This window comes from Rhinolophus sinicus, linkage group LG01 (assembly GCF_036562045.2).
Source record: "Rhinolophus sinicus isolate RSC01 linkage group LG01, ASM3656204v1, whole genome shotgun sequence".
NCBI classification, from domain to species: domain Eukaryota; kingdom Metazoa; phylum Chordata; class Mammalia; order Chiroptera; family Rhinolophidae; genus Rhinolophus; species Rhinolophus sinicus.
The window spans coordinates 86,742,680-86,814,768 of NC_133751.1; the positions used below are offsets into that span (position 1 = coordinate 86,742,680).

The window sequence follows — 72,089 nt, forward strand, 5'->3', positions numbered from 1 at the left end:
TGTGCATAATGGACATGACAATGAGTGCACCAGTGGTCAGATTGCATTCTCGGATCTGAGTGACTCACTAGTGTTAAACGCAATTGGCCTACATTCCACGCCACCACACCCACTCCTTTTCCGTAACTCCACATTGGCCAAAGAATGATCTAATCTAAAACCTCTTTTTTTTTTTTTTCAGGTATGTATATATGTATTTGCTTAAATGAATATGTATGAATAGGTACATGCATGCATACATACACACATATAATGTGCTCATATGTGTGCATGTAAATATACATATGTGTTTATTTATATACCCTTATCATGAGAGAAAAAGAACTGAACCAAGAGTCAAGAGACCTGAGGCTATGGTTTTAGTTCTGCCTCTAGGTCCCTAGACTTTAGTCAGAATACACGTTTGCTTATCTTTAAAAGGAGATGTTTTAGACCAGATGATCTTTTTGATTCTTTTCCATTCCAAAACCCTAAACATCTACCTGGAAGAAGTCAGGTACATCTGCTCACCTCCCAGAAGTCCAACTTAGCTATCCGTAGCAGGAATTATCCCATATTTTATTAATAAGCCAACAAAGACTTCAGCCTTTGACAGGTTATTGTCTCCCTCTGCTCTGCCTATCCTTCTTCTAGATTCTAATTCTGGGCAGAATTTATCTTTCTCTCATTTTCTTCCATATGTACAATACAGAAATGAAGGGAGGTATCAAAACAAAGATATTGCATTATAGAAAGATTTTGCCAAACACCTCCAGACTTTTGAGTCCATGACTTATTAGTATCCAAGAACTACATCTTTGTCATGCAATACATATTTGCATCATACTGGAGGCCGTGTGGGGAACAAAGAAGATGCAGAAATTGGGGGGTATGGACACTCTGGATCTAGTTCTGTCTTTATTTTCCAAGTCAACAAATATATACTGAATATCTTCTAAATGTTAGCTACACAAGATATATATGATCTCCACAATAGTCTAGTGGAGGAGAGAGATATTGAACACAAAATTGTACAAAAAAATAATCAACTACCGCCATATTAAGTTCTTTGAAGATAAAATAGAAAGCGTTAAGTACTTAAAATTAGAGGTCTGGTTTTTGAGGAAGGGCTGCCCTCCCAAACTAGCTGTGTGGCCTAATTTTACACTTTAGGTCCTAAAGTTTCTCATAACACAAGGCCCTTTTCATTCTAACAGTCAGTAGAAAGACTAAAATAGAGTTTTCAGTGATTTCATATATGCTTGGATCCTCCATGAGTTTGTAAGCGCCTCTATGAGTTTTTCTCCCCTTTTTATGCTTTATTTATCAATGAATGTTTATTAAGCCAGGTATATGATTGAAATTCAGAGAGAAAAGTCACAATCCCTGCTTTCAAGCAGCCATGGTCATGTTGAAGAAACAAGCAAATAAGCAATATCAAATCATGTAGTTGGTTATTAATATGCATATGGTGAGAGCAATACTCGTGGTGTGCTGGAGTTGCCAAAAGTAGAGGCATCGAAGCTGGTCATCAAAATATTTTAGAAGATGACCTCTGAAGCACAAGGAGTTAGCAAGTTAAAAAGGTGGGGGGTGGGGTATTAGTGCAGATGTTCTGCTCATATGTAAGAAGGCCTGGCAGTAGCAGATACCATGCTCTTCCATAGAAGGGGAGTTCTCAACTCAGATGGCTGAATGAGCAGCTGAAGGAGATGGTGACGTAGGCAGGGGCCAGAATTTGAAGGTTGGGACTACAGACTGTGGGGAACTACTGTGAACATTTTTAGAAGAGTCATGAAACATCATGAGTCTGTTGAATTTGCAGTGTCCAGGACAGAAAAGAGTGGGAAGATAAATTGTCAAGAATGAATCAAAGGAGGGTTTAACTTGGGGCCTGGAAATTGGGTAGCAGCCTCCTGTAAGAGTCTGAGTGAGAGATGCTGAATGAACTAAGGATTTAAGAAGCAGAGATAAAGAGATGAAGGGAGAGGATCAGTAGAAATGTAAAAACTGGACTCTAAGATGTGATGTGGGGACTGTGAGAAGAAGGGAGGGATGTTGGTTAATTCCCAGAATTCTAGCTCCGCAACTGGTGGGTGGGAGTTTCAATACCTGAGACGCAGATTGAAAGAAAAGGATCAGGTTGGGGGTATGGCGGGAAATATTAGTGCCATTAAAACTAAGGTTCTGATGGGACATCTATGTGGAGACATCCAGAGAGAAGCTGAACAGACGAATCTGGAATACCGGAAAGGGGTGTGACCAGGGAATGTCAATTTGGGAAAAGGCAGTAATAGACATTTTAAATAAATTTGTATATATCTTATTGATAGGACTACTGCCCTAATACAGAGAACACATTTAAAGTCCAAACTGTGTATGCCCTTAATAAATATTCTTAATATTTGATGGATGAAAGAATGAATGACTGAATAAGAGCTGTTATGAGTAGCAGAGTTCCTGTCCAATTATTATAGTTGTGTGTTTTAGTGTATGAATGTGTGTATGTATGAGTGTATATGTATTTCTGTATGTGTCTATACATACACACTCATATAAAAATTGATAATATATTAGTACTGTACATCTGCATTAGTCTGATAGGGCTGCCGTAACAAAATATCACAGACTGGGAGACTCAAACAACAGAAATGTATTTTCTCACAGTTTTGGAGACTAAAAGTCCAAGATCAATGTGGCCTCAGGATTACTTCCTGGTGAGACCTCTCCTCCTGGCTTGTAGACTGTGCCTTCTCACTGGTTCCTTGCAAGACTCTCCCTCTGTTCCAACACAGAGAGAGATCACTGCTGTCTTTTTCTTATAAGGACACCAGTCCTAGATTAGGACCCCACCCTATGATCTCATTTAACCTTAATTTTCTCCTTACAGGCCCTGTTTCCAAATAGTCACATGGCGTGGTGTTTAGGGCTTCAACCTACAGATATGGGGGTGGGGTGGGGGATGCTATTCAGTCCACAACAAAATCAGTACACTTGACATCCAGATTGACTTTTCTTCTGACAAAGGGTAGTCTCTGTGAAAATAAAAGAGATTGTTCTGTCATAAAAGAGGATATCTATGTATAAGGGGAGAAATACATCTCTTAAAGGACAGAGCTTAGAGTTTACTTGTTTACAAAATATGTATAATTCTTTTTTGCTTTACCTGATTATACAGCAATTTCTACCACAGATTTTCTCTTTCATTTTGGAGAGGGTTATGTCACTTGCTAATAGATAAACCTTTAAATAATTTCATGAATTGTTAGTGTTTATTGTTCTATGGAAACCAGGCTGGAAAAGCCAGAAAATGTTGACATCCCACAAGAATGTCATACCATGAAGGTGTACACTTAAAGCAGAGACTGCTTGTAGAAAACCGTGCTGCATTCCTGGCATGTGCGCGCTTGCAATCAAGTTAACTTTCACTTATGGTTATAGTTCATGTAGGGAATATTCCAGTTTATTTTTTGCCTGCTCTGTTTTACTTCTTGGTACACTGGGCTTTCCTTTGGCCCTGGCTTCTGCGTTGGTATTCCCTGTGCAAGCTCCTTGGGGTGGGGAAGCCCTCGCCCAGGCGGCCAGGTGACGGAGACTGGGTGGGAACCCGCGGAGTTCCAAGGGCGCGGAGCCTCTCGCATACCATTCCCCTCCCACCACCATCCCAAGGCTGGGAGGCGGAGAGCGCTTCCAACTTCGCTCCAATCCGCAGCCGGCCCTTCCCGGGGTCCCCCTGCTGGGCGACCGGCCCGCTGCGGGCCGAGTTGGAGGAACTTTGCTGCGCTCCGCGTCAAAGCCTGGGGAGGCGAAGCGCTCCCCTCCTCCCCAGTCGACCCCTCCCTCTGCCACTGCCTCCTGATCCTCGCCCAGCCGGGAGCACTGGTGATAGGACGAGGCCCGGGCGTGCATTGTGTGTATGCAAACCAGAGCTCCGCTCCCCAGGGCTGCCCGACCTGGGCCAGGGCTGCAGCTGCAGCTGGCGCTGCCCTCACCGGAGCCGGGCACTGTCATGCCTCCGCCGCGAGGCGGGCCGCCGCGTCCCCAAGCCGCTATATAAGCGCGGGCAAGGGGACACCCGGAAGGGCTGAAGATGAAGGTGCCCGCGCACGGGCCCCCGCTGATTGCCAACCCTTCCCGAGCCCGCGCCGGGAGCGAAGCCCGCGGACGCCGAGGACCCGCCTTCGCCGCAGTAGCAGCTGGAGCAGCGAAAGAGGCGGCAGCTGCGGCGGCCGCTGCGGCGCCCATCGCGCGAGCGCGTAGAGAGGCGGCGGCAGCTCCGGGGCCGCCGCTGCCCCGGCTGCCATGAGTTGTGCGGAGGTGATGTATCACCCCCAGCCGTATGGAGCGCCCCAGTATCTGCCCAACCCTGTGGCAGCTGCAACGTGCCCCACAGCCTACTACCACCCGGCGCCCCAACCTGGCCAGCAGGTGAGTCACCGACCCGGCAGCCTACCGGGGGCGGAGGCGTGGGCGAGGGGTATAGAGAGTATCGGTGTGGGGCTTCGGCGACGTCCCGCCGGGACCTGTGGCACGGAGGATGCTCGGGGACCTGCGGAAGCGCCCTTCAGCAGAAAGCTATCAGAAGAGAGGAGGAGGAGAGGCTTCGGGAAGGGACGAGCCGCCGGGTGGAAGGGTGGGGATTCGAAGTGAGGCACTACCTGGCTGGGGGCTTCACTGAGCTGTTGTCACCGGAGCTCAGAGGCTACCTTCACAGCCACCCTAGCTCTTAGGGCTCAGTTCTCTGAAGCTCACCAAGGGCATCTGTCTTAGGAGTATGTGAGTAAACTTCCTTTAAACCAAATATTTTGTTTCCTTTGGAAAGGTAGAGTGTTTCAGGGTTTTCTTGATTAAGGGAATGAAATGTGTCACTGACATGGGGAGGCTACCTGGGCAGTGATCTCATGGAATGACCTTTCTGGGATTTTTATGGCAGAACTTGGATCTAGTGTACCGACTCTCAAAAATTACTAGAACTTCTGTGCAGAGTGTGTCTTCTTAAGTCTGCCACTTAGAGGACAGGGATTGATCCCCAAGTACCTCACTCCTTTTTTTTTTTTTTTTTTTTTTAATTAAATTTATCGAGGGAGGGGGCATTGGTTAATAACATTATATAAGTTGCAGGTGTAAAATTCTATAATACATCTTCTGCATATTGCATTGTGTGCTCACCACCCAAAGTTTAATCTCCTTTCCTCACCATATATTTGACCCCCTTCTTCATTTTTGCCCCACCCTCATTCACTTTTAATTCTATCAAAGCACATTTCAGTCTGTTGGAAGTGTGGTGTGGTGTGTGTGTGTGTGTGTGTGTGTGTGTGTGTGTGTGTGAGTGATCCTGTCCCTTTCTGGCCAAGAGGTAACCTTGGATCACTGGTACTTGTTCTCCAAGAGCAACTGAGAATGCTATTGATAAAAGGAGTTTGGGAACCAAATAGATGGCACAGTTCCTTTAGAAGGAAGAGTAGGGTTCTGGAGAATTTTGCATTAGGTACTCCTGGGCATTCCTCTCTGGACACCAATAGAGTGTGTGTCAAAGCTTACTTAGCTCTACATAAAACACATATATTAGTATGTGGCACTGGGTTATAACAAAAAAGGGTCCTCAGACTCTGGTAATTAGTGTGGGTTCATTTGATGAGACTAAAAAATATACTTATAGCAAAAATGTACTTATCAGGGAGCTAGATATGATTAGGAAACTACCATCCACAGAATTTATTGATTGACTTTGTTTAGTTTGTTAGGAACCATGTGCTTTATGGTGGTCTTAAGGGTTTGGCTCCTTAATTAATCTGGCCTTTAATTTCTGCATTTTCTTTACCTCTGTCTCTTTGCTAGATGTATAGTGCTGCTCTTTGGAAAGAAATTATAACTTCTGTTTAAAATTTGGGGACTGTGAAATTCATCTGTTTCTGAAAGGGTACCTGCTTCAGGTTTATCTGCCAAACAGTATAAATTACCTAGCACCAACCAGGGCAAAGGGTGAAGGAACCCTACTTTCTTGCTATTATTATTATTATTATTATTATTATTATTATTTAATATTCAGCAGCTTCAGCATTTCAAAGATTACTTTTGGGGTGGAGGATGGGAAAAGTTTTTTGTAGTTTGTGGTCCAGGGTGACAGATTAAAACATTTGGTTATATTGTTTGCTTTTCTTTGGCTTTAAATATAAAATATATACGTAATGGAGAAAACCACATAGGTACAAGTTAGGCAAGTGAGGCGAAGAGACGCTGGAAATCAGTTTATGTGTTTTATAAACACTGTATCCCAGATGAACCACCCTTTCTTCTTTTCCTTTCTTCTATCTCAAAGACTGTAAAGGCCTTCAATTACCAATTGGAATGTGGACAAGCAACAGACTCAAACTTTACTAAACACTCAGAAAGGTATTTTTTCCCCTTAAAAAATAACTTGAACTTGTAGAAGTTGTGGATGAGGTTTTATTTTCTAGAGTTGTGAAAATAATTCCATTAAAATATGAATCTGTGCTGGGGGTTAGAATCTTTGTAATATTTTTCAGCTATAAAATAAAATGCGGTATCAGAAAAATTATAAATCACTAATCATAAAATCTAGATTTTAATAAGAAAGAACTCCAGTCTTTTATTAACATGTGCAGTTGCCCCGAGACTCAGTTCCCAAATTTCATTCTTTCGCTAAGACCATCAACAAACTGAAGGATGAGTGAGCTTTCCCTTTTATCGGATCAGTTCACAGGGATGAGTGGCACCTATTAGTAAATAACGATCAACTCCTATACTTCAGACTTCTGTAGATATTGTTTGAGTAGATATTAGGTTGAGTTGACTTTAATAACTTAGTTGAGAGGCGTGCTTGGAAATTTTCATGCTGCTTTTACCAAAATGGCCTGTTCAAAATTATTTGGTTAAAAAAAAAATAAAAAAGTGTAAAGAAACTATTTGACTCTACCTGACTAGTAAATTATAAAGAGACTTGATAGGGTAACTACTGTTCTGTTACTTTCAGGAGTTTATTTTGATGACCTATATTTTCTATTGGAAAAAAGAGTACATCAGGAAATTCTTATCAGGCTGACAACATTTTTAGACTGTGCGGAGCGTGGGTGAAATGGGACTAATATTGGCTTGGCCCTCATGCAGTCATCTGAGAATACATATTTTGGTTGTTTTTGCATTCCATAAGGTTTTATCATTATTATCCATGAAGATTGTTTTCTCCGTACATGGGAAGTGACCCCTAATAGCATCTTGCCTGGGAGACAAAAATAAGGGCTACAACTTCTACTGCATTTGAAACATTGATTTGTTGAGGAGAAGAAAGGAAAAGAAGCAGGGAAAAAAATGGTAGCATTATAAAGAAAGTTTAATGGTCATTTATAAAATGTTAGAAAAGAGAACATTAAAGTTGTGTATTACTTGTATATTCAACTGTAGTAGTGTATCTTTGAACTGATTTTTTCCCTCAATTCTGTGTAGCTTTGAAGTCTTTGTAAATTAGCATATTAAAATGGTTTATTATGATGGATTTTAACATAGGTATATTTTTTCCTTTTAATGTATGATCATATAGCTGACAGTTCTTTTTGAAATAGAACTTCACACTCCAGGCATGTGTACTCTCAGCCTTTCCTATACAAGCACAAATGTTCACTTGCAATTTTAAGTTTAGTTGTTTTTATTGAACATATGATACATTGCAGGTGGGCAATAGGTTAATGTCTTAAAAACATAGTTAACTGCATATAAATCAGGCTGAACTGTAATGTGTTACTTAGGCATGCAGTAGGCTAAATGAATCAAAGTAAGATGTAAATATGTCTGAAGAATAAATGTTATAGTCCCTGATGTTAATTCCTAGAAATTGTGTAGCTGTGCATAAATCTTACAGTGTGCTCTACAGAGCTAAGCTCCCTCCTCCTCGTGCTCACGATCCCTTCATAGTCTATACGTCAGTCCCCAACCTCTCCTCCAGAGAACTCTTGACTCAGTCTCTCAGCACATGCTCTGAAGGCATGATGACACAGTACAGCGTGTGCAGAAAGACATGCACTTGTATTCTAACAGTGAGCATAGGAACCAAGAAAAAAACTTTCAAAATTTGTGTCAGGAAAAACTGAGGGAAACAATATGAAATCATAGATTTCCTTCATACGCAGTGGATTTCTGAAATGTAGACAGTCTATTGTTGTCTAATCCCCCCCACCTCCATATATTCATAATGTTAACATTAGGAAGATACTTAAAGCAAACCTTTCAGAATTGTGTAGTTTATGGATGAGATAGTAAAAGTAGAAAACAATCACTAGTTTTCTAAGTGTGTGTAGGAGTTTTTAGCAATCACATTGTGGGCTTCGTGTAAGTTAGAGCCTAGTATTTACTCTGTCCTCCTCAAGGGTGACCACTGGGTGAATCTGCATGTGTGCTTTCACTTAAAAGAATGAAATGCCCTTGGGAGGCAGAACTCCAGTTTTAAGTTTGTAGGGAGTTTTTTCAAACTCTGTTTTGGACTCTGCCACCTTGTTTAGGTCATAAAACCTCTCTGAGATTCTGTTTGTCAGGGGCAAAAAAACAAACAAACTGGAAAAACATGCCTCAAGCCCTTCTTTTACAATTGGGAAAATGGATATTCATAGAGCTGAAATGCCTGGCTAAAGATCTCAAAGCTAATTGGTGACAAAATTAGAACCATCAGAATCCCCTACTTCCCAATGTAGCATCTTTCCACAATGTCATGCAGTCTCCTAAGCTTTTTTTTTTTTCACTATTGCACAATAAGCTTATTTTTGTCTTTCGTGCTCCAAATCAACTTTTTTGATAAAGAAGATTAATATGCAGTAGATTCTTTGGCCTTGGAGCTTGAAATTCTTTCCAAGTCCTTGGTAGTGTACATTTTTAGTTTAGGCATTCCAAAGTCCTTTTGCAAGCATTTGTATTATGCTAATGACTTTTGCTATCCATGCTATATCCTTCGTTGATGAGGCAGAATTTCTACTTAGCAAATGAACATTTATTTATTTAAAATAATATGCAGGAAGTGGTATTAATAGTCAGCATTAAGTGCCTCATATATCATTGCTATTCCAACATAAGTTTAGATTCGTTAAGCGCAAAAAATACAATTATGTCTCAGAGAGTTTCAAGACATAGTCAACTTATTTAAGGTAGAGGATCTAATTTTCTTGCAACCGTAAGCAAAGACTTAAGTGGATTTATAAGAGTTCATACAGGACTTCTTTGAGAAAGAACAGCCCCTATAATTCCACACTACACAAATTAACTTGACTACAGAGACTTAGAAGCTTAAAACGCCCCACAGTTTTATGTTCTCAGTAACGTTCCAGCCAGAAGACTCAAAGCTAGAGAAAAAAATTAAACTTTAAAATAACTAAACTGAACTGTTGTCTCTGGCAGTCCACCAGAATGGAGATTACAATAATGATAGTAAGGGCAGGCTTGAAATCTATAAAATCATGCGTAGTGAGGATATGTTCACCAGGAAACCAAATGCTAGGACAAGGTAATACTTGTTGGAAATTTAAGTGTTTCAGATAAATGTAAGGAAGGCTTACTTTACCTAGCACTTATTAAGTCTCACATCTCACGAAGTTGGGATGGCAGGGTTATGGCCCATATAAAGGAAGTGAGGGTGTTCAGAGGGTAGGACCATCCTATGCAGTGACTCTTTGGGCTATTACAGAAGTGATGCTGAGCTGACCTGGTTGAGTAGTGTGTATATATCTGTCTTATATCTTTCTGTGCAAAGGGAATTTTCAGTGAGACTGAAAATATGCTCAGGATGCTTAGGGGCAGATCCTAAAGCAAATTGTGAGTGAGGTGACTGTCATTTTAAAACCTGGGTGCTAAACTTAGATCCAATTCCCATAAGCTCTGTTTCCAGTTAGCTTTTTAAAAAAATCAAAACTAATACATTTGATAATAGATAATAACTTAAGGTATTATTTCCAGAAAAAACATCTTCATTCAAGAATCAGGGGCTCTTTAATACTTGAACACCAATCTCTGGCAGAGACAAGTGAAAGAAATAATTTTGGGCAAAGCCGTGCCCTAAATCATTCAAAAAGCTTATCTTTAAGCAGCTGGATTTCTGCTTTAACTATTCATTTTGGAAGACCTAAGGGTACCTTGTACTATGAGACTCAAACATCGGCTTCTAGAAATAAGTCACAAATGCCGTATTTATAGGTATTTCAGTGGATACCAGATTTATGCCAGTAATTTACAAGTGTGGTCTGAACTGGGGTAACTGAACTATTTTTCATTTATCTCATACTTTAGAAGAGGAAAAGAAAGCATGACCTAAAGTAACAGGTGTCCTTTTCCTCTTCACAAAATATGGTTTTAGTATGCCAAAACACTTGTCCGTGTGGGATTTAGTGGGGGTACCCAAATGATGCATCCTTTCTTGTTATTGTGAACATAAAGGAAGCACCAAAACTAATTCCTAAGATTTGGTCTAGATGACCCATGTCTGGAAATGAATTACTCTTCAATGGTCTGTAGGGTTTTTTTGGCTAGTGTCCTGCAAAATTAGAAGAGGCAGCCAATGGAAGGAAGAAAATTAAGTGTGAATTTTTCTAGAGCTCCAACATGTTGCTTATTAGGATATAGAATTGGACAACACCTTTGAGATAATCAAGTCAAAATTCCTTATTTTCAAAAGAGGAAGCTGAGGGCCAAAGGGTTAGTCAGACTCATGGACTAGCTTTGGTTAAATCCTTTCTCTCATTGCAGTTCCTTCTATTGTGTTCCCTTCCCATCTGGGCTGCCTTAGAAACAAGAAAACAATTAGTAATTTACCAAACGTTACCTTCTTACTTTTCTTATTTAAAAATTTTTGACTATTAGCTACTTAGAGAAATAACACGATTAGCTGTCTGGATAAACCATGAGGTTCTGTTTATTTTCCATGGCCCTTACAATGCTTTCCTGACAAACTATGAGTAGTTTGAGTTTTAGGGACAGGCTATGGCTTTCATCTTTGTGGCTCCAAGTCTTTGCACAATTACTAACACAAAATATGAATTAATTGACAATTCAGTGAATAACAGAGAAATTAAAAAAAAAATGAAATCATACCGTAAGCTAGTAATAGAATTGTACAAACATACCAGACATTTGTACATCAGAAACCGTTGTTCCATTCAAAGTAGTCAGTTGGGAGAGAATATGTACCCTTATTTTGTGATCATTGCTTAAAACATTTTGGGAATGAAAATTTTGAAGTTCTCTCTAAGCCTCTGGCACATTTTTTGGAAAATATTGAAAACTGGAAAAATTTCATTCGTGGAGGGGGATGGGTTTGATTTTTCATAATGACCAGAATTATTGAGAGGCAAGTGTGTCAAAAATAGCTGATCATGTTAAGTAATATTATTTTTAGTTTATTCCTTCCTACTGTAAAGAAAAATAAAAACAAACAAACAGAATCTCAAGGTGTGACTGTATCTCACAAATTGGCTCGGTTCGCATTTCCAAAATAGGATTTTCAGAAAAATGGCAAGTAATTGTATTATGTATCTGAATTGCCAAGGGGACAATACAGTTTCTAAATTTTAATTAATTAATTAATTTTTATTGTTAGTTTCAGCTGTACAAAGCAACGTAGTGATTAGATACTTATACACTTCACAAAGTAATAACCCCAACAAGTCTATTACCCATCTGACGCCATACACAGCTATTACAATACCATTAATTATATTACCTAAGCTGTACTTTATATCCCATGACACTAATTTTTTAAAAATTATAATTGCATTCAATATTATTTTATATTAGTTTCAGTTTCAGGTATATTGCGTAGTGGTTAGACATTTATATAATTTATGAAGTGATCTTCCCAATAAGTCTACTACCCAGCTGACATTATAGTTTTTATAATATTACTGACTATATTTCCCATATTGTATTTTACAACCCTGTGACTAATTTGGGACTAACAATTTGTACTTCCTAATCCCTTCACCTTTCTTACCCATCCTCCCAACCCCCCCTCCCTTCTAGCAACCATCAGTTTGTTCTCTATATCTGTGAATCTATTTCTGTTTTGTTCATTTGTTTATTCTGTTCTCTAGATTCCATATATAAGTGAGATCATATGGTATTTGTCTCTCTCAGTCTGACTTATTTCACTTAGCATAATACCCTGGGACGATACATTTTTAGATAGAAAAGTTCAGTTTCATCTAGATATACATATATTTTGAAGAATATTGCATTACTTGATAGCCATCTTCTGATATGTTTTTTTTAAATTATTTTTTTCAGTTCCAGTTGACATTCAATATTACTTTATATTAGTTTCAGGTGTACAGCATAGTGGTTAGACATTATATAATTTATTCAGTGTTCCCCTCTGATATGTTTACATATCTAATTTTTTAAATGCATTAACTTTAGATTCTCCTTAGTTAGCATGCGATGCCATGCTGACTCTGCACTTCTGTTTATGTGTTCAGTTAAAATAAATATCATATAGAGACTCATTTTTTTCAGTCTGTTTTCTTGGCACATGCTTTGTAGTCAGACAGAAATAGGTTCTAATCCCCTCTCTGCCATTTACTATAGATGGTCCTAGCCAAGTAAGTCAGTACTTACGTATGTAAATTGGGAATAATTACTTAGACAAAAGATTTGTGAGTGTGAAAGAGTTCATTAAATACATACACACACAGACACACACACACACACACACACACACACACACACACACACAGAGGGTGCCAAAAAAATGCATACACATTTTAAGAAAGGAAAACAACTATTAAAATTGTAATACTCAATATATACCTATAACAAAAGATGAATATAAGTCACGTTTGACTTCTGCAATTACAAGAGGTGCTCAAAGGGGTTACTATCAGCGTCCAGACACTTCTGATTAGGTTGAACTACTGCTTGAGCAAGGTTGACCAGTGTCCACTTGTATACATTTGTTTTGGCACCCCCGATATATATACTGGGGGTGCCAAAAAAATGTATACACATTTAAGAGATGTTATCTATGCTCAAGCAGTAGTTTGCTGTAATCAGAAGTGTCTGGACACTGATGGGGACCACTTTGAGCACCTCTTGTAACTGCAGAAGTCAAATGTGACTTGTATTTATCTTTTGTTATCTGTATATTTAATACAGTTTTCTCCTTTCTTAAAATATGTATACATTTTTTGGCTATATATATATATATATATATATATGTGTGTGTGTGTATATATATATATGTGTGGCACATCTTCCTTATCCTGACCCACCCTCCCATAACCTGATTCCTTCTCTTCCAGGTAGGCTAAGGATCAAAATTTCAAGTCTCGCTGAAATTTAAAAAAAAATCTGTTATCCAAATGAATTCAGAAAAATACGATCAAAGAGCAATGCACCACTTTTATGAACTTCACAGTTTTGAAACCATTACTCCTGGTTAGTGGTCCGTCCTTACCGTGTTTCCCCGAAAATAAGACCTAACCAGAAAATAAACCCTAGCATGATTTTTCAGTGTGCTCGTAATATAAAATAAGCCCTAATTTGTCTTTTGGAGCAAAAATTAATAGAAGACCCGGTTTTATTTTTGGGGAAATACGATGAGACCAGGTCTTGTATTAATTTTTGCTCCAAAAGATACATTAGTGCTTATTTTATATTACGAGCATCCTGAAAATTCATGCTAGGGTTTATTTTCGGGGAAACATGTTATAGGCTCTAAGCATGTTTCAAACATTAAAAAAAAAAAAAAAAAGCAAAAAGCTGTTTCCAAATATCCAATGATTCATTAAAATACTTTTGTTTCCTTAGGAAAAAAAGTTTCCACATACGCACAGTAATCATTTGGCATTTGGTAGGCTTAAGCCTGAGGGAGTTAGTGGTATTTGGCTCCTGACATGGAAGTCTTTCTCTTGTCAGACAAACCCTTTCCCCTGCACATTCCTGTGTGAGTTTGTTTCTGTTGAGCCCGATGGCAGGCTGCGAGGTGGCTGGGTATGGTTTGTGCTGCCTGGCCGCCTTCTTCACTGCTCCCTTGACCTCTTCCTGAGTTAGTTCTAACTTTGTGGCTATCAAATCCCTCATTGTTTCATTTAACTTGGGTGTCATTTTACCTGGGCAGCAAGTGTCATTACTCTGAGATGAGAATGAGTAATGTGCATTACATAAACCAACTTGTAGTTTTTCAAGTCCCTTTTGATGGCTTCTTTATGTTTGTTAACAATTCTTCAGGGTCTCCTAAGAAAAGCATAAACATTTCTGAGTGATTTGGATCTGTTTAGAAAGTGATTGCGCATTTTGAGAAAAATATGAACGAGATTGCTTTTTAAACTTGATTCAGGAAATCTAGGTTTTGATGATTTGATATTTAGTCAGTACATTTTGAATTTTCTATGTTATTCTCAACAAAGAAGATAACACTAAGGAAGTTTCTTTCCAAAGAACAAACACCAAGGCAATACAGAAAAGCACACAAGTAACATACTTAGTTTCTTTTATTTTTCAAAAAAGCAAAGAATTGATTTATTGTCACTGGAGCACAGATAACAAAAAGGCTTAAGAGTCTATGGAGATGAGTGTCAGGATGTTGTGACTGTCAACATATGAATCAACTGCTGTCTAAATTCCGTGTTCTGTTTTCTTCATGCTCACACTTAGTGTTAGAAAAATGTATGCAAATTAAGTGTTAGCCTTTTAGGTAGTAGCCAGGCCATTCGGATACTTTAGAATTCTCCCTTTAAAGTTGATTTTGACAGTGAGGATATAAATTGTGTGTGTGTGTGTGTGTGTGTGTGTGTGTGTGATACAAATATTTAAATTGATTCACTATAATTTGTGAAAATTGACCCAACTTTATCTGAAAAAGTACAAGAGGGAATGAATGATAGGTATGTGCTTTGCCAACCCTTCCTATTGGTAGGTATGTCATAGGCTCCTTTCCATTTTGTTTGATAGTCTCCAAGCAAATTTGTATAATTAGTAGAAGACTTGCTTTAAAGAGCTGGGAGAGAGAAAAAGAAAGTATATTTAATCATTCCAAAAATTTTTACTTAAATAGAGGAGTCAATATAGATATTTTATAGAACCACAGGTGTTTGTATAGCAAAATAAATAACGTCAGTATATTTTTATATAAATGCATATGTGTATATACAGACATATTACATATATATGAAATATAAAGAATATGGAGAATCAATGCATCCATTGACAAAAGAATGGTTTTTAGAAAATAGATTATACAAGGTCTTTTGATACAATAGCAAATTTTGCTCATTTTCCCTATTTCATATGGAAAAAGTGTGTAATTTTTAGATTAATTTATTTGTATCCAGCCATTCAACAATGGTTGAAAAAGAATAACATGACATTATTTTGCATTTAGAAAATTATGTAATCTTAAATAGATTGAAAATCTATAGATTAAATTCAATTTCTATCAATTAAAAAATGAAGATATTTTATTATTGCTATTGGTCATGACACTATGCTACATTTATATCCAATTTTGCAGTTTACATATTTTTACATATATGAAACTTTAATTTTATTTCATCCAATAATTAGTTGCTAATTGGGTTAACATAAAACATTGCCTTTCTTTGCATAATTAACATACCCAGGGCTTTTTCATTTAAAGAATAAATGTTAAAATTAAACAAATGAAGCAATAGCTACAAAACTCAGTTCTTACAAACTGATGTTGAGCTGGACGTTAACAGGAAAATGAAGTCAGTTTCATAGAAAATAATGAACTCTTGTGGACAGTGAAGCCACTCTGTAGATCAGTTTTAATTTCCTTCTCATATAAAAACTGCTTCTTTCTAATATGCCAGAGTGTTCGGCAGAGAGTGTGTGTATATTGCTTAAAATGGTATGACTTCAAGTCATATGTGCCCAAATAGTACTGTGATGTGACTAATAAATCATAATATGCATTTAATTTTATATAATGGAATTTAAAGCTAGGAGTAACCTTAGAGGTCATTTAGACCAATCTCCTTATTTTATACATAACCTATGTTATTGTGCTGCTTTTACTGTTAAAGTAAAATATACCCATGTTTAAATCTGTGCAAAACAGATTGTAAGAAATATAACCACTCAGTCATTACAATCACCTATTCATCGGTGAGGCATATTCACTCACAAGGAATGAATTATCTATTTATCAACAAGTGGTAATCATATTGACACAAATTATAAATAAAAAGCAATACATATATTTATAAGTAGCAGCCTTAAATAATAACCAGGAGCTCATAAGCTCATAATATACCTGAACATTTCAGGATCTACCTCACACAAGAACAACATATTCATTGCTAGTGGGAAAGGGTTTAATTTACTGAATGATGCATTTATAATTTGGAGCTGTAGCTTTCCAAGCTAGTAATTACATTAGAAACATAAGAGTCTGGGTTATGTGTTTTGATAACATTTGCAAAACTAGAACAATTTATTTTTTTCAACTCACATTCATTTTCCAGCATGCATTTTTTTCTGGAATTGGAAAAAAAATGGCATGACAAAGAATCAGGTTTTGCAGGTATACAATGACAGAAAGCTCCTTGTGTCATTACAATAATGAGTTTTATAATCTTTAGCATTATCTTCTTATATCTACTTCACATTGAAGTTGCTGATTATAGAAATAATATGTGTGCAATGAAAAATGTTTGGAAATATTGAAAAGTAGGAATAAGAAAATAACAACCAGAAATTTACCACCCAGAAATACAATACAAAACATAACATTTTGGTGATTTTTCTTCCAATAGTAGATACCCGTCCCCTGCCTTCCTCCAACATATATATGTACACGCATGTGTACACCTGCATAGTTTTATTATGCATTCTGGCTCCACCACTTACGTGCTCTGTGAGCTTTGGCAAGTTACTTCACATCTCTGTGCCCCAGTTTCTTCATCTTTAAAATATGGATAGTATCAATAACCATGTTACAGAATTGTAAAGATTAAATGGGATAGCAAATATAAAGTCTCATAAGAGTGACTGGAATAATATACATTAGTTGTTATTATCACTAGGTCATATGTTTAAAAAAGATTTATAAATTATCCAAACTTTCTCATTTTTATTTGAAAGGCACACTAGCCATTGCTAGTATCTTGTATTATTTTCTGTAAGGCATGACGATACCTTTTTTCACTGCTCTATGATAATGGTGGTAAGTGGAACATCTGAAAAATATGTTCCATGCAAAATGGATCTTCACACAGACTTAGTTTGTCATTTTAGTTCGATTTTGGAGAAATGAATTCAGCATATCTGCCAAATCTTTTTATAAGATGCTATATTCTGTTTTTGTTTTAGTTTATCTCATTTATAAAAAGCTTTTTTTCTTCTTCACCCCACCCGTAGACAATTAGGCCTTCTATCCCCTATTTCTCCCTGTCCCAAAGTATAATGTTGCTGCACATTAAATATTTAAAATAAAAAAACAACATGGGATGGAATTTGTCATTGTTTTTTTTTAAGTCACTCTCCTTTTGGTCTATCTAGATTTAAAAATAAAATAAAAAACAAAAACAAAACCTTTTGCATTCTGAAAATATACTATGTAATAACGGACTTTTTTGTTGTTGCTAAATTTGAAATAACAAACGTTTTTCCCCCCAGGGTGGGAAGGAGAAGGCTGGTTTGGGGAGGGGGGAGGGAGATGGAGTAGCGCAGATGAAGGAGACTCAGTCTGCGAACATATGTTACCATGTAGATGTTTTTAAGTGACAAGTGAACTAGTTGATGCGCTTTGACAGACTGTCTTTGATACCGTGTTTTGTTTATTCCATCCCAGAGGAAGTTAGCGGTATACAGCAAGATGCAGGACTCTCTGGAAGTCACCCTTCCCAGCAAACAAGAGGAGGAGGAGGAGGATGAGGAGGAGGAGGAGGAGGAGCAGGAGCAGGAGAAAGACCAGCCTGCCGAGATGGAGTACCTTAACTCTCGCTGTGTCCTTTTCACTTATTTCCAGGGAGACATTGGGTCAGTAGTGGATGAACACTTCTCAAGAGCTTTGGGCCAAGCCAGCACCCTCCATCCAGAATCTGCCATTTCCAAAAGCAAGATGGGGCTATCCCCCCTCTGGCGAGGTAAGAATTCAAAAGCAGAGGCTCTCCAGGGCCCTGTGTCTGTTTCGCAACCGCCTGTACCAGGTTCCAGCTGGAGACTTGCGCCCCGTAGGACGGATATCCACTTGCTTTTTAATTTTTAAGGACAGCAAGGAATTTCTTTCAGACAAACAGCTGGATCGGTTTTGTCACATGTGGAATGCAGGGTTGGAAAGGATGCAGTCACACCCCTTAAATTCCTCATGGAAAGTAGTGATGCAACCAGCCGGCGTTTATAGTGGCAGGATCCAGCTGCGAGGCACCATTCCTTAAGCCCCGATGGCCCAATTTGGATCTCTAAATAATAGGCGTGCCTGGATCAGCTTGTAAAAATTAGCTCTTGCTCATTCCACTAGGTGCTACGTGGTGGCATAGCCGAGATCTGAATCTGACCCAGGAATACAAACTTTGAAAGCCTTCTGTGTTCTCTTGATAGTTCTCTCTGTCCTGCTTTGTTGTGGTTTTAACTCTTTGTAGTGTACAATCCAGACATTATTGGCTGACTATACCTACATGGTTTAGACGATTGTTTTTACCTTGGTAAAGTAAAAACAGTAGATCGGGCATCCTCTTCTTTATTTCTCTCTATAGAGGTCACAGAGGTGTGTTTGAATCTGAGTGCTACCTCACTGAAAATTGTTGGGTGACATCTTAATTGGTGTGATTATAAGGTTAGAGAAAAAAATAGTACTTCATTCCAATGATAGTTTTAAGAAATGTGTTATGAATGTTTTTTTCCTGAACTTGCCAGGTTACAGGCAGTGTCTAGTAAAGTGGTTCTCAAAGTGTGGTTTCCAGGTCTGGGAACATTGACACCACGTAGGAGCTTATTAGAAATACAGATTCTTGGGCCACACCCCAGACCTACTAAATCAGAAACTCAGGGGCAGAGTAATCTGTGTTTTAACTAGTCCTCCCAGTATGATTCAGAGGCAGGCTCAAGTTTGACAATCATCGATCTAGTGCTGTTAAAACTACAGACTGTAGGCCCCTTAACTCACACCTACTGAATCAGAGTCTCTAAAGGAATGCTCTGGCAATCATACTTTAGCAAGTGCCCAGGTGATCCTATGCTGAGGAAAGGCTGCTCACCTGTGGTAGGCTACATGTGGGGGGCAGGTGAGAGGCGATGGGTGGTCGGGCCCCTCTCAGCATCAGAGGAATGGTTCCACTCCATTGTGGGAGAGGTCTTGGCTGTATGAAATTGCTGGGCCTAATTTGTAGATATGATGCTTTTTTCTCCCCTCCCTCCCTCCCTCCCTTCCTTCTTTCCCTCTTTGTAGTAAATATGAAGAACTCTAAGATACGGAGTGACTATAGAGGGGAAGGTGGAGTACAAACTCAAATGACTGAGACCTTGATAGAGGTGGCTTGGGAAGCATCACCACAGATTTGATTAGGACATATTACAGACTTCCCACAAGAACTGAGAACTAAGTCCTTGGAAACCTAAGATATTATGGAATCAACCGATTCCCTATTTGATAGCGATAGTGAATATGTTTAATAACTTGTACAGGGTGAAAATGTGAAAATTTCAGTTAATTACTGGCTTTAATGAATAGTTTGGTCTATCAATAATAAATCCTATCAAGATAATCCGTCCTAGGAGAATAATTAATACAATGCCTATTTCTTTTAGTATACTGGCATTGGCAACCTAGCAATCATTTAACGTGAAATGTAGGAATGTGAGCCCCAAATCATAACTAGAGGTGAGAATGATTTGTCTATGGTATCAAAACCAGCATAGTTTTAAGTGACGTGTTGTATATATGTAAAAACTCTACAATTCAGTGTTTTTCCCATAATCTGCATGACTGAATAGAGAAGACCTTTGGACAGGTGTCAAATTGCAATATAGAAAGGGTGGATAATGGTAATGATTTAGTAACTAGTATTACAATTTTCTTGGCATTATCTTAAATTTGGCCTTTAAATCTATCTCTTGTTTCATTCATTGAATTGTACAGCAAATATTTATTAAAGTCTTACTATAGTCTAGGTGGTGGGGAAATACCAGTGAACAAGAAAGTCTAAGACTCTACACTCATGGAGCTTTCCAGTAAAAGAGACAGATAATAAATATATAATGAAATGCAAGGTACTATTTTACTTAGGGTGATAATAGGTGCGCTCTCTGATGCCATCCCAGTTGAGCACAGACATGAGGGAAAATAAGAAGCACATGAATATCTAGGGGAAATTATTCAAGGCAGAGGCAACAGCCCATAGAAAGGCCCTAAGTAATGGCTGAGCTTATAGTATTTAATGAGAAGCAAAAATGCTGGCCACGAGAATTTTTACAGCTTTCTATGTCTATTTAATTTATCAGAGTAGCCCTTAGTAGTCCTAGTTATTGCACATCATTTTCCCCGAACACTCGGGATAACGCATTTCTATACAGAAGATCTGGAATAAATATGAATTGAACGATGAAGTGACTGAATATTAAATGAACCAAGTACATACCATGTACCCTGGATTAGAAAACAAAACAGTCCTTAATAGAAAATTATTAGTAATAAGTTGTATGAAATCTTTAATTACAGTTTTCTTATTTATAAAACAAGGAGGTTGAATTGAGTGATTGTTGAAATATTTTCTCTGTAAAGTTTTGTGATTTCAAATGTATAATTTACTTTCCATTTGTGCATAGAACTTGACCATAGTTGTTTCTAGTTGTAAATCAGTCAGTTTTAGATAAACATATACAACTTGGATACGATTCATAGATTCACAAAATAAAGATTTCGTTAATAACATCTTAAAGACAGGTATAATAAATTGAGATTCCCATGTGTGAAGAGAGTGAAGAGAGTTATTGGGGATTTTGTATTAATTGCCAAAGCAATACAGGTTTGAATAATGCAGTCTTTGGATTCTTTTCATTTTGGGTTCAGGTTTGGGCCTTATTACTGTCTGGTTGCAATGTGATTTTGCATTAATTACTTAAAATATCTCTGGGCTCAACTTTATATAATATGTGTTTGCCGTTACCCATTTTCTAGGGTTATTGTCAAGACTCTTTAAATAATGTATATAAATAATTTGGCATAGGGCTTGAAGGAAGGTGCTAAATCAAGGTCAGATGCATTTTTTCTCTTACTTGAGTTTCCACTCATTTTGCGCATGTGAGTAAAATACCAACCTTGGGTTTCTATACAGAAACGTTGTTTTGGAAGTTTGTGTTTCTGGCAAAAACACAGTGTCTTGGACATATAGGTCCTCAAAGCTATTGACAATGTTGATGGTCATGACAACAGTACTTTATGCGGTAGCTGCTGGACAGCTGTATTAAATTAAAGGGTCTAATTTACGGCACAAAGATTTTTAAAGTGCTGCACAAGTGCTACAGTGCTACAAAGGAATTTAAAACTGAATCATGATTGATGGCAGAATATATTTACACAGTAAATCTTTAGACAAGAGTAGATGTCAGCTAATAATGGAAAATGGTCATACTTGAAATGTATAACTTGATGACGTGAGGGAAATCCTCTTTAGGTGTTGTGCAACTGTTAGGCAAACAATTGACAAGGAATATTTGTACTTTGGCACAATATAACATCAATTCCTTCTTATTCCACTATATATTCTAGCAGGAATTGAATAGGGCTTCTCAGTTACGAAAACCTAATGAGTTAGATTATCCCACCACCCCTCTAAATAGAAGCGTCAGCTTCAAATATGTCCATGCATGGATCTCAGAGCGCAAGTACTATTACAGAAAGTGTGTGTGTGTGTGTGTGTGTGTGTGTGTGTGTGTGTGTTGGAAAGGGGTGTAGTTAAGTAGAGTCATAGCAAAATATATTGCTGACTTAAAAACCATGCTGAAGAGTAAACTTATTGACATTTTTTCTTATGTAGTAGCAAAGTAATTATTGCTTGATTGATCAACATAATATCTGCTTGGAACAACTCATTCTCATAAGAAAGACCACTCAAAAGGAGCACTAACCTAAAACAACGAAGAGGGGAAAGGAAAGGAAGGAGGGCTGGTCTCCTGAGCTGCTGAGACCAGAAGGAGAGAGTTGAGCTGCATCTCCAGGAGGCACTGTTGGAGTAATTGTTTTTGGGAAGTTTAGAAAAGACACGTGGAAGGGAAGTGAGGGCTGACTGACCTCATGGTCCTGCCTCCAAGGAGTGTGGGCATCTGATACCGCCTTTGAAACTCATTTTAGAGTCACGAGGCCCATTTAAACAACTCTAGAACAAAGTAACTAGCCGGCAATCTTCGGACATAATGGTAATGCTAATTCCTGAGTGACAGAAAATGTTGGAACGCATATCCTTTCACCTCTGACCCAACAATTTCTTTTCATGGGAAGCAAACAAGAGGATGGGAATTAAATTGTAATGTAGATCTTTTAGGTTAAGAATGCAGTAGCATTTTTTTTTTTTTCACTGAGACTAATAAAAAGGTAAATGTTATCTTTTCACATTAGTGTTTTAAATCAATATTTATTCTAAGAATGTTTTCTGGAGATTTTTAAGATAAGATAGAGGTTCTACGACATTTTATTGTCCCATTTTTCTTTTTAATATAATTTCCTTTTTTTTTTTCAAAATCAGGTAGTACAGTGTTTATCTTTTAAAATCACACGTTGAATTTCCTCTTGCTAAACTGTTTGCCCTTAGATTTTTCGGAGACCTTTAGAATTAATATAAAAAGTATCCCAACTACTGTGAATTGAAAGAACCACTTGATGCTCCATGTTAAACTCTTCTATATCTCTAAGGTATATTTCTGGTATAAATCACACAGTGAGAGTATTGGGTATGTTTTGGGTAGATCGTAGTGGATATGTGTGAATTTGTCATTTTTGTTGTTGTTGTTTAGGAATAATATTGTGTGTACAATATGTTTTAATCCCAAATGCAAACTGAATCAAAATATTCAGATTTTTTTGTAGATGTCAGATTGTCAGTGTTAATATCATCCAACTATCAAGTAACGTTGAGCCCAACATCACCATGGAGTGTTAACAGTATACAGTTCTGAGTTTCCCCCACTAGCCTGAAAAGCAATATTTCACGGAAATAGCTGGTGCGCAGTTTTTCATATGCTTTTTCATCCAACAAATGTGGCTGTGATTAAGTACTCGTAAGCAAAGAGTCATGTAATGAAAAAATTTACATACATATGAAATAAGTACACTGATTCCCAGGCATGAAGAAAAAGCATATCATCTGTTTCTTTGTATCAAGATTATTTTTTAACAATCAAGATACCAAATAATGGTTTTGAAGTTTAGATTTGTCCATAAACATATTTTCTATTCGATATCGTTTCATTTACTTGTAAAATGCAACATTGTTTTTGAAATGGCTGCATAGATCGCTGCAAAGTCTGTATTAATCTCAGGAGACATACTAACTGGGAAATAGTAAGTTGCTTTTAATTTTGTTTTTCTCTGGGGCATTTCAAAGCTTTGTTCAGACTTTATGAAGTATATATTTAAAAACAGATTTCCACTTTCAATGGTAATGTCTTCACTAATCACAATACTTCATAAGTGGACAAGATTTTTGGTAATGAATTCATTCATTATTCACATTTGTGTCTGCATATCCAAAATGCTTAAGCATCTATAAAATAAAATTGGGTCTATTTACATATAAATGAAAAAATAAAGGAAAACATGCAAAGAGGTGATGTATACTCTCTGTACTTTTGATATTTAAATGGGAGATTTTAACAAGGCGGAACTCTGTATTTCTGGCATACACCTGAGAGGTGGGGTAGCCATTTTTATAGTGGGATTCTGGCCCCACCAGGAGAGCAAACTTATGAGTAGAATGAAGGGTTTGGTACCAAAGATTGGATCCGTACGAAGTGGCAGGTTGATGGTGGCAAAGCTACACTAGCTGATAATAAGGAGCTTCTATAAACTCCTGGTATGGGTTTTAAACTTTAATCATTGACAACATTCATTTGGGTGTGACAGAAATATTCTATAATGGCCACCACTTAAGGCAAATTGAATTTTCTTGTCACAGCTTACACAATGTTCTTTCTTGTCATTGGCAGCCTTTTCTCATGTCAAAGGAAGACAATTCTTAAATAAAACATACTTGCCTCAATGCCAGTAAGTTTGATTTTAAGTGCTATTTTCTGATGGATTGTGATTGTGACAAAACAAAGTCATTCAATGAAAAGTTTGCCAGGACTGTTTTGAGGACCTGAGGACAATATACACCTCCATCTTTTGCCTCTTGAAGACCATATAATCTCCTCGATTCCCCCAAGGGTTTTGAGATCCACGGAAATTCTGCAGGGGAGAGACTGGAATGTGAAACACTGAATAGCCATCTCTCTATAGAATGAATGAATGGAGTGAATGATGACAGCTCTGGTGTAGGGCTGACAGGGGTGCAATGGTAGAGTTTGCAGTGCTAGCACTACAGCCCTTAAGGAAGCTAGAGAAAGGGAATGTTTGAACATCACAGTGATATCCTAATTATGTTAGTCAAATTACACTTGTGGTGGTTGATTCAAGTTATATAAGCTTCCCTGAGGTTAAAAACACAAACCAACAAACTATGTCCTAGAAATTTATGAAGTGAAAACATGAATATGTCAGACTTCTGAATATATTCATTTCCGAGTACTTCTAGGAGAGCCTTTATTCAATGGAAAAATCTAGCACAGTTCTTTTGTATGGAACCCAGCATAAAAATAGCATCTTACTGTAGATGCGTGACTAATATGCTAAGCAACCTTATCTTTAGCTACAGATAGAAATCATAGGTCAGTTAACAGAATGATAGAACTATGGAGCCAAAAGATATTTGCAATTTAATTCAAATGCCTCATTTTTAATGGAAGAAACTAAGCCCCAGAGAGGTCAACAGATTTATTTGGGGGCCATAAAATAAGGTAGGGTAAGAGCTGTGTGCTGGTTCCTGGCTGGGACCCTAGACTCCCAGTCCAGTGCTCTTTCAGCTACACCACACCATGGCCACAGGCTAGCGCAGGAGGTATCGATCTTTCTAAACAGATATCTGCCTACGTCACCCCCTAGATTAAAATCCTTTAAAGCTCCCTGGGGCCTTCTCAGGACAGTGCCCACATCCAGTATGGCCTTAGCAAGGCCTTACCCATCTGGGTCCTTCTTGGACCTTAGTTTACATTTTTGCCACCTTTTGCACTCTGAACTTTTTTCAATCTCTCAAATGCTACTTTGTGTGTGTGTGTGTGTGTGTGTGTGTGTGTGTGAGAGAGAGAGAGAGAGAGAGAGAGAGAGAGAGATATTTGGGGCCTTTTTTTACATACTTTTTTATTTGCCTAAAACACTCTTCCCTACCTCTTAACGAGGCTAGTCCTACTCGCTCCTTCAATTTAGCAATCCCTTTCTTAGGCCCCTCCTGTGCTCCCCCTTATGAGAGCGCTTACCATGTTGCGTTGCACATATCTATTCCCTTATCCTCCCCCATTGGATTGTGATGAAAAGTGATGTTTGTTTGGTCATCCCTGGCCTCTGTATGTTTGGTACATAGTAGGTCATCTATAAATATATTATGGAGGAGTAAGTGGGGGAGAAATTGAAGCAGAGTTGGGAAAAAATCTCTCTTCTTTATCTCTAAGTGCTCTTCTTTGATATTACCCCCTTTTCCAAACACCTCCTCAAACCCATGACCCTTCCTTGAATCTCTTCCACTCACGATTTCCAGACTCTTCATCAAATTCTGCTGTTCAAGTTATAGTTACAATTATGCCCTCTTGTGGCACAGTTATGAAGAATGCCAGCCATCGAGGCTGGCTCCCTGTCTTCTTCAAAGCTCAGTTGCCTACTTGCCAGCTGTGAAGTCTTGGGCTTCTCCCCTGCCTCAGTTTCCACATTGATGAAATGGAGATCATAACAAGAACTACGTCATAGAGCTGGAGTGAGGATCCATGGAGATCATCCATGAAATGCCCCTGGACCAGTGTTCCGCTTTTAGTCACTATTATTAAATATTAGCTATTATTAGTCTCAGTCTAGAGACTGTAGATCTCTACAGAAAAAAATAAACTTGGAATAGAGTCTTTTTGATGGAAAGTGAGTGTTGATGATCATAATTATGTACAGCCTTTCTTCTGTTTGTGACTTTCAGCATTAAAATGTTTAGTTCGAATGCAAGTTGTATTTGTGTTTAAAGGAAGCTAGTAAACATTATTCCCAACCCACCTGAATCACATCTATGGCATAAGCTTTCATTACCAGCCACTTAGGGAGCTCAGATGTGATGGCAGCAAGATGCCCAGGAAGACATGAAGCTTTTAAATCTAGACTTGCAAACTTTAACACAGACTGTGACTGCATAAGCTAAACAAACAAGGGTTGGAGGGGACTCATTCAGCACCTTGAACCTTGTGCATTGACTTGGCACAAGAGCACAGAGGCTTGCTTAGTTTCAGTTCACCTCTGTGTAGGGAGAAAAAGAATGCATACTGGTTAGCCTGCTTGTAAAAGTTGGACAAGTAGAGGCAAGTCCATCCTAGATCTGAATCTTATGTAAATAATTTATTTTTCTGTCTTCTCAGACAGCTCAAGTCAGAGGAGTAGTTTCCCGACTTCTTTTTGGACCAGCTCTTACCAGCCTCCACCTCCACCCTGTTTGGGGGGAGTTCATCCTGACTTCCAGGCCCCCCCTGGCACCTTTACCGCGGCCGACCCCAGCCCCTGGCCAGGACATGGCCTGCACCAGACTGGCCCAGCCCCTCCCCCTCCCGTGTCTGAGTCCTGGCACTATCCTTTGGCATCTCAGGTGAGCCCATCCTACAGCCACATGCATGATGTGTACATGCGGCACCACCACCCCCACGCCCACATGCACCACCGGCACCACCACCACCACCACCACCACTCTTCTGCTGGCTCTGCCCTGGATCCATCCTACGGGCCCCTGCTGATGCCGTCAGTGCGTGCAGCCAGGATTCCTGCTCCCCAGTGTGACATCACAAAGACAGATCCAACGACAGTCACCACTGCTACCTCAGCGTGGGCCGGAGCCTTTCACGGAACTGTGGACATAGTACCAAGTGTGGGGTTTGATACAGGTGAGCTGGGGGATTTCTTCCTTTCCATACAAAGAAGAAAAAGTTAAGAAATGAATATTTTTAAATTGGGGATGTTTTAAATACCTTGAAATATTTTTTTTTCTCTTCTATGTTACATAAAGTTAAGCGTTGCCAATATGTTTATATTTTGCAATAATTCTGCATTCCTGGAGAAACTGGTATGATTAGCTCATAGAGTACAACCTGAGAAGGTCTTGGAACTTTTCTCCCACTTCTTAAGTTAGTAATCTGTCCCTTTGGACTGGAATCTCTGGTACCTTATGTTTATATAGAGTTGAGCATATTCTTTAAATTCTCTCTGTGCTTTATATTATGTGTAATCCTAACAGAAGTCATAAATAGTATGTTTCAGTTAATTTTTACTTCTCTCCTTCTGTTAGGTCTTACGACTTATAAAACACACTGCTTTCTGGAGTGCAGTTCATGATCTACTCTTTGAAAAGAATTAGGGAATGTATTTTAAAAAAACTGGATTTCCCTTCCCTTCTCTTTCCTTCCTTTGCCTTCTCTTTTTTTCCCTCCCTTTCTCCTCCTCCCCCTCTTCCTCATCCTCTTTATTTTTCCTCTCTTTTTCTCTCCCTCTCTGTCTGCTTTAAATAATACACACACACACACACACACACACACACACACACACACACAAAAGTACTGTAAAGTTTATATTCAACAGATTTATTTAAAAAACAATTAAAAATGGTAAGGGACATATTTATTCACAGAGCATTCAGCTCCTCTCTGGAATTCACTGTTTCTGAAGGTTATGGTGTTAAATGTTTGAGCTTGATTTTTAGACCAGGCTAGTCATATTCATAGGATTAATAGTTCTGAGTTCATGAAATCATAGGCATCAGAAGCTAAAAAGACAAATGAAGTCAGTGATAGATTAATTACATCCCCAGAGTCTACATTCCAAAGTCACCCACCTTCACCTCCAATCCCAGGTTTTTCTCCCGGAACACTTTGTGACATATGAGAATTTTCTTTCCAGAACTTTAAAGAAACTGTCTTTCCTTAGTTTTTCTAAAGTGTGCAGGATCTTTAATATGAATGCTGGTTCATAGCTGAGAACTCCCCAGAGTAGTAAATGCTCACCATGAAGTGACATTCATGTAAGTTGAACATTCTGATCTTGGTTACTGGTTCTGCATGGGGCTTTCCAATGTTGGTCATTCATTGCCTAGCCTCATCCATTTCAGATTTCGATTGAGTCTCTAGGTTTAAACTGCTTTTCTAGGCAAACCATCGGGAGACTTGTTCTCCCTCTCTAGGAGAAGAGAGTGTGATGAGGCTAACTACCACAAGCTTCTCTTCTTCCTTTGCTGCATGCTATCAGAATGAAGGCAACTCTTGAGTTGTTTGATGCCTCGGGCCAGATATGAGTGCCAATGTGGTAACTGCCATCATGGGTATCCAGTTTCTGGAGACTCTGCCCTATCCACCACCCCACCCCCCCGCCCCCCACCACAGTACTTGTGTGCTCAGAGTTAACAGTGCCCTTAGCAGGCAAAGGGAACGTTCTCATTTTTTTTAGTCACTGGGCTGCTATAGCAGAATGCCATCCACTTGGTGGCTTAAACAACAAACATTTAGTTCTCACAGTTTTGGAGGCTGGAAAGTTCAAGATCAAGGTGCTGGCACCTTCAGGGTCTGGTGAGGGCCTACTTCCTCGTTCACAGACATTGTCTTCTCGTTGTTTCCCCAACTGGCATAAGGGATAAAGGAGCTCTCTGGGATCTCTTTTCTAAGGGCACTAATTCCATTCATGAGGGTTCTGCCCTCATGTCCTAATCACCTACCAAAGGCCACACCTCCTAATTCTGTCACATTGGGCATTAGGATTTAACATCTGAATTTTAGGGGGACAAAGCTATTCAATCCAAAGCATCCCCTCTGTATATTCTAGAACATAAAGGGGGAACATGAATATGATTGCTTGTTGTTCTCTGTTTCTAATACTCTGTCACCTGTTACCTACTTTTGTACTTGTCAACATTGGTGTGAGCCTGATACACTAACTTGTATAAATAGTCTTTAAATAATCTCTTTTGGGTGAAAATCATCCTACTTTTTTTGGAAGTAGAGGAGTGAGGAGTTTTGTTCTCTCTGAAAAATCTATAGAGAACCCATTTGTGTGTATTATATAGTAGTTCTTGTTACTTACTGAGCTATGAATTAACATTTATTGAGTACCCACTTTGTAAGGTATTGCCAGAGATGATTTACATATATTATTGCTTTTAATTCTTAACTAAACCTGAAATGGGTCTTCTTAGTTTCATTTACAAATAAAGAAACAGGCTCAGTTTTCCTATTTGAAAACCGCTTGTTTGAATTGCAAGTTCTCAAGACTTGCCCCTCTCTAAGGAGTTGCTGGGATAGCATCTCCCTACATATAAACATAAATTAGACTTGATTTGGACTGTTAAATTAGACTATGAACAGTTAACGATGAGAAGTGAAGATTTATTTACCTGCTGAACATACATAATGCTGCTCTTTGTCATTGTGGGTTTAGGATTATGATCATGATTCATCCATGCCCCATAGTTTTCATCCAACTGAGAAAACAAAGACAATGGAATAAAGCAAACAAAGATCAAATTATTAATAATTTGGTCAGACCAAATTGGAGATCCTAGATTAAGCTTACTGCTACAACTAGACTTCCTACTATCTTAGATTAAATTTAGATTTTGGGAGAAATCTAAACTTCTAGGGACAATCTAGAGTTCAAAGAAGACTCCCATAGACATCTTCTTTGTCACACAGTTTAGAGACTCATCACTGTGAAAAGAGATTGAGGGTTGTTGCTCAGACTTGCTTCTGAGAAGCATCATCTGAAGCATGACCCTGTTGGGCTTACCCTGCAAAAGGCAGCAGCAGGTGGAGCGTGCACCTCCCGACATGGGGGCTCGCCCAGAAACAGAGAGGAAGGGGCTGAGCCATATGTGCTTATTTTCCTGTCCCGAACTCAGGCATCATATCAAATATCACATCTCTCTTCCTTTAGGAAGAGTTAGAGAGGAGTGTTTTAGGTCAGTTTCCAGAAGAAATGGACTCCAAGATCCAGATTTGATTGTAGATATTTTACAGGGTGTTGTTCTCAGGGCAACAACTTTATGGGATGAGAGAAGAACTGGGCAGGAGAAGTCTCACTATGATTAGGTTTAACTGAGCCTTAGTAGATTCTACAGGTTGCTCTGGAGATCAGATGGCCCTTTGTAATTGCCTTGCCTTAAGTTGAAGTGGATGGGCTTCTATATTCCTGCACTGACCAGTTATTGGATGGGTTTGCCCATGGTAAGGGTACATGGCATTAGGCAAGTGACCGTTCAGCTGAAGGCAATTTCCAACGCAAGAAACAACTGAAAGGCATGAGCTGCCAACAGTAGGGGAAGGAATGTCTAAACACGGAAGGGGTAGGGATCAATGACCCATCACAATATCCACTACATGAGGGCCAACAAAAGAGTAGCTCCTTGTCTATTTTTATGACTACTTATAAAGAAACAGAAGTTTCTGCCAAACTAAAGAAGGTAGGGTAATTGAGAAGAATGAGAGATGCGTTCCTGTCTACAGTCTATCCGACATTGACCTGACCATGCAGCCCAAAACGGTAGCTCAGCTCAGGACTCTGCATCAATGTTTGGTGGCTACTGAGCAGCCATGGGAAGAGCCTGCTGCGTTCAGGTGAGACAAGCATGAAATTTCTCCACATCCAAGTACTAGGCTACCAAAATGAAGGTCACTTTCACATTCCATTAGGAAATAGATAAATTAATGAAAGCATTTTGAGAGCAACTTGATAAAGGATGTGACATTCTCAGTAGGGGAAAGGTTTAATAATTTTAGGTACATTTTTATTTTGCAGACATCCATAAGGAAATCTGGAAGGTTGAACATGATACAAAGTTTAATGACCAAAGAAAATTTTAGAGTATCGTATATGGTGTAATCTTGGGGTCAGCAAAACTTTCCTGTAAAGGGACTGATAAAAATATTTAATGTTTTGCGATTTATGCCATCTCTGTCACCACTACTCCATTCTGCGTTTGTAGTGTAGAAACAGCCACAGAGGGAAAAAAATAAAAAAATAAATTAATTAAATTGAGGATGGCTGTGTCCCCAAAAAACTTTATTGATAGACACTGAAATTTGAGTTTTGTATATTTTTCATGTGTCATGACTGCTGCTCTTTTTTATTTCCTTCTTTCTCAGTCATTTAAAAATATAAAACCCATGTTTCCATTCTTAGCTCGTGGGCTATATATACACAGACAATGGGCCTGATTTGGCTAATGGACTATAGTTTTCTGACCCCTAGTATTGTCCCATGTGTATGGTTTTTATTTATCTACACACACATACACACATGTGTGCACCCGCACTTCCTCAGTGAAAATCATTGGGAAATATATACCCCCAAGTTTTAATGAGTAATAATTATTACTCCTGATAATTAGTGGACCTCCTGAGCTTTGAAGACAGACTGTCTTATTTTATAAGCCCACTTCTGTCACTTACTAGCAGCAGGGCTTTGAGCAAATTACTTAACCCCCTGGTTACCTCAACTTACCTTTAAAAGATATCTCTGGGTTGTTTTGAGGATTAAATGAGTTAATGAGTAAAGCATTTACAAATGTGCCTTGTGCATAATAGGTATTCTATAAATTTTAGTTAATCAAAGGGAAGGTGGACAGACCCTCACTCTTTTTCACTTTTAAATTATTATTATTGAGCTGTATTTCCTATGTCATATACTACACCATTTTAAAATGTACAATTCAGTGGTTTTTAGTATGTTGATGATATTGTGCAACTATCCCCACTGTCTAATTCCAGAACATTTCTATCACGTCAACAATAAACTCTGTATCTCTTAGGAATCATAGCCACTTCCTCCCTCCCCCACCCCCTGTGACCTGGCAACCACTAATCTACTTTCTGCCTGTATGAATTTGGCTGCTTTGGACAGTTCATGTAAATGGAGTCACATATGTATCCTTTTGTGTCTGCCTTCCTTTACTTAGCCAGTGTTTTCAAGATTCATCCATACAGCATGTATCAGAATTTCATTATTTTTTAAGGGTGGATATATGCCATTGTATGGCTATGCATACTACATTCTACATTTTGTTTATTCATTAGTTGGTTTGTGTCTGTTTTTTTGGCTAATAATAATGTTACAGTGAACACTCATGTAAAAGTTTTATGTAAACGTATGTTTTCAATTCTCTTGGGTATATACACCTATATACCCAGGAGTAGAACTGTGGGCTTGAGAGAACCTCACTTTTTATTTTATATATTTCTGTATTTCTTGAAAGTTTTTCAAAGAACATTTACGATATCTGTAATTAATTTAAAAATTATTACAGAATCTAGTAACAGGGTAGAGTTCTGGGGATTTGTAGGCAAAATTCTTCCATAAGAGTGAAGTGAGTGAGATGGTCCATCTTTTCTGAAGGGCACAGGCTGGGGTGAGGAGAGTGAGGTGCCTCAGGCACAAAATCTAAAGAGATACTCATTCTCAGAGTAGTGCATGTAAATGCCTCCTTAAAATTTGCCCCCAGGGTGCCTCGCTCCCCTCACCCTTGTTCTGGCCCTACTTTGCTGTCATGCCTAGTTGGCTCTCACTTTTTGCTCCTTGTGTTGCATAGGTACTATATACAGATACCTTAGGATGGTCAGCATGTTGATACGATTATGGGGCACCTGTGTCTGCCCCCCTCCTGAAAATCCACATTTTTACAAAACCACTGTTATCCCAAATCCCACATTAGGCTTTCCCCTTTTCCTTTAGGGGTCTCAAAAAGGGATCCATGGAACAATAGTTTCAGCATGTGATAATAAGAGCTTAACTGAGGAAAGAAAAGGTCTATGGTGAAATGTATTTGTTAACATTGCCTACTACCTACCTCTTTTTGAGATCACACTTTAGCATGTAAATTCTTTAGTAAAGAAACATGTTAAATTTTAATAGGAGATTTTTCCACTCCGATTTTCTTATGGGCATGTTTTTGTTTTTAGCCTACTTTTTAACTTCTCATGAAATGTTCTCTGGGAAATGCTATTTATCTTGATTCCCCCTCCCATAATAAAAGCCACAGTTTTCAGCTTTTATCAGTAACTTTCACTGACATTAAGCTGCTGTAGAGAAGTGTAGGTTAGGAAGGGTAAGTGAGGCTGAAGATAAATACCTGGAAGGGTAAGATGAAGAAAGAAGGTTTTCGAAGGATATGGAAAACTAACTTCAGGAAGTTCAGAGCATTGTACTGGGACCCTTCATGTCCAGGAAGAAGAGAGTTAAATGGAGGTGTATTTGTGATTATGATACAACATATTATTAGATATGCATGTATGAATGTAAGAATTTGTGTCTGTATCATAATCAGGTTTTTTCGAGGTGACATTAAGCGAATTCTGAACTACTACTCATCTTTCAGTGGCTATAACCATACAATGCATATCACTGAAACCCTGTCATTCTTCCTTCCTATTATCGGCAATAATTTACCCCAAATAAGACACACAATGTTGTATACCCAACCAATTTGAATTATTCTTTTATTAAAATTTGTTGGGGTGACAATTGTTAGTAAAGTTATATAGGTTTTAGGTGTATAATTCTGTAATACATCATCTATATATCACATTGTGTGTTCACCACCCAGAGTCAGTTCTCTTTCCATCACCATATATTTGACCCTGTTTACCCTCATCTATCACTGTCTTTCCCCTCTTACCCTCTGGTAACCACTAAACTATTGTCTGTGCCTATGAGTTTTCGTTTTTTCATCTGTTTGTCTAGTTCCTTTGTTATTTTCAGTTTTATATACCACATATCAGTGAAATCATATGGTTCTTGACTCTTTTAGTCTGACTTATTTCTCTCAGCATAATAATCTCAAGATCCATCCATGTTGTCGCAAATGGTGTTTTTCATCTTTTCTTATAGCAGAATAGTATTCCATTGTGTATATACTGTGTTTCCCCAAAAATAAGACCTCAACAGACCGTCAGCTCTAATGCATCTTTTGGAGCAAAAATTGATGTAAGAACTGGTCTTATATAAGACCCAGTCTTATGTTATATGAGACCCAGTATTATATTATATTATATTATATTATATTATATTATATTATATTATATTATATTTATTATATTATATTATACCCAGTCTTATATTATATTAAAATAAGACTGCGTCTTGTATTTTTGCTCCAAAAGACGAATTAGAGCTGATGGTCTGGCTAGGTCTTATTTTCAGGGAAACATGGTATACCGCATCTTTATCTAACCATCTATCGAGGGACACTTTGGTTGTTTCCTTGTCTTGGCCTTTAATTATCAGAGTAATGCAAATAGTAACCACAATGAGATATCACCTCACCCCAGTCAGAATGGCTATCATCAACAAGACAAATAGTAACAAGTGTTGGAGAGGCTGTGGAGGAAAAGGAACCCTCATACACTGTTGGTGGGAATGCAGCCTGGTGCAGCCACTATGGAAGGCAGTGTGGAGGTTCCTCAAAAAATTACAAATAGAATTACCATATGACCCAGCAATCCCTCTCCTGGGTATCTACCCAAAAAATCTGAAAACACTTATTTGTAAAGAATTATTTTTTTAAGTAAAGATGTGTTAATGAGGTCTTTTTACTGAAATACAGAGTTGACTTTATTTATAACTTCTTCTTCATCTACTGTATTTAAATTTACCATAGGAAAAGGAGTCATGCTTTGTGGTATGACTTCTTTTTTATAAACACAAGCTGCTCATGGTTTGAGATTGTTTTCATCTCTAGATCCACAGATTTATTTTTTTTAGGGTCCCTCATGTTATTTTAGCTACAATTTTTTATATATATATTTTTTACCTTGAATGATGTCACAATTACTCAATATAAAATGTACGTTAAAAATTTAGAGTTGAGGTACACATGCTCTTTATGCTATGATACATTTCGGTAGGTTAAAATTAAAAATCAAAACAGAAGAGCATTTTGTAATATATCATAGGTTAAGGAAATCTGGAGCTAAAAGGGGATTAACATGTTGAGATACCTTGTGGCTTGTCAAAGAAATTGTTCTGTGAACATTAGTTAAACATTTGCATAAATAGATTTGATGAGTGAGTGAATCATTATATGATTCTACCCCAAACAATGATTATAGCCAGGTATTAAACATTATCTTGTTTATCTCTCCCCAGTGACCATATCTTCAGATATCAAGTGAAATCAAGATTATGTATCATAGAATGGGACATTGATTCTTGCTAGACAGAGAAAAACAAAACTACAATAGAGACTAGACCTACAAATTACTTACTAAATGTAGGTTGCAAAAATTTTCATAAGTACAGGAAACTATGTTTCTAGTATTCTCTTAGGTGTTGAGGCATAAACTGAATTATTTCTGAAGGGACTTTCATACTAATGGGCTTGATTAACCTGTGAATAGAATTATTCCATTAAGAAATATGGAAAACATTTTTTGAGGACTTAAAGTTTGATAATAGATAGTGAGCATTGGGCACCAATGGGGAAGTTTGGAATACACAAGTATCCTTCTTACCTATTATTTTTTCTTCATAGTCACTTATGTTTGATAATATCATAAACGTAGATTCATCTTCAATGGTTTTTTGAATGGTTATGGTATAAAGCTTGTACACTACATTTAAAAAAAATTCTATCTTAATCTGAATCTTTCAATCTAAATAGTTTTTGAAAGTGCCTTCATTTGCAAGCTATGAAAATTATATTTTAATGAGATTTAAGTTGTGTTATTATTGCTTAAAATTGTTACATAGTGTTCACTTTGCAATAGATATATTAAACTGGTTCAATTGTTAAGATCCTGGTGGTCAGTCTTGCTCAAACCTATACAGATTTTTACATTACGGATAGCTTTTACATTGCTGTCCTTTAGTAGAAACATATACTCATACATCTTCGTGGTAGCAAATGCAGGGAATGAAAAAGCAAGGTGGAAAACAGCTATGCATTAGAGCCGCAAATGGACAGGCAGTAGCTCTCCATGATAGAGGGATGAACATCAAGTTACCACACACTTTTCTATCCAACCTATAAATTTGCCATCTTGCTAGATCACATCGCAAGACCCATGCCTTCTTGTAGCTGCTCTGGTGCTGACCAGCCTGGACACAAAAGACTGAGCTTGCACGAAAGTTCTCACAATAATCATGTTAAACTATTATAACATCCCCTTTTAGAATGTGAACTAATTTTTGAATTTCACTGAGGATAATTAAGAGGATTAAAATAATGTATATTCATATCCAATAACCTCTTGGAAATTATTTGCAAAAAGAGACTAAAAGAAACCAAGAGTAACCAACCTGAGATATTTGAATATTTACTCCATATTATAATTCTCCCATTCCAGGCTTTGCAATGAGAGAGATAAGGTCAATTTGGAGAGAAGTCATTGGAGAGTCACAGTAATAATTAACAGGATAGCATGATTTATAGAAAATATGAAAGCACTAAGGTACTTTTCACCCTAGAGAAGAGAGGACATCAAGGTAACGTATGTTGAAGGTGGTCAACTAAAGACACTCTCAATCCTTTCTACTTCCGTCCATCTCATGGAACATTTATTTCAGTTGTTAGAATTCTGAAGGTTATCAGGTCAGTCAGTATAGATTCATTGAAGTCTATCCTGACATTATTAATAACTTTTATAAATGATGAGAAAGTTAGGAAATGTTCTTTGGTGGGGTGTTATAAGATAGAAGAGGTATAGAAGTTTACTTCTAATGATTTTATTTCAGCAGATAGACAAATTAAATAGTATTTTTATAAAAGCCAGCCATAGGACTCCATTTTTTTAGTGGTAGTTACGCTGTGTAATAAAGTTGTGTAAGTTTCTGGATATTTACCTTCAGGTTATTATCTCACTTAGGATAGTTAAAATGTCACAAGGCAATAGTTGCAGATTTAAAAAAAGTACTAGGCAAAATGTTTAAAAACTACTACTTTCTTTGGACTTTTTAAAAAGTGTGTTATGATTTGGTAGCAATAAAGACTTTAGCAGTTAACAACCAGTTGTTTCACACTTTCTGCAAAACTTTGTCTTATGTCACAAGCCTATTTTTTCACTGAGAGAAAAAAGAAAAAGAACACCAAAGGTGTGTTAAAATATTTATACACTCCTGAATGACATTAGTTGTATAGGGCACGTGTCCAGAATGACAATTTTGTGACCAGAAGGGTAATAGAAACCATCTTTGAGATGCATGCAATATGCCAGAGAGTGAGATCTGCATGAAAAGGACCTGGATGGTGAATCACAGAGAGAAGTGCATTCCAGAGCACTGCTGTCAGTGTTGAGTATCCCTGGCTGGATTCTGCAGGACCTTAATGAAATTCCAGTGCTACCCCAGAGCTCCGTCGATCTTGTCCAGGTTCTCTTCTGGGCCTTCATCCATAGAATGGTGCCATATGTCACAATGCCCAAAGCATGGGGAATTTCTCTTACAGATCCTCCTCGTAACTTACAGGACAAATTCAGGAACCTTCTGAGAGGAATCGACATGTTTTAGGATGCACTTGCTTAATAATATAAATAGTCACATGCATGTGTGTGTGTGTGTGTGTATCAATTTGAATCCCTGTAAAATATAAAATACATCTTGGTTCAGGGAAAAAGCTATTTCTCATACATTGCTGGTAGAAAATTAAGAAGTTGTAAGCTTTTTAAATAAGGAAACTAGAAAATGTATGACAATTTTAAATACTCATAAACTTTGGCCCAGAATTCTTACTCCTATGAGTCTGTGCCACATAAATATCAGCAGAAGCATATGAGAATATATGTACAAAAATGTTTATTGTGACAATTTTCACAGTAGCAAAAAACTGGAATCAGGTGACATCAAAGGGGGTCTATGAGTGAATTATGTTCTGTGTGGTATTGCTGACTGAAAAAAAGATGCAAAAGAGCATTTATATGCACTTCTTATAAAAATGAATGACAAGAAGTGCTGTATCAGTGTGTCTGTGCAGTGTGTGCGTGCACATGTAATTCAATGAAAGCAGAGAAAACTCGTTTGTCAACATGTGTTTCCTTTTAGGGCTTCAGGTATTGGTCACTAATTGGAATTTAAGGAGGAGAGAGGGAGGAAAGTTTAGAATACAAAAACCTATTAGTATGTATGTATGTATGTGCATACGTATATGTGTGAAGCAGAAAGAGGGAAAAAGGGAGGACAGAGAGATTGATTTTATTAATAATTTATTCCCACCTCCAAATCACTTGGGGGCTCATAAGAATGATGGTCAATATAGGGAAGTTTAATCTTTGCAGAGATGTAGAAATGTGTGTCCAGAGATGTATCTGGGAAAAGCAGAGGACCAAAATATAGATTCTGGGACCCATATCACCTCTTAGCTGCATTGTGTTGAACAAGTCTCATAACCTCTCAGCTCCTCCTCTTCCTTAGATGCAAAATGGAAATAATATATCGCACACTAACAAAACTGGGAGACTCCAATAAACTAATGTCCATACATGTGTTTTCTAGATGGTGATACATGGTGCAGAACTAAAGCTCTCATTATCCTCAACAAGTATGGTGCATTTCAAACAGAAAAAGAAATTCACACTAGAGATGCAAGGCAGCGTGAATAATTGAGATGCTGGCTTTAAATGCCTCTGCCACTTCCTGACTGTATCTAACTTAATTCATTTCTGTTTTCGAAGAACAGAAATTCCAGTATTGGCCATACAGTGAAAACTGGGTGCTTTTTATTGGGTGGGCAGACAATGGGAGAGGTGGAATAAAGAATAAAGGAAAGGATTTGAAGAAGTATCAGGATGTACAACTTCAAGGAATTTTAAAACATAGTTTTCTCTGTATAGAACACTCTGCCATGTGGAATGAGAGGGTACTAAATATATATATATATGCAGAAATTTTATATGCAGAACAAGGAAGTTAGACTATGCATGTAATTAAACTCACCCAAACTCCACTAATACATGCTAATTTTTAAAAGTTTTGAACTAAAAACTAATCCATTTTCCATTTGAGTATTATTTTTATAAACACATTTTTACAGATAGCTATATACATTGCGTAGCACCTCTTGCTTTCTGAAATGTTTTCTTCAAATTTGCAAGCAAAATTAGGCAATACCATCATCTTTTGATTGTTTCTTAAAGGAGTTGTCATCAACCAGCTGTGGTTAAGATTGGGGACTTTTTTAAAAGTAGAAACGTATGTGCTCGCCTGAGAGGGAAACTATAGAGATTGAAAAGAGCTCATGGGTAATTCTAGCATGGCTCTGAAAAAGAATCACTCAAATCATTAAGGCCTGTTTCAGAGATCATTGTCTTTTTTATCAGCAAATTATCTTTTTAGTAATGCCTTGCTATTTCTTGCATCACGTGTAAGGGTACGGCTAAAAAAACGCTCAAAAGAAGAACTCTGTTTTAGAACGTGTCCCCAGACAATTGTACATTAGCTTTCTAACAGGCTACAGAGATCGTATACAAAATTCTATATGGCTTGTGGAATTTACAGATTCTCTTTATTCTCTTTCAGGCTGCCTAACTCTTCTCTTATTGTTCTATTTATCAACAATATAAGGTTTCACAAACAGTTGTCTGTGGCCAGCATGTTCTGAATTCCTTGGCAAAAAGACGACCAAAAAAAGTCTTGCGAGAGACCGATGAGACGCAAAATATGCCGTTTTCATTTGGACACAGCCTAATACACTGGAAATTTATCTTCACAATTTTTGTCAACCACAGGCATGTGTTATAATACTTATTTTTGTGGCTGCTTTGTTTGAGCAGTGTCCGATGAGGCTCAGCATCCTCATAATCATTGAAGTTCTGTTTATGTTTCCTTGGATTCGACAGACTTTTCTGGAAAATGTCAGAGAGCAAGCTTGCGCTCACGTCACATATAAGTGAGGTGAAAAATTACTAATGTCAGTGTAGAACTGATGTATACGCAACATATCTCATCCTTACTGAATATTTTCCAATATGTTTTGATTTAATGGAGAGGGTGAGTACTTAAACCAAATGGGCATAAAAATTGATCTGTGTTTCTGCAGTTCTAAAGTAATTTATAAAATGTTTGTGTCTTAGAATAACCTGTACTCCCAGGTACAGTGTTTCCTGTGTCAGTGTTGTGTCCCTAATTATATTTTTGTGGGTAAGCAGTGGATCCAGATTAGCTCTTCTTCTGGTTGGATTATCTATTTTCTGGATCATAAAGCTGTCACTGCATAACCTAGAAACCTCTTTAAAGATGCATGTTTGGCTGCATTTGTTATCCAACAGATGTCTGGATAGTCAGAATCTCTCGAGAGTACTATAACTTGTGGTTTCAGTTACAATAAGTGATCCAAGCATTTTTTTGGATTTGCTCCTCTCCAGTTCGGGGAGAAAAATCTGTAGAAGAAATTACAGAGGGTGTTCCATTTCACTCTACACCACTCCCTTTTCCCTTTATTCTTTGTCTCTGTCTTCAAAGTTTCTTTATATCTGCTTTTGAAATCGAGGTCACTGAGTTGGTGAGCAGTGTCTGCATTCCATATTGCACCTCCTGGGCCCCCAGCTTCTCTCACCCAAGAGCTTATCACATTGACATTCACATTTTGAGTACAGTAAATGGCTGTCTTGATCAAAAACTACCTAAATCTGTGATTTATATTTTGCATTTGTCCACAAGGTCAGTTTAACAAATGACTGGTTCAGATTTGTAACTCCATACCCTGGTGCTTAAAGTACTTGCCAGTTTCCCTTCCAGCGGGGCATTTTAACTTGCACAAGTCTGAGGAAATGGATGTCGCTAAAAGCAAAGGCTGAAGATTCTGTGCCTGGGCGGTTCTGTGGTTTGAGAGGGAGGAAGGTTCTGAGACGGCAGACAGAGGAAGGTGGCTTGCCGTCTGGGTCTGGAAAAACAGCAGCCGCAGGAAACACCTGGGCACTAAATGGCTTGTCACCTGCAGTGTTTGCCTCAGGTGTGCAGGTGCTGTGTTTCTTACAGTAACTTAGTAAATTGTGGTCTACTAGTAAGGTCAGGTTCAGTGGGTTTTACATTTCTATTCCTCTTTTGAATCTGAATTTAAAGATATTTTGACAAGTTCAGACAGTTTTCACCTCATTGTTTCTGACAGTACTACTACAAGGAGATTTTAAGTCAATTCTAAATGTGCCTCAAGGAAACATCTTCATACACAGAGAAAAAAAATCACACACACAAAAAACCGCTCTCTGCTAATAAATCATTATGCTGTCAGACTAAGGAATGTCTTACCATTGTTTTAGTGTGTAAGAGTTGTAATGATGTAGGATCATTGTAAAGCAGGTGTCACAATAAATTTACTCTTTGTTCTGGTTCAAGAATACATCTTATTTAGGATGATTTTAAATAGAATTATTGTCCAACATTTAAATACTAAGCATGGAGGTCCTTACTACTCATCAAACTGGCAAAAATATTTGTAATACATGAGAAAAAAAATGCTAATATACTTAATATACAAAAAGCAGTTAGAAATCAATGAACAAATTACTTTCTTAAAACCATAGAAAATTGGCCAAACACAGAGGATGAAATGCCATAATCGCATTATGTTCAGCCTCACTAATACTGAAAGAAATGCAAATTGAAACAATTAGATACTTTTAATCTGCATAATAATAATAAATAGTAAACAAATATGAATACATTGGTACAAACTTCCTGAAACATTTAGCACCCACAATGAAATATGTACATGTAAATGTACATGAACGCTTGTAATCAGCAATTATACAAACATGTCAGGAATTTGTCTTATCTACCGAAATATTCACGTAAGTATCAAGTATGTTTGTCCAATGTGAGTGTGTATATCCAAATGATGTACATCTAGAGAGAACTGGGTAAATTTTGGTATAGTTTAGGTAAAACGAGGGTTGATCTACACACTGATGCAGAATAGTTTTCCGAGATAATATTGCTGGGGAAATAAGCATGTTGCAGCACGGTATCAATAATGGTATGAGTACATATGTACATCCAAGTGTATTCAGCAGCTTGTGTGATGACAGGGGATATTATGTAGAACTTTTACTTTCTAAATTCTCCATAACTTGATTTTTAAACAAGAAATCTATGATGTTTTGAAATTTTAGAAAATGTTTTACAAAAAAATAAAGGGAGGTCTCTACGGTGGTCAAATATGATCTATCTTGATATGGGCCTGATATGAAATCATAGTTCCCAAACTGGATCTCTCTAGCTCCCCCCCACACACACACACACACACTAGTGTTAAAGTGCTACCACCACGTAGATCTCATTTAGAAATTCTTAACTGGCATTTAAACTGATTGCCCCAGGGCGCAGACAAACAAATGCAGTTGTATGATCATTACCAGTGATAATTTTATAAAGTAGGAGAAGATAACAAGACTGTCTCTAGCAGCACTTTGTGATCATTTCTCAATGTGACAGTGTTAGAGGTCAAGTTGTTGGTGAAGGTTGGATATTCAGATATAACATCCCCCACCGTGTTGAATTTATTTATATTTATAATGAATATGACTTATCTTTATTAAAGTAGGGATGAAGCAGATGATTTTTTTTAAATGTAGGAATAAGCTACCAACTTTTTAGTCTGATAGTAAGCATTCTAATTCAAAAGGGTTTCTAGGCACTTCATTCTATGAAGTCAAAAGTTTATATTTATTCATTTAAGTGCTTTCTTTACTTTTAGGTCATAAAATATTCTACCCACTTTCAGGTTTTATGTTCCTCTCTTCTTATCAGTAGGATGGTCTCCAGTGTACGGTTACCACATTACCTTACTTTTTATCTCCAGCAATAAAAGTAATTGGAAGCATATTCAACTTACTTAAGAACTATAGCCAATGGTGTTGTCAAGTGATTAAGCTTCCTTAGAAGGAGGATGTGCTTTTCTGGTGGACATGACTCTTGACAATGAAACAGTCCCCAAAACTCAGGTGTGCCAGAGTGCAATTTTTTCAGTAACCCAATTTTTTATTTATTTCTTCCCATTGTCAGAAAACGTAACCTCATTGTTAATAAGTATTCTTATCTCAACCCCATGATATCTCCATTGTGTTCAGTTTAAAACATTTTCCCATTTTGAGATAAAACCTCTTCTCAGATTCTTCCCTCAGTTTCTCTCTGGGATTGTCTCTGTGTTACTGGAGTTAGTTACATCACAAAAATTGTGAATTAAGTTGTTGCCGTCTGATTGTTGGCCTTGTCATTTCCATCCTATCCTGGCCTTTGTTTCCAAGCATATACCTTCCCCCCAACTCTGCCTCTCCTGCATTCTCTGCACAGTGCTCCCCCTGTAATGACCTCTTTAATGCGAGTTCAGCTTCCTAGTGTTTGCGATCCCTCCAAGGTCCTTGAGTGGTGTGCCCCACGCCATTTCTTCTGCCATGGGGTACCTACATCATAGCTATTCAGGACATACTGGCAGGCCCACCAGAATTCTCTCTGAGCTAACTGTGTACCCTTCTTGGTGGGCTCATGGGAACTTTAAGATCTTTTCATAAGACACCTAGGAGTTGAGAGAAATTAGAGAGGGGGTGAATCTGCAGCCTTTTCATGTGTGGACACACTCTGCTGCAATCTCTACTTCCTCATTCCCAGAGCCTTTTGCAAAAGGTGAATCTGTGACTCTGTTGCCTCCCAGAAATCTCAACTAGAAAATGAGAAAATGAGTTATGGTGCCTTGTTATACAGACAGATTCTTCAAATTTATAGGGAAATCAAATTATGATTTTTTTCCCTTGACCGAGACTTCTAATTATCCTAAATTTATTTTTTATGTTCATACTTCCTTTGTACTCTTCCTGGGTCTGTTGTTTTTTTGTTTTAGTTTTCTGTTTGTTTGTTTTCCTTTTCTTTTGGTGGTCAGGTGGTAGTGGTGGTGAAATTGAAGGGGGGAACTGGGTCTGTGGGCTGACATTTCCATTTAGGTTTTCCTCTTAAATAAATCCCAGACTCTCAAACTCCAAAGCCAACGATGCGATGTCTTTGTTGTTGGTCCATTTGTGACAACCACCTCCTAAGCCAAATGGCTACCCTATGTCTTCAGTGTTCACACAGGGGAAGTTTGGGGGGCAGGGGATGGTTATGTATCAAAAACCCTATCAGTGGCATATGGCATATCCTATTATATGATCAAAGTACATAGTTCTCATCCAAAGTATAACAAACTACTGTATAATCATTTACTACGTCTTAGGAAAAACATTGAGGATGTATAGTTAAAAAAAAAAATCATGCAGAAAGCTATTTTGTTAATCTTTAATGTCAATTCTGTTAAATTAAGATGTTTCTAAACAGTGCAAAATAATATTAAAAATGCATTAACATTTCCTTGAATAGATTTTATGAAAGAATTTTGATTTGGGGAGTTAGGGAAGTATAGGCTAGTGACACAGCCTACAGCCTACATGGTCCATATAGGGAGAGGCATATACCTTGTGGTTAGGACCACTGACACTGTTATCAGACCACCTTGTTTTCCTAGCTCTGCCACTTGATAGTTGCATTAACTTCTCTTAGTCTCACTTGTAACATGGATATGATCATAGCATGGTTGGAGACATTGAGATAATTCATATAAAGCACTTAGCACAGTGCCTGGCATATTCAGCACTTCAGATGATGTTCACTAACATCATTTTTATGATTTTTATTTTCCTTTCTACTGCCAATCTCATGGACTAAACAATAAAACCAAAACGTAGTTTCTAATATCAAGAAGGTAAATATGGGTGATTTCAGGCAGCCAGTAGGGAGATTTCAGGATATGTTACAAACTTATTTCACATGGGTTTGAGTTAGGAAAATGAAAAGGCCAGAAAAACCTGAATGGGAACAAAATTATAGTAGTGGATTTTGTGTTCTGGTAAGAAAATTTAGGGAAATCTCAAATATATGCAGACTACATAAGGCTCATGGATTAATGATTTTGTCCCCTTTAACCCTTGTTGGGAAAACTAAATATACTGGGTGAGTCTTAAATATGATAATCTACCCTCATGAATTGTCACGCAAGAAAAATCATAGCCCTACTTCTCTGTTACAACTTACCAGTAGTACGGTCTTTTGAGTGAGGTTGTTCATTTTTCTTGTGCTTTACTGAGGCCTATTTTGAAATTTACAGGTATAAATACCTGGTAATTAAAGCAAAAAGAAGTTAAACCACAAGGACCGCATTAGCTATTTAATGCATTTCAGGCCCTAGATGAATTGATTTTTTAAAGGGTTGCATCAGAGTAATGCAAAGACTTGGGAAAATATTGAAGAGATGAAGTTATAATGAGAGAATGCCTTCTGTTTCCCTGGTTGGAAAATTTGGGGCTGTGTTAAGTAATCCAATTCTTGTCCACAGAAAAAGGCTAACATGATTTTGAAGGAATCATATGTCTTTGCAAAACAAAGTAGGAATTGCCTTTATTTTAGGGCGAAAAACACATTCAGACCACTTGATGATTCCAACACTATTCATGAGTGCCGTGCTGACATTCTATAGATTGATGGAGCCTTCAAGTGTGGAAATACTGAGTCATACAGAAGATGAGACGTTGTAATAATGAAAAAAATATTTACGCAGTCAGCAGATTGTCATTTAAGGTGGTTTCGATTATAAGAGTCACCCAACAGAGACAATGTTGGGTTGTAAATTATTCTAACCACACAGTCGTTTGAAGGCAAACTTTAAATCGGTGTACCCCAAACCCTTTTATTTATTCTTCCTCCCCCCTTCTCTTTATCCTCCTCCCTTTTTTTGAAAGGGGAAAGGAAAACTATTGACTCTGTATCTAAACATGATACTAGTACACATGAGGAAAAAAATGAAGGCAGACCTAATCTTTCTTTAGGAAAGTGTTGCTGTTTCCTAGTACACAAATGCTATAGGACATAGATAGTGATTTGTGGTTCTATGAGTTGCTTCTTTGTCTTCTATTTGTGTTCTCTCCCTTTATGTAGTTTTGTAGATTGTCTTAATGTCTCCCATCAACGGCTGACTAATTGTGTCTGTCTGTGATGTTACTCATTGTTTTATAAAATTATTTGACAAGTTGAAGGGACAAGAAATGAAATCAGTACAGCTGTTTTAGTAACAATTACAGTTTAAAACCATATTGGCTCATTTAACCATTCTATTTCTGACATCCAGCCCAGACTTACAACAGTTTTAGATCAAGGATTGAGAAGACAGCCTGTGATCCGAGCACCCCCACAAAGCAATCAGGCTGTGTTTCTCCCCACTTATTGAATAGCCTTACCTTCATGTTTTGGTATTTGGTGTCAAACCAACTTAAGAGCAGCCATTATTCTGAGTCTTTACTCTTACAAACAATTAGGCCTCAGAACAAAAATAAAGGAAACTGAAGAAAGTGACTTCAAGTGGGTGTAGGCTGAAGGAGTTATGCTAATTGCCCAGATGAGAAATTAGTCGATTGACTGAATATCTTAGAACCAAATCAGAGTCACATTTTTTATGTTTCTTCTTTGATAAACTTCTTCCTAATCATTTTATCTTTGAGTTTGAATTTACACATGATCACATATTTTCCCTTTTTCACTATTCTTTTAAATGTATCTATAATTTTTATTGCTATGAAGTATGGATTTTTTATAAGCCGTCTTAAATATTTTCTGGATGAAAATGTGATAAAAATAAGAAAATTTATAAATAGAATATAGTTTTGTACTATTAGCTATGAACCAACTATGTCTGTTTTACTAACAATACTAGAGTCAGTTTTTAACCACGATTTATAGCAATTCCACTATGGAATACATTTGAAAGTAACACCAGAATTTATTCACTACTTTAGCCCCAAAAGTATCATTTTTGTTGCTGAAAAGTGTTAACTGAAGTGCTGCCTGAATGTCCCAAAGATTGGTACATGGTTTTCCCACAGTATCCTTTTGAAATTAAAAATAAAAGTTAATTTAATTTTTATTTTATTTCACTTCTATTTTATTTTATTCACTCATACTCCAAGGAAATAAAACCCACAGTAACTATATTGTACTGTACAAATAACACTGCTCTAGTCTAGAGTTTTTGTAACCTACTGTGTTGGTTGGCATTTAGAAAATTGTGAGCTCAAGCACAGAATTTCCTTAGAGCTAAAGTGGTCCTTAGGCCATACCGCATAGTTGCCTTTCTGCTCCTTTTGGTTTCTATACCCAATGCATTGTAGATTATGCCCATTTTTTAAAGGTTGCGTGTATTAATGCTTTTCATTTTCCTCATTGTCACCTTTTCTAGGTCTACAGCATCAAGACAAGAGTAAGGAATCACCATGGTACTGAAACACAGTATTATCAAGTCAGGTTGGAGTGTGAATCCACAGGCCCACTGGGAAAAGATGCTGCCAGGGTTTTCCATTCTGCAGTGGGACACGGTAGACATGGAAGTACAAGAGGAAGTGTCAGCCAGCTGACTTGGGTTTGGAGCCTTTTCTTGAGAAAGCAGAGTGGGTCCTAGACATTGAAGAAAAGCATTTTTATTTGTTTGCTTTTTTTCCCCTCATCTGAGCCTTTGCCAACTGTGCAACTCTCTTTTTATTTTTGTCTTGCTTTTATCAATACATGGTTTAATTTTTGTTTCATTTTGATTTTTTTGAACCAACCACCTTGTCAGGAAAAGATGAACCACAGATGAAAATGCTCATTCTTTCAGGAATACAGTGTGTAGCTCTACGTGCATCTATTTTTGTAGAAATACAGAAAGTTTGATTTAGTATTGATGGGCTATTTTTGAGGGATGTATGTTTTTTAATATTGTAAACATTGTTAAGTTCTGTTTAAAGAACTTGCTCTCAGAGAAGCACTGGCAAAAATGTTTAAAATGCTTGTTTTTAAGATGTCTGTGATATGCTCTGTGCTTTCTAGGTTACCTCAAGTGTTTGATAGTTTCTCCTTTTTACAAAAATAGCACCATAGCTAAGCCAATATAGTATTGTGTCACATTATCTCAGAGAAGATTTAATTCCTTGCTAGTTTACTTAGCTTTGAGTTACATGTATAGCTTCAAAAGGAAGTTTTTAATGGCCACACTAAAGAAAGGATATTTCATTACTTTGATTTCTCCCAAAGAGGTTAAGAAAGTTTTTCATAAACTTTCAATCAGATGGAGAGTTTGCCTAGCACATGTAATTCTTTTTCTAGTCCATCCGACTTTCATAAATAGAACCAGAGTTTTATCAAACTCCTGAAAAAAAAATGCATTTAACCATGCTACCTTTGAGTTCCAGTGATTTATTTTCCTTGTTCCTAATTATTTGTTTATGGCCATTTTTAAGGTCATATTTCAGTGGACTTTTTTTTTTTTTTTCCTGGAGATAGTTTGAAGGGATAATATTTGGGCAGGTACTAGACACATCACAAAGACTTTAACTGAGTGGCTGTTTCTGATAATGTTACCTATCATTGTGAATTGAACCTAATATACTGTATATGTAATATTTTAAACACAGATTTTTGCAAGTCTTTTTTTTTTTGGTTTAAATCTGGTTTTAGTTGATTTAATTTTAAGAAAAAAATAGGGAAAATGAAGTTTAAATTTGGATTTATGCCACACTTACTGAAATTGGTTTAATAAATTGACAATTTATTATTTGAAATTTATTTTTGAAAACCCTGGATTCAACTTGACATGGCCCTCAGAATCTAAATCAGGTGAAGATGTAATTATCGTTAAAACCCTGCTAGGAAAAGATTAGGATGATGAAAGTAGCAGTTAAAGACATTTTAAGGACTTTTAATGCAAAGTCTGTTCTTTCAGCTGCTTCCAGAGATGGGTCATGTTAAAAAGTTAATGCTATATAGAAATTTTTATTTGGTAAAAACATTTCTACAATTTTCCCCATCCCTGTCCTCAGCCACATGAAATACAATGTTTAATGAAATACCACTTTCAATCGTAAATTGTATAAATCACATATGTGAATGTTACAGATATAAGAACGACACAACCTCTGCTTAGCTAGGCAGAGTTCTCACAGATAAATTTCAAATATTTCCCTTAACTCTATTTTACATACTAGTTTTCTTTCCTGATGCATCTCATGCGTTATACATCTATAACACTGTCTTACTGTGTTCTCATCACTTCTTACATTGCTTCTTCTTAACCAGACTCTCCTTAGCATAATACACACATTTTTACCTAATGTGAGATCCAAACTTAAAGTATCTTCCACTCACTAATGATATCAACTTGGATTTCTAGGGACTGGCTTGGTTAAATTATCTATATTTTGATTTACCATTTGATTTGATACAATTATTTGTAATTTGCCCAAATCTGTGGAGCACAGAGCTGAATGAGTCTATAAAATTGGTTTCATCTTGTGTCCTCCTGAGTTTTCAAAGTATTTGATAGTTCACATAGGATGACTCACTGAGGATTATTTATTTTTCTCCTATAACCTATTAACTTCCTTTGCATTTTCTCTTAGAACGGTGGTGTACTCCATCCCATTCAGATAATTCAAATTGGACTTTCCCAATTTAGAGAAGAAAAGTATTCACTCTCTGCTCCTTTCCTTATTCTCTACCGAATTGAATTGAAAGAGAGCAGATGATTCGACAGCTTCACCCTGAAATGAGACTGTGCCCTGTGTGACTCTTGGCAACAATAAGATGAAATATTCCTTTGCTCTGGAGGCCCCCCAAAAGTTGGGGACCTGAATTCTGCTTTCCACAGGAAAGATTTGTAAGTGAGCTATTCTGCTGAGAACAAGCCCAGGTGTTGTTGGCGTATGGCAGGGATTAGATCCTTGATACGCAAGGAGTGTATCGAAATCTCAGTACAAAATGAATGAGTACGTGCTTCTCTGTAATGGTCTGGCATCCCCTTGTTATGATCATATTAATGTTACCACCAGAAGTTATAAAAGAGGATGAATTGTAATTTAGCATGATATTCTGAATTTACTTGAAATTTAAAATGCTAACACTCTCTGGGTCTGGTTTCCTCACATCAAAATGATGCTGTTGAACTTTGTTGGCTTTATAGTGGTACCTCAGTTTTCAAACGTAATCGGTTCTGGAAGTCTGTTCGAGTTCTGAAACATTTGAAAACCTAGGCACGGTTTCCCCATAGAAAATAATGCAAAATGGATTAATCCATTCCAGACCTTTAAAATCAACCCCTTAAACTTCAAATTAGCAAGAATTTTACTATCTAATCATACCATAGAGCTATACAATTTACAGCATTCATAAACCGAAATGTTCGTCAATGGAGGTGTTCGAAAACTGAGATACTACTGTATTGAGAACTCCCACCTCCCTCTCTAATTTCACTTGGAACCACTACACCTTTGGCTAATTTACAAATGAGACATTATCCAAGGTTTCTAAAGATCTGTGAGTTAAACCGTAGAAAATCATCTCATTTATTTGACATCTAATCTATGCTTCCTTCCAACACTAAACTACAATGAGCTAAGGAACAAGACAGATCTCAGCAGGTTATTGGGCCCTCATTGTTTATTTGAAAAAGAGTCTCTAAACTTTTTAAAAAACGTTTCTTCTTAAGAAGGTTAACCATCCCTTCTAACTTCCCCCAGTAATTTTTCGCCTTTCCCTTTCCTCTTAAAATTACTTACATAATTATTTTAAGCAAAAATGGCCAGGATTGCTCTAAATTTTGTAAATGACAACTAGTGGATTGCAAATAATTGAGGAATTAATTTTTTTAACTTTATAACAAACTTAAAAAAGCATTCTAGACTGGCATAAAGCATGCCGTGGAGGAGTTTGTTATTCATTATGCAACTAGTATTTGCCCATTCCTACTTTAAGACCTGTAGAACATGTGACAGAATCTATCTAGCTTTTACATTTGCTATCTGGTTTTATGTTACATTTGTACTTTAAGCTGGCAATCAGAAACTATTTTTCAAGAAACTGTATTTTATTCCTTACTGACTGTCCCTTTGTTAAATAATATTTGCCAAATTAAGTCAATGGGGCAGTGGCATTAAGTGATGGAAAAGAAAGAATGTATGTGTAGAGTTGTGACTGGGGGTTGACTAGAGAAGCAGAATGAATTAATGGAAAAAAAGCATTGGCTTGGGCATTAAGGCATTCTCCAAATTCTAGCTTAGCCACAATAAGATGTGTGTGATTTGGGGTTTTGTTTATTTATCTCCTGAATAAGTGGGATAATAATACCTAACTGGCCAGCTGTGAAGGTTGGAAATCATACATATGATCAATCGTCTGTCTCATAGTAGATGTTTAATAAGTGCTAGCTACCACACGTGTCTATCAGTTGAGTAAGTAGATCATAAAATTGAGCTCCCAAAATGTCCCTTCTCTTTACTCTCCATACCCATTTCTGTAGCAATCAAATAGATACATGACTGTGCTTTTCCGTAACAAATTATTGCAAGATAATTTTTGCCTTCTACTAGGTGTTGAAGATAAAATGTAAATTTATTAATTATCTCTCATATTTTAGTGTGCCATTTATGAAGGAAAATAAGTTAACCTCTTAGTGGTATGTAGGTCCAACTCTGAATTTTCTTACATATTCTAAAATTCTATTCATTCAGGACTGTATGGATTATTTTCTCCAATACTAAGGCAACAGTTTCATTAAATTACCAAAGTTTATATTTTTCGGTTATATTTTGGGCTTCCTTAGCACCTGGAATAAAAACATCTCTTTTGAAGTTATCCTTTTTTTTTTTACTTGCCTTGGAGGAAAAATTGCAAAATATGGTGGAAAAAAATCATCCGCATGAAAAGGGGAGGAAAAAAAACACACAACCCTTTACGATCTCAGTCAGCAGATTTACTCTACTTCAGAAAAAAAGAAACAACTCTATTGGAAGCAGATGTTGACACTGTGTCAGTTATTGAAGATGGAAAGAGTTTATTTGAACCGTTGCAGTTACAAAGGGGTATTGATGGCAGTTAGAATTCCTGTGATTGATCACCTTCGCAACAGACAGAAGGACAGCAGAAAGCAAAAACTGTTTGAGACCAAGATTGAAATCAGCCTGCCAGTTTTAATATGCTGGACCCTAAGGACACAGTTTTCGTTGTTGTTGTTGTTGTTTTTGTTTTGTTTTCTTTCATTCAGGATAAAAGAAACATCTTTCAGAAAATTTAAGGCTTGTTTGAGAAAGAAATTAAAATTCATTTCCTAAAGTCATGGCTCAAGAGCCCTTTAAATCTAGTATTAAAACTATTATTAAAGTTGTTTTAGAAAAATGAGGTTAAAGATTCAGTTCAATGATGTATGCTGAAGACGAATATGTAAACTACACAAAAGTGGATGACTCTGGTGATGGGGGTATGGGTGGGGCCTGCAAGGAAACTTCAGTCTCAATAGCTTCAAAATGTTAATTACCTTCGTAACTTGGTCATGAAGGTTTGTCACAGAACAGACTTTCAGAATTTTTCTGTAGTTTTTTTTTTTTTTTCCTTTTAGTACTTTCTGGGAATTTTGCCTTATACACTTTTCCAAATTATTCATTATTATTATTAAAATATCTTAATTTTCTCATTTCTTTTATTGTCCATTGTGCTTTTTGTTTAGTTGAAAAATATTTTTATAGTTTTGCATAACTGATCAAACTAGTTCTCTTGAAATTGCAAATTAATTGGATCCAATAAATTTATCAGAATCCCTCTTTAAAATTCAGAGAAATAATAAGTGTAATTTGCCAATTCCACTGTATAAGTAAACAATGACACCTTTTAGAAAAGGGCTGGTCACTATCAGTTAACTTCCTTTTTAACAGTGTCTGGACTACTAAATTTTGGCCTAAGAATAACTCTTTTAGAATACGAGATTCTTTAATTAGCTTTTTTCATTTATGCATAAGATGTGAACTTTTCTAGTAATATCTCTTTATACTAATAAAGATGTACATTTTTCCATGCTGTGGCTAAGACAAAAATTAATAATGATTATTTACATACTTGATTTAATTTCTTAGGATATTTACAATCTTAGATATAATATCTGATTTAAAAATACTATTCCATACATTTTTCTGGATATACAATATAGGGAAACGTTTCCATGTGAATTCATTGAGTCATTTTAAAGTGCATATATTGAAAGGAAAACATGGATTTAACTTGTTTTTATCATATAAATCTAGATAGGATGATATACTTTCATTAAAAAAAATACACAGTATGGTGAATTTAATATTTGTCACTTGATTAGGTAAACTGAAAACTAATGATAGAAATACTATCTTGCAAATATTGAAATTCCAGATGTTAGTTTTATGAGTAATTTCATGCTATCTTAATTTTACATTTCCAGAAAGACAAATTAATTAATGTTGTCATTCTTGATTTATAAAAAATATATATAATTCATGAAACGTTTAGCTTTACAAGCTAATTATAAAATCATATGTTTTTTCTGTTTTTCTTGGGGTTGGGAAAGAGATGTTTTCGTATTTCTATTCACTTTTCAAATGCAGGTCTTATACCTATGTGTCGATGATATAAGATAATCAAGGATTTTGTAATAACAGATGTCATCTTCAATTTGTTCAATAAATAATTTAATGTGAAGTTAATGTTTATATTTAATGTAGCTTTTTGGTTTTGTCTGAATTTCTTGGCAGTTAACTAAAGCTCTGTTTTTTTCTTATTTAATTAAGCAACTTATAAATATCTTTGGAAATTAAAACATCATAGTATTAGTTTTTGTTTTGTTTAATGAGATTAATTTCGAGAGCCAAAGAATGGATATGTTACAGTGAAGAATGGATTATAAAACAAGCATTTATAATGGAAGAGCAAGTGAAATGGGCTATATTAATTACATAACGACAGAAAGCTTATGAACTTTTTTAATACAATGCTTTAAAATTATCAATTCACTCTTTGGGAGAAGTGTATTTTGTTTTGTTTTTACATTTGTTGATACAGAACTTGGTATAAGTAGTATGGAAAAACAAACACAACTTTCCTAACAATTCATTGACATTGAAGAAGTACACCTAGAAAAAAGTCCAAGACCTTATATTTTTAAAGGAAGCTGGAGTTTCCCTACATGAGTCTAATGTTTTATTAAATAAAATCTTCATTGTGAAAGCGCAAAGCCTGGAAATCAGTAGACCCTCCAGCATTACAGGTAAAATAATTTGGCACAGACTTCTGAACAGGCTGCCATATTTAGACTAGACTACTGTTACGGGTTTTCTATGGATGCTGTAAACAATGACCACAAATTCAGTGGCTTAAAACAACATAAATTTATCTTAGGGCTCTGTAGGTCAAACATTCGGCCCTGGTCTCAGTGGGCTAAAATCAAAGTGCCGGCTGCATTCATTTTGGATACTCTGAGGGAGACTTTGTTTCCTTGCTGTTTTCAGGGTCTAGAGTTCTTTGAATGTCCTCCTTTTTCCATCTTCAAAGCCCGTAACCGCTGGTCAAGTCTTTCTCACATGGCATCACTCTGACCCTCTTTTGCCTTCCTTTTACATGTTTGAGGACCTTTGTAATTATATTGGCTCTACCTGGATAATCCAAGATAATCTCCCCATCTCAAGGTCTTTAAATGATTGCATCTGTAAAATCCTTAAATGTTAGGTAACATATTCACAAATTCTGAGGATTAAGATGTGGACATTTAGCGGGGGAGCCATTCTACCTACCACAATTACTATTAGATTTCAATTATTTTTTTATCAGTTTTGTAATCTAGGAGGATTTACTATGTCACTGGAACTAGCAAGGCTTGTTCCATGTTTGCCGTGCTCATTTGTGTAGGATTCATTTTCATTCACTTAAATAACTGCATATGAAGGAAATTCTTGTTGCTATTTCAAACATTTCACGTGGTTATTGTAGTGCCTTGGGATCCAAAGGGTTATATGGTATTTATTTCAGACAGGCACTTGGGGGTGGAGAGCAGGACATCTGGTGCAGATTCTTCCTAGCTGAAGTGTGTTTTCTTTGGGGACAATCACTACCATTTAATTGTTTTGCTTCCTTTTTTGGGAACATATGCCCATCCTGTGATGTTCTAAGTCTCCAAGCATCTCATTTGACCTGCTTATCCACATTTAACTAAATATCTATATATGACCACAGTGACGTGGTAAAGCTTTTACATTTCTGTCTAGGTTGAATCATTACATCTGTTATCAGTTAAGCTGTGGAAAAACTGTTACGGAATGCAAACATGTTTTGATACATTCATTTAATGTGTAAAGTAGGTACCGATACTCTAAAATGCGGTTGATCAATAAATGAGCTAGACTTGATTAAAAACAACACGCAAGCACAACTGTTTTACTTTCCATACCAAGTTTGGCTGTGGCTGAATGAAGAACACCGGCGCTGATCTTCACTTTGCACTTGTACAAGAGACTATTTGCAGGGAGCCAAATATAGCAGCAGAGGATTTAATATCTTGCCAAAAAATACAAAATCTGTTCCCCTTTAAGCACGACACTCTATCCTTTTCTTGTGGATCTTGCTAAAAGGGAAATATAGTTTTAAACAACCCCATTCTGCTGGAAGTTTCTTAATCTTTAACAAATGGGCTGTGTGTGGTTTTGTGGTGTTTTATGTTTCCAAAGGAAAATGGCTATATGAGAAATCTATCCAGTGTTACCATTTTTTCTTACAAAAAAAAACTTCTAAATCAAAAATGAGAACCAACAGCAACAAGGAAAATCACACTTTGGTGTCTTCAGGACTAACGAGGATCACTGAGTGATGATTTGTGTTTCATTTTGTATTGAGTCAAAAATAATTTTAAAAATTGGCTTCAACCAACCAGGTGCTTTCTTTGCCTTAGAACATGGGTGTTTTGCTCTGTATGTTGTCTGATAGGTAGCTGGAGTAATCCAGATTTCTCCAAAATGTGGGTAATGACAGTGACTCTTCTGGTCGACTTATGATGTATATACAAAAATTTTAAAACAGTTTTGTAAACATCACCAAGAAAATAAGCTTTCCACAGTAACAGCTTTACCAGACATCTCCGTGTGGGATTTTCAAACAAACACAAGGCTGTTTGGAAATACTTGGTATATGTAAATATGCAAAATATGCTGAACAGTGCTAACAGCTGTAGGGTGTACACTCTCATCCTTGAGCAGAATATTTTGGTGGCAGTGGTGGTGATTTTTTCCATCTTTGCTTGTCACCGCCCCCCCTTGTCTCCACCCACTCCCCCATCCACAATCTCCTCCAAAAGCACATACTTCACACCCTTCCCCCCTATTTCCACACTGCCTCAAAGAGAATCATTTCAGTAGATTCCCACTGGAAAAGGTGGGTGGTGCCTTGAAGGAATGTGTGAGTTACACAATGTTGTAAAGGCTGAGCTCTGGGAAACTTGCTTGCACTTGCTCTGACACCAGCCTCGCACACAGCCCAGACACTCCACAGGCCAGATTCCATTAAGGCTTGTCATTGCAGGGGAGCGAGAGTCTAGTTGAAAGTGGCCTCCTGCCATGATGCTCCCAGAGATCACAAAGTAATCATTTTAAGTGTGTGCTATCAGGGTCTGTAACATCAAGACACTCATTCATTTATGAAAATAAGCATACGCCTTTCTGCCTGGAGCCAAAAAGGAAGGGAGGACCCAAGAGAGAAATGAAAGTCTCTTCTCACAGGATTTTGACAGATTGAAGGTTTGGAGAAGAGAAGGTAGCAAATGTGGAGAGAGAAACCCTGAGTCCTCAGACCAGTTTCTCTGGTTATTTGTTGATACCATTCGGCCCCATATTTCCTCAGTTTCCTTATCTGTCAGGTGAAGATGAAATGAAATAAGAAATGTAAACTCTTTTGAGAAAACTGAAAATACTACATAGCTACAAAGAGATAGGAGCTGGTATTTATTAAGTCTTCTACATACTATGAACATTAAGTGAACTTATCTCAAAGAATTCTCACCAATAGCAATATGTAGATATCAGGGCATTATTTGGGAGGCTGTTAGCAATATATTAAAAAAAAAACAAATGGAGATTTGAATTTTAATGATGCTACGTAGAAGCTGTACATCTTTAGACAATTTCCTTAACCTCTTTAAATCTCAGTGTGTTCATCTATAAAATGAAGTAACTATTTCATTTAGTAACTATTCCAATATTTAAAAGTAACTGTTTCATAGAGTTATTATGGAGATTAAAGTATGTCAATCATTTATCACTAAATACTACGGATTTTCTTTTAATCTTATTTTTTTAGTAATTTTAGAGAATTGAGGAAATCATCAGTTAAGCACTTGCCCGAGGATATTCGGCTTACAAGTGACAGAGTTAGGATTCAAACTCAGATTTAACCAAAAAAAGAATCTGAGAGCACCACACTGGCCCCTCCTCCACTGTAAGTTTTTGCTATTGTCCATCTGAACTTCTCTGCTCTGAGCATATTTTAATAATCTCTTAGCCAACTGGAATAAAAGAGACAGTAGGGGGAACTGACAATGACCAGAAAGAGGAGGGTGCTTTAGAAGGATGAGCAACAGTAATGTCGCTTATATGAGCCAAAAGAGTTATGATAGATTTTGCAATTGCAGAATAATTTTTGTAACTTGGGGATACAAAATAAATTCATTCAACATATCCTTCTGGTCTGAAGGGTTATGGTTATTTTTCTACTCAGGTCAACCTCAAATCTCATTAAAATAATGAATAATGGGTTGGAAGAATTGTAACTTTTTGTGTTGACATCTTGTTTTTTACCTGAAAATGTCAACACCCTAATATCTTTAGGGATGAGTTTGTGTTTTGTCTGCTAAAAAACAAACAAACAAACAAAATCAAAATTACACTTTAATCCTTTTTTTTTATAATTAAGGTAATATGTATGTAGAATCCTCATTTCTCACACCCTGAGTGTGTGTTGGGGGAGGAGTAAAAGTGATAGAACAAATCATTTAAAAACACACAATATCTTAACTTTCAGCTTCTCTGTCAGAAAGCTAAGACATTACAGAATTTGGTTTTAATCTTCTTACCCTCTATTTGTCAGTTGTTTAATGTGGGAAAAATTACTCTTCCCTGCTATACTACTATTACTATATATGTATATATATATATATATATATATATATATATATATATATATATATATATATGTATATGTATATGTATATATATGTATATACATACATATATATATACATATATGTATATATATATGCAGACACACACCCACATACACATATGAGTGTGTGTGTGTATGTGTATGTGTGTGTGTAGTAATACCTACATTATAAAGTAGATATATGGGTTACGTGATATAATGTATAAATGCCTGTTAAATGCTGGACTTCCTAGGATGCTTAGGATTTCACATATCAATTACTAATGACCCCAGTTTATTAGGCACCCGCCACAAGAAACTTCACAAAAGTTGCCTCATTAAATCCTCAGCACAACTTTCCAAGGTGGGTGTTTTTCTATTCCCACATTCAGATGAGAAAAGTGAGTTGTAGAGATTTTAATTAATGTGCCCAAAGCAGAATCAAGAATGAATGCTCAGTCTGTGTAAATTCAAAGCTAATTTTTTTCCCTCTATGCCAAGTTGCCTCTCAATCTACTACACAATTAATATTGAGTAACTACTGTTCGCTCACATTTACATATAAAACATATGTAAGCAAGAGTATAAAGTCCTACTCTGGGTGATTGGATGCTCGGCATCTAACCTTCTTATAACACAACTGAGCTGTGCTCCCTGAACTAAATTACTGGTCAGCTAATTTCATGACTGAGATATCATGATGAGTAATGGGAAAATCTAGTCCAATGTCTGCATCACAAATCACATTATGATAAATTTGTGGAAGAGAGAGATAAACCCCATTTTCTTCTTCCCCCAAATTCCATGAAAATAAAGCAGAAGAAATCTCTCTGTTCCCAGAACTTAATGTGTGTATATAACATATTTTTTTCTTTCTCCATTTAGTTTTCCTATACGGTCAACTCTATAGCCTAACAGTACTAATACAAGTAAAATAAAGTCGTGATTTTAATCCCTAGGGTCTATGGTCTTGAGTTCATATGGACGTTAAATCCTTTCCTTTGACAGTTGACATTGGTTATAGTGTCTGTACTGATTATTTGAAATAAGCCAAAACTGATCTCTTAATTAGGCAGTGCACATTCATAAAAACAAGTCTTAGAAATGTCAGCTTGTTCAAAGAAATATTCTTACATGCAACACTGCTCCGTGTCCTCTGCTGTATGTCTGGGCCTGTGAGGCCTCTAGACTTGTCTCTTTCTTGGCCCCATCATGATCCCTTTAGACTTGTCAACAGAAATCAACTTTTCTGATGTTGATCTTTTTATTGCATTTCCCAGAAGAGAAATGTTTTTTTGTTTGTTTTTTGTTTTGTTTTGTTTCTTTCTTTTTTTTTTTTTTACCTGTTTTGACTTATTCGGTTGCTCATAATAGGTCTTTTCCGTCCCAGTCCTGCTGAACTCTGGCTCCTGGAATGAACCAGGATCGGGCTGTCCAGAAGCCTGAAAGGATTCACTTGAGAAAGGTAATCACCCAGGGGTTGATCTAGGATTTGTGGGGCCTAAAAGACTTTCAAAAGTTGGGGAAAGGAGAGCTTCTTAAGAAGAAAAAGAATACAAAATGAATACTAAATTATGCATGAAAGGCAAGATTTATTTAGAATGAGAAATCACAACTAACAAATTTGGGAAAGCTGATGGACACCATAAACATGAAATCCAAAAAGTCTTATAACTTTGTATTGACTACCTGTCTAAGACACTTATAGGATATAACACACTACTCTTTCAACAACTAGCTTTTATCTTCATATTTCAAACGCGTTTCTTTTTTCTTATCCTCTGTGTTTGGTGGTACAACACTCATAAGACCTGTTCAGAGAGTAATAGGCTCTTAGCCCCTTTGGAATCAGCACAGTGAGGGGTTGAAATATTCCCAGATGCCATTCGTACACTAGGACATGATTATTTAATTACACCTAGAAGTGTTTGAGAATGGTATGAATCAAAGTAGACATATCTGCCAACTCAATTTTCCCTTAGCTTGATCCCCACAACGGCACAAGGGGAAAGTGTGATGGAGAGGATATCTGAATGGTAGTGTTCCTAAATGATTGTAGTTCAATAGCTTATTTTTGGGAAAAAATTGCTGGAACGTATGTCGACGTGAATGCTAGGATCCATCCCTAGGCTTTGGAAAGGGCTTGTGCAAATAAGGGGCCCTGAAGCTTTAGTCTCATCAGCTCAGGGCAAATCTGCCTATTCACTTGCCACTTAAACACATCCTGCACGGTAAAAATGGAAGCCCTACCTTCAAGAGCATTGGTGTGTGGCCTTGCATTTTTAATTTCCTAGTTCCTACCTGTTGCAGTACATTAAACTACAATTTCAAAGATGATAAGAAAATTCCATACTGAGTAGCCAAGATTTCAAAAGGCTTCAGGTTGAGAAAGAGAGAGAGAGAGAGAGGGAGGGAGGGAGGGAGGGAGGGAGGGAGGGAGAGAGAGAGAGAGAGAGAGAGAAGGCAAAGTCGAGCACATTTAGAAGGAATTCAACATGGACAAACAAGGAAAAAACAGTTTGTAAGATGACTCTGAACTGAAGAATTTATGTGCAAATAACCTGAAGCTGAGAACAGTGAGGAATGAGTTACCCCCTGGACAAAACAGTCTTGTTTTTCTTAATAAAAAAAAAAAAAAAAAAGAGAGAGAAGAAGAAGGAATAGATTTTTGCAACTATTTATGACCACAAACCAGAACTATATCACATGAATGAAGTCTTACTGTACAAATGAAGCATTCCTGACAGAATACTTTCTTAGATTATCTGGAAAAAAAATGGATTCCTGACCTAGTTCTTTCATTAACAACCTGCATGCTTCTGGGGGGAAAAAAATCATTAAATTTCCTTGGTGTGTTTTCTCATCTATAAAATTGGGACTATAAATCTAGATAATCTCTACGGCTTTTTCTAGTTCTAAATGTTCTGTGATTCTACATGTATTTTCTTTAAATATAATACTATAACCTATTTAGACATCAGAATTCATAATTTCCTGGAGCTACAACACTTTGGAAAGAATAACCTAATTGGAAAAGATTATTTGACAACTTCAGATGTCAGTGGCAGTCTGAGCTATAAAAATTCAATAATGACAATGCTGTACAGAGTGGAACAAAGAAAAATTCCAAAGACTCTCTTTGCAACAAATGCCATTGGTATTTATGTAATCTGAAGAAGAAAAAAAAAAAGACACATGATTCCCACAGGAATTTGAAACCCTGGAATTTGTATTTTTAACATGGCTTATCCCTCACGGAGCCAATATTCAAACCTGTGTATAATTTAGACTTTTTGCTCATCCCATGTGTTCCATGTGCTGGTTTGAATTACTCAGTGGTGGAAAATAGAAATGTAGGGAAAGAAAAAGAAAACTTACAGTGTTTCTATTACTAATTATGTCAAACACTGTAGACAAAGTTAGAGATGTATCATCAAAGACATGAAAGCCTGCCCCCTACTCACTTAACTCTGCATGGTTTTAAAAATAAAATCCTTGTGATTTGTCCAGCTTAATTTTAACAACACATATTGGCTTCTATGACTTCCACTGGGAAACTAATAATTGAATAAATTTCAATGTCAGTGAACATTTGTTGATATTTAATTTCCTTGTGTCCGAATTTCATGTAATTACCCACAGTCATTCGCACTCTCATGAGGAAGAACCAAGAACCAATTACCACGCTAATCTGACAGCATTTACCACCTTCTCATAATGCCATCTCACGTATTGAATAAAATAGTTAAATAGATACAGTCCCTGTGCTCTAAAAGCATCATTCTCTATCTCCTCGGTCTGGCTGTACCTCGTATTTGGCTTTCTATCATGTTTTGTCAAATTAATCTTATTTCCTTAATTTCTCATAAGTAAATGTCTGTTTCTCCTCAATTTCTTCCTCCTAATAAATGCCCTAATGCATACTTTTCAGTTCTAATGCTCCTAATAGCTTTATTGTAGGTCAATTTTGCACATGGAGCCTGATGCCCTCCTCACTGGGCAGTAATAGTTGTTTAATGAGGCCAGAATAGTCCACCCCAGGTGGGGGGAAGAATAGTTTCTTATTCTGAGAAGGGCAACCACATTTGTTTCTTTGCAGGCCTGGGGACTGTTTGCTCTCAGATCTCTTCCTGTCACTCCCAATGTTACACTCAGTGTCGTAGGAAGATTAACCCTAAGCACTGGCAGGAGATCAGTGTGTGAGACCAGGCGGTAAGGAGAAGCCAAGATATTTCTTCTTCTCTCACTCTACTTGGATCACATCTCTGGCAACAGCTGTCTCCAGTGGTGGCTGCAGTGCCTGCCTGCCACACTCCCAGATCCTGCCAGGTACCCTTGGCCTCTGGCTCCCTTAATACAGTTTTCCTTTTTGCTTTGATGATTGGGAGTGGCTTCCTGATGTTGCTGATGTCTGGTTTGCTTCACCATCTCCTTAGCTCTTCCATCACTGTGTAACCAGTTTCCTGCCCTGAACTTGCTATTTTAGGTACTCAGAGTAGTTTCTGTTTACCTGGTGCGAAAGTGATAGATACACTTTTGCCGATAAGGAACGGTCCAAGGAAACAAATCCTCAAGAAAGGGTTTGTAGAGTTGTTCACATGTTATAGCATGAGTGTAGGAATGACCACCTTGTAGGCCCAAAGGGGAACTTTAGTAATCCATGGTGTGCAGAGACGTCACAACCACCTATAGTATCAGGGCTCTAAGAAACTAAGTGACCTGCCGAACTTGGCCACTGCAGCAGTGACAACAGTTACAAGTATGGTAGAGTCTGAGAAGTATGTGAGGCAGCACTGAAGGACGTGAAAAAAACAACAAAAAAATTTGACTCAAGATTTCGATCTCTTAGCTCAAACATAGGTAGAAAAACAGCTTCATGAAAGCTCTAAATAAAATTTTTAAATTCATTGTAGAAATAGGGTAGACATGGCTGAAGATCAGAACTAAAGTCTCATGGCATGGTTTGGAGAATCATATGCAGATTGGTCAGGCAATTTTGCCAAGTTTCTTAGTGAGAAAGGGATGATTGCCTTAGACATGAACAAAAACATTTGGGTGTTCTCAGAAGAAGCAGGAAACCCTGGGTCCCTATAAATTAAATGAATCCCAAAATTCATTCACCAGTTACAACAATCCCCTCCCTCTCTCTGAGAAAGCTCGTTCTTTTTCATGCTCTACCCATTTTATTCCTCATTACCTCTAGACACAAAACCAGAGTCAGATTCCAATAAGACCCAAGGGAGAACCACTAGTTATTTTGGGAGACAACAGCCTACACGTCACTGGGATTGCAAGAACTTGCTCCTATTTACCATTTAGAACTTGAGAATCATGGATGTCCTAAGTATGTTAGACTGAGGAGATGGAATAGAAAGCTATGGGTGTTATCTGTTGGATATAGGATTTGATGTACTAAGTTGATTGGCTGCAAATGGCTCTAACAGTTTGCTTGGTGGACTGACTGAAGCATAGATATCACAAAGGGCTACGTTTAAAAAGGTCAGGATGTCAGAATTTCCCTGTAATTGTTTAGAGCAAGGAATTCAACAGACTTACAAATTTGGTAATGTTAGAATAAAATTATTATGTGCAATTTGCTTTTTCTCCCTCTTCCAATGCTGCCTGAAAGTCATAGAAACCCTCCCGTCTCTGGGGTTTGGGAAATGTGTTATGAGGGAAGAGGCAGAATCCTCGAAAACTTGGTGTTGGCGGTCATTTGTAGATTGGGGGATGATGGTGGTGGGAGTTGCCACCCTTGATGTAGTTAGTATATATGACTTTAATGAAAATTGTGGGATCCCAGGGTGACAGAGGCCAGATGTCAGCGCTTAACCATCAGTGATAAGGATGTCTCAATTGCCATAACTGCTGTAAAGATGAGCCACCATTTGGAGTGTTTTAATCTAGGGTTTGGGACAGGGCTAATTGGTTACAGGGTCCTAGGAACAAAATAAACAATCATAAAATATTACTTAACCTATATTACAGGAAATAAATTCAGTCTGGGGAGAAGTAATGGTGTCTGAGTCAGTGCCATAAGAAGTCATGGCCTCTCATCCAGTTCCTTCACCCAAGCTAGTCCATAAACCGGAACCTCCTGACTGAAGTGGCGACTGGGCCACCTTGAGGAAGGCCCTACAACACTGTCATGTGGACAGACTGTAAATCCTCCTCCAAGCATGCCCTGGGGGAGAGGGGTGTATGGCCATCTTGCCTGCGACTGTGCACTGAAGAAAGGGAAAATCCAGACATTGGCTCTGAGTTGACATTAATCTGAAATGCCATTATTGCCCACTAATGTTTATGGAAACTGGCGGGTGAATGGAGTTTTGGCCCAAGTCTATCTCAAAGTGGGTCTAATGGATCCACAGATTCATCCTTTGGTTATTTTCCCAGTTCCTGATTACATATTTGTGTAAAGTAAATTAAGAAACTGACGGAATCCCTGCATTGACCATTATGATAAGAAGGGCCCTATGTTAGCCCTTCCTTGGTGCAATGAAATAGTAAACCAAAAGCAAAATCTCCGTTCCGGAGGATTAAGGATGAAGGAATAGTGCTTTCCAGGACCTCCACAGTTAACTCAAAAAACAAGAGAATGCTTATAGACCATTCTGAATTTAATCAGGTGGTCACTGCTATTGTAACCACTGTTCCAATTTGTATCCTGAGTACACTAAATCAAAGCAGGCTTTGGAATTTAGCGGACAGTTAATAATCTGGCTAGCAAAATGTTTTGTTTTGTTTTGTTTTTCTTCTTTTCCTTCTCCATAATAATTTGAAAGCATGACAAGAAACAGCTCATTTTCACTTGTCAGACACAGTGGTATATTGTATGTATATTGTATGAGGTGTGAACACCACCGTGTCTTAGGGCTGTGCCACCTTCCCTACTGTTATAACAGTGAGACCTCATGACCTTGATCAGAATGTTTCTAAGAGCATCCCACTGGTCCACGTGATTGTTGCTGACTGAATCTGGTGGGGAGGGGAGTAGTAAGAATATCCTAAATGCCCAAGAAGTCATTTGTGTGTAAGGAGTCAGAGATAAAACAAAAGTCCTGGATTCTGCCCTGTCCGTGGGGTTTCTTAGGGTGTGTTGGAATATTCTCTCTTGCAACTTGAGCCATGTATATCACAGAAGGAGAAACAACTCCTGGGGAACAAAATGTGTTTTTATACAAATAGACATATTTCAGAAATGGATTTGCCTTATCTGTTCACCTCGATTCTTCCTTTAGCACTGCTACCTATGCAATCACAGAATGCCTTACTCACAGACATGGTATCACACACCACATTGCTTCTAGCCGACAAACCCATTTCACAGCCAGAGAGGAGGACAATGAGTCTATCGAATTTACTTAACTCATGCACCAGCTGATATGGCGGAATAGTGGAATGGGTGAAGATTCAGTTTTGAGGCCACCCAGGACACGGCAGCCTCCAAGGTTGGTTTAGCAGTCTTACAAATTTTGCTGAACTTGCTTTGAAATAGTGACTAATATATGGTGATCCTTTCCATAGTCAGAATACACTGATCCGAGACCAAAGTCAAGGAAGTGGGAGTGACCCTTCTCATTACTATATCTACAGACCTAATTACAACAAGTCTAGATGGCCCTAGAAGCTCATTTTTTTCTCCCCTTTTGGTATCTTGGAAGGTAGATGGCTCAGTTGTACTAAAGTCATACAGAGAAACAAGGTGGCCTTTAACTGACGTCTGCATTCCTGGCGTGAAGACTTCCCAAGGACACTCAGTATGTAGAACTGGGTGATTTTTATGCATCCTCCGTAACATTGAACCTGGGCCCACAGATAACCTTGATATATTTCTGAATTTTTACTGAAACTAGAAGTTTCCTATCTCTTCTTAGGTTAAATAATCAATCTGTAATGCAGTGTGGGCTTGAGGCTTAGTTGATGTCTTGGAGAGTTCTCAGTCACTCTTGCAGCCGTCTATCCTAGCATGTCCCCTTTGGTGGAACAGTGGCCAGGCTGCATTGAGATCATCTCTACCTTACCTGACCTGTGAAATAATGACAGTTCAGGAGGCCGTGTGTGCTGTACTACTTCTCTATTGTCAGTTATTTGCCAATAAACACTACATATGTATATTTTCCTGATCAACCCTCTGTATACACCAACCCTCTGTATAATACCACATGTGTTGCTCATAGTATGTGTTTGGGGTTCCTCGCAACAAACCACCCACTGTGCAAATTTTTGCTTTAACTTTCTGCAAACTTGAGCACAGCTTCACTAGAGATCTTAGTTCCTAATGAAGGAACTAAGGTTTAACCAGGGGATACAATTGTTTTATCAAATTGGGAGTAAATTAGCACGTGGTTATTTTGAGCTTCTCTTGCCCTTGAACCATCAGGGATAGAGGGAGGTTACAAAACCAAGGGGAAAACAGACTGTTAATAGTTTGTGGCAAACAGGAATATGTATGAAATTTAAGGGATTCTTAGTGTGCATCTTATTACTTCCATATTATGTAGTGAAGATCAATGGAAGATCATAGAAAACCTATAAAGTCAGGGACGTGGAATTTAGACCTGTCACAAATGTAAGTTTGATCACCACAGTAGGTAATGAACCAGACCATCTGAGGCACAGGCTGAGGGCAAGAGTAACATAGTTTACAAGGAATAAATAACACAGCTCTTGAGTGCCTAAGACACTGTACCCTTAAGGCATGTTATGTGCCGAGTGTGTTGGTTCTTTTTTTTAAGTCCTTTTTAAAAGATTTTTATTAAAATATAGCTAACATACAACGTTGTTATTAGTTTCAGGTGTACACCATAGTTATTCAACATTTATACCTAAAGAAGTGATCACCGTAAGTCCAGCAACCATCTGACACTGTACCACTCTATCACAATATTATTGTCTATATTTCCTATGCTGTACACTACATCCCCATGACTTATTTAATTTATACCTAGACATTTGGACCATTTATTCCCCTTTACCTTTTCCTCCCTTATTAAAATTTTCAATTAAAATTGACATTCAGTATTATTTTATATTAATTTCAGGTGTATAGCATAGTGGTTAAACATTTATATAATTGAAGAAATGATCCCCCTGACACGTCTAGTACTCACCTGGCACTGTACATATGAGGTATATTAAAAACATATGGTGAATGTTTAAATAAAAAAATACTACAGTAAAAGATACATTGCCATTAATCCTCCTCAAAGTACTCTCCCTTGCTTTGAACACACTTATCCCATGGTTCTTGCCAGTTTCTGAAGTGGTTCTGGAAGTCTTCTTTTATGAGAGTCTTTAGTTGTGCTGTCATGGTTGCCTCAATGTCCTGTATTGATTCAAAACATTTTCCGTTCCCGGTCATTTTAACTTTGGGGAAGAGCAGAAGTCACATGGTGCCAGATCTGGTGAATAAGGTGAGTGAGGACACACCATAATGTTTTTATTTGACAGAAATTGCCATACCAGAAATGATGTGTGACATGGAGCTTTGTCATGATGGAGGATGAAGTAAAGACACTCATGAAAGAGGACTTCCAGAACTGCTTCAGAAAGTGGCAAGAAAGATGGGATAAGCATGTTCAAAGTGAGGGGGAGTAATTTGAGGGGGACTAAAGGCAATGTGTCTTTTACTGTAATAATTTTTTTTATTTAAACATTCACCATATCTCTTGATCACATCTCATAGTTGTTACCATATTATTGACTGTATTTCTTGTGCTTTACTTTAAATCCCCATGACTATTTTGTAACTACCAGTTTGTACTTCTTAATCCCTTCACCTTTTCACCCTGTCCCCCAATCCCTGCCATCTATCATCCCAACAAATCTAGTACCCATCTGACACCATACATAGTTATTACAATATTATTAACTATATTCCATATGCTATTCCCTACGTCCCCATGACTACTGTGTAACAACCAGTTGGTACCTCTTCGTCCCTTCCCCTTTTTCATTTACTCCCAACCCCCTCCCATCTGGCAACCAATATGTTCTCTGTATCTATGAGTTTATTTCTGTTTTGTTTGTTTATTTTTTTCTTTAGATTCCACGTATAAGCGAAACTACATTTCATCTGTCTTTTCTCTGTCTGACATACCTCACTCAGTGCAATACCCTTCGCCAGGTTAAGATAGTTTTCAGTCATTATTTTTTCAAATAGGTTTTCAATCCCATGCTTTCTTTCTTCTCCTTCTGGTACCCCTACAATGTGGATGTTGTCACTCTTGATGTTGTTCCAAAGGTCTCTTAAACTGTCCTCATTTTTTTGGATGTTGTCTTTTTTTTTTTTTTTTCCTGTTCCGATTGCGTGTTTTTTGCTACCTTCTTCTAAATTGATGATTCGATCCTCTGCTTCATCAAGTCTGCTGATGATTCCTTGTAGTGCATTTTTCACTTCAGTTATTGTGTTCTTCACTTCAGACTGGTTCTATTTTATGGTTTCTATGCCCTTTCCTCATGCTTGCTATTTCTTTGTTGAAGTTCTCACTAAGTTCCTTGAGTATCCTTATAACCATTGTTTTGAACTCTGTCTCTGGTATGTTGCTTGCCTCCATTTCATTTAGTTCCCCCCTCCCTCCTGGAGTTTTCTCCTATTCTATCTTGGGACATATTTCTTTGTTTACTCATTTTGGCTGCCTTGCTGTTTATTTCTATGTATGAGGTAGATCTGCTACGTGTCCCAGTATTGGCCGAGTGGCTTTATGTAGTAAGTGCCCTATGGGGCCCTGGCACAGTATCCCTGGTCATGTGCTCTGGGTGTTCTAGGAGTATGCCTTGTGTAGGTTGTGTGTGCCTTTCTGTTATAGTTGAGCCTTGATTGCTATCAGCATATCAGTGGATAGGATTGACCCGCAGGCTGATTGGCTGTGGGGTTTGGGAATGTCCACAGCATAGGCTGCTGTACGGAGGGCTTACTCCATTAACTGGGATTCACCCCAGTGAGCTCTAGTGCCTGTTGAGACCACCCTTTGGGTGTGCCACTTGTGGAGCTAATTGGGTGGTGCTCTGCTGTGGTCTGAAGCCAACCTCCATGTATATTGGCTCTGGGGCCTCTTGGGAGGGACTACAGTGCACGTCCAGGTCAGCCACTGCCAGTGACCAGTTTGCAGCTATCTGGTAGGAGCTACAAAGCGATCCACACTGTTACCTGCCTGTGTTAACCCTGGAGGTGTGTAGGAGAAACCACACTGCGAATTGAGGATGGCTGCCACCAGTACCAGGCCTGGGGCAGCTCTGCAAAAATCCAGAACATGCCAATGCTTGTTGCCACTTGCTGGCTCCCTTAAGGTTCAGCCCCTGATAAAGCTTCCTGCGGTATGCACATTGTGTGAGACAGGTTTCAGGGAGTCACTAGAGTGGGAAGATTTGTGGTCATCAGGCTAATGTGGGCTCTGGTTTGGTGCCAGTGCTGAACCTGGAGCTATTCAGCCAATGTCTCAGAGCACACAGCGGCCAACTGCTGCCTGCCTGTGTCCTGCAGATTCCGATAGCTTTTCAAGGAAGAGTGCACAGTGGGTAGGGCTGGCTACTTGTGTGAGAAAGTGCCTCTGAAGTTCAGAGAGTTGGGTGGGGCAGGTTCCCAGTGAGTCAGCAGGGCAGAACAGTGGAGCTCACCAGACCAATCAGATTCAGATTTGGCTGTAAGCGTGGGGGGAGGGCTCAAAGTATTAAAGATGGCAGCTGCCTATGGGTTACACAGGAGAAGGAACTCTCACAGGGAAAATGACAGTTGTCCTCCAGCCCGTACCTTGAAGCCAAATACTTCAGTCTTCCCCCCCTTATGCCTCCGACAACACCCTGAGTCACCGTCCCTCCTCTGGAGCACAAGGTGAGTTCCTGCGAGCAAGTGAGTCTATGCACAGGCTCTTTAAGAGGATGCCTGGATTTCCCGCTGCCTTCTTTCCCACCCAGATGGTCAGAATCCCCATGTTTTACACAATGAGACCTTATGGCAGATCCTCTTCCTGGCGCCAGTACTCTGGGCTGGGTAGGCTGCTGTGGGGCTGGAGTCTCTCGCTGGGTAAGTTCTGTGGCTGAGATATTTCTCCTGGTTCTCAACAGTCACATGGAGGTTTGGGGCCAGCCCGTTTTGTGTCTCCACTCTTCCTACCATTCTTGCCGTGGCTTCTTTTTGATATCCATAGTTATAAAACTTTTGTTCATCCACACTTCAGATGGTTCTCCAGGTCAATTGTTCTGTAATTTGGTTGTAATTTTAATGTGTTCATGGAAGGAGGTATGCACAGTTTTTATCTACTCTGCCATCTTGGATCCCTGTTTGTTGGTTCTTGAGGTCAGTTCTCAGAAGAGAGAAATAATTCAGACATGGGTTTAGCTCACAGAAGTGCAAGATCTATAAAATATGAAAGTATATCCGATTTTCTACTCTTCTTATTTTTCAGACCTGTTGTAAGGGTCAGTGTGGTCATCTCAGTGTCATCCCTACAGTAACTGTTTTTACTTTATACTATGTAGGAGATCTCAAGATCTTCGTACTTTTATTAAGAGTATCCCAAATAATCTGACCCCTCATAGAAAACTCACTTCTACTCCTGATTTTCTAGATACCAAGTAATTATTTATATACACTTTTATTCTGACCTCATGTCATGATTTTAATTTATTACACATAATTTCCCCCCCAATTATAACTTGATTTTTTGTTTTTTATTTTTTTTTTAACTAGGATTTGTCCTCCTCATTTAGGCAAAACATCCTTTTCTCTAGAGACCACATTCCCCTATCAACACTTGTCTCAAGGGCAGGACTTGAACATAAATGAAATTCTCATTTTATTTCCTCAATAAATTCACATTTCTTTTAAAGCAGCATCCATTTTGAGTTGAGGTTATAAGATCATAGCTCTTTAATATATAAGTACATGGTTTAAAGTAGACATATTCTTATTTTCATATGTTTTATCTTAATATTTTATTGTTAGCTTGTTAAGGGAAAATATTCTATTTAATCAATTAAAAAAATCTTTATGCATTGAACCCTTTGCCATCAAGATTTACTGGTTGTGTATCTTAATTTCTCCCAATTGGTAAATAATTCATGTCCCACATTTTGGAAATTCTAAAGTGCTCTGCACATGTAAACTTATTTCTTCAGGTACAATCTTCAAATTGTCGCCTAATTAATGAGTGCATCTTACCTGGAACTAACCATATCCATTGCCTACACAAACCATCCTGGCTTTTGATTTTTGTCTTTAACATCTGACTCTTTGCTAGTTCTTTCCTAAATTATGGGACCTAACTTATGGTCACAGATATTTTATTCATGAAATCTTTTTACAGGTCCTATTTGAAAATAATTTTGGTTTTCCTTGTCTCAAAGGATTATTTTTTTCACATTTGTCTTTGCTATTTAGCTTTGGAAATTCCATCACTACTGTAGAGAAAGTTGAGAATGTATTTGTATGAAACATTTTATGAAAGGACCATTTCACATTTTAATTTAACATTTCTTGATTATAAATGATATTTTAGATCCTCATTTCCATTGCTATTATTAATATAGGTAATTTTTGTTGAAAACAACTAGCTGCGACCAGCTGGATATTGCAAACCAAAGTTAATAAATTACTTTGAATACACTATTTTTTTCACTAAAATATAGAATGACTATTATTATAAATATATATCAGCCTTGCAATTTCTAGAAAGTATAAGGAATTAATATATTTTTGGATTTTTTCCCCTTGTGTCTAATATGTTTTCCTCTAAATTAAAAAAAAAAAAAGTCACTCTTTGGAGTTTAAAAAAATGATTTATACTTTTGATGAGAAAATATGTGACTTGTATAGTTCAAGATATTGAACCTATTGACAATGGCCTAA

At 37.4% G+C, this 72,089-nt stretch overlaps 1 protein-coding gene across 2 annotated transcripts; it reads left to right on the forward strand.

Annotated features, from left to right (window-relative positions):
• Positions 1-3,717: 3,717 nt before the first annotated feature.
• On the forward strand, positions 3,718-54,286 carry VGLL3 (vestigial like family member 3). Of its 2 annotated transcripts, none has more exons than XM_019745441.2 (4): positions 3,718-4,407; positions 17,783-18,077; positions 26,626-27,141; positions 47,472-54,286. In XM_019745441.2, exons 1-4 carry the CDS (start codon positions 4,282-4,284, stop codon positions 47,513-47,515), a joined length of 981 nt encoding a protein of 326 aa, XP_019601000.1. In that variant the 5' UTR covers positions 3,718-4,281; the 3' UTR covers positions 47,516-54,286. The 2 variants fall into 2 exon arrangements, with proteins under 2 accessions (XP_019601000.1, XP_019601001.1); XM_019745442.2 differs by having other exon boundaries at positions 3,719-4,407; positions 17,960-18,077.
• Positions 54,287-72,089: the final 17,803 nt, after the last annotated feature.

What these genes read in the sequence shown, in the direction of transcription:
- VGLL3 (XM_019745441.2), top strand. Translation starts at nt 4,282, where the DNA reads ATGAGTTGTGCGGAGGTGATGTATCACCCCCAGCCGTATGGAGCGCCC. An exon ending in GCTATCCCCCCTCTGGCGAG is followed by an intron (nt 18,078 to 26,625) that starts GTAAGAATTCAA and finishes CTGTCTTCTCAG; the next exon opens with ACAGCTCAAGTCAGAGGAGT. An exon ending in AAGTGTGGGGTTTGATACAG is followed by an intron (nt 27,142 to 47,471) that starts GTGAGCTGGGGG and finishes CACCTTTTCTAG; the next exon opens with GTCTACAGCATCAAGACAAG.